This window comes from Symphodus melops, assembly GCF_947650265.1.
Source record: "Symphodus melops genome assembly, chromosome: 17".
Lineage (NCBI taxonomy): Eukaryota > Metazoa > Chordata > Actinopteri > Labriformes > Labridae > Symphodus > Symphodus melops.
Window position 1 is genome coordinate 5171845 of NC_136707.1, and position 69348 is coordinate 5241192.

Genomic DNA, 69348 nt, shown 5'->3' on the forward strand with positions numbered 1-69348 from the left:
TGCATTCCCGCAAATTAGTGGGTGCCTTGGCATCTTGCATTGGCCCAAACAATACAATTCAATACACCACTGACCTTCTACAAATGTTCCACACTGCATTTTTGGAGCATAAGAGCCTCATCAAAAACAGCAAAAGTGGTCAAGGAGTTGGTCCCCATCTGGCTGCATTGCGTCGACTTTTGCCATCTGATAATCCACTCAAAAAGTTCCTGGACCCCTTTGGATGTCCATCTGTGTACCTGACAGGAACAGACATGATGGAGGGTGTGGAGTGTGGAGTAGGAAATGTTTATGCCAGAGATCAGCTTGCTGTAACCTACCTTGGAAAAAGAGACATGGTTCGCATTGTGCTAAATGGGAAAGGGAGCTTTGCTTTGACGCTTGAGAAACTTAAAGAAAACCTGAGGAAAAACCTCAAGTTAGTGATGCTTTTAGCAGTTAGATATGCCATTGCAAACCAAATGGGTGCCCTGGAATGTGTGCTCCAACAGACACAAACAGACAAAATGCATGGGGAGAGGAATCACTGCGCTGTGAGGCTAGACAATAGGAAATGCACTGCTGATTCTCCCCCTTGCCCAAACTCAGACTACACTCTGGTGATCCATGGCGGTGCAGGAGAAGAGATGATGTTGAACACTGAAGTGGTTGGGGTAATTGAGTTTGCTCTACAGACAGCTCTAACCCTTGGATCCCACTTGCTTGCACAGGGTGGAAGAAGTATTGATGGAGTCCAAAGGTCAGTGGCAGCTCTCGAGGACTGCTTCCTTTTCAATGCAGGTAAAGGCTCAGTATTCAACAAAGATGGAAAAAATGAAATGGAAGCCACCATCATAGATGGCAATTCAATGAGTTCTGGTTCTGTTGCTTGCGTGAAATCTGTGAAGAACCCGATAAAAGCAGCCAGATGTGTCTTGGAGAAAAGCGTACATTCACTCATTGTGGGGGATGGGGCTGAAGAGTTTCTACATGGCTTGGAGGTTAAAGATAAGCCTGTTGAGCCAGAGTACTTCTACACTGATATACGTCAGAAAGAGTTAGCTGCAAAGCTCAGTCGTGGGAATAACTCAAAAAACAATCACCCTCAGACAGTTGGCGCTGTGGCATTAGATCGCTGGCATGGGTTGGCTGCTGCCTCTTCTACAGGTGGGCTAGTAGGAAAGTTGAAAGGGCGAGTTGGGGATACAGCAGTTGTGGGGGCAGGAATCTATGCTGATGACAAAGTGGCTATTACCTGCTCCGGAGATGGAGATGCATTTTTGAGACACACAGTTGCACAGAAAATAGCCAGTCTCTACAATCACAAAGGGTACAGCATTAGAGAAGCATGTAGAGAAGTGATGACCAATAGTCTGAATGGGATTTGTGGAGGAATAATTGCTGTTGATGAGAAAGGTGATGCCACCATTGAAACAAATGCTGGTGTGATGTTTGTGGCATCAATGGTGAATGGCATTTCTAGGGTGGAGGTCCTGAGGCCCATGACGACCTTCTCTGATGTTATCTGGGAAACAGATGAGCTGGTTGCTTTCCTTAATCCAAACCCATGGATCTCTGGGTCAACCACTCTAACAAGAAAAACTCTTAGTGGGGCAAGGAGCATCTTCAAGTTGGCTATACCGGATTTTGTGGCAATGCTAAAAGCAGCAAAAGTTGTTTCAAGCTTGCTATGTGAGCAACTGGGAGTGCATAGATGTGCCTTGGTTTTCAATCCAACACCTGACAAGCCAGCACAGATAAGACTGCTTCCGCTCCATGGCCTTGAGCCAAAGTGGCAACCCCATCTTGCCTGTGAAGAGGAATTCCACAATAATGATCCTGGCTACTGCACCTCAAAAAGTGGCCCTAGGTGTGATGATGAAACACTGACCCACGTGCAAGCGAAGATTAGGAATGGATTGCCAACACCAAATGCACCCTCCTGCTTTGACTTTTTTGGAGATACTTCCAATGATAATATATTCAGTCGCATTGTACGTGGAGAGCAGCAACAGTGGAGAGTGTGGGAAGACAATGAACATGTTGCCTTCCTGACACCATACCCAAACACTCCTGGACTAACAGTTGTGGTTCCTCGTAAGCAACTGTCCAGTGACATCTTTAAACTGGAGGATGCTGACTACGAAGCCCTGATCTTATCCACCTACAAAGTTGCCCAACTAGTGGAGGAGGGGATGGGTGCTGAAGGTGTTGCACTCATTTTTGAAGGCTTTGAGATTGACTACGCTCATGCCAAGCTGATCCCTCTGGTACCTTCACCAGATGGCACTAAGTCTGCTGAGCTGCAACCTGAATTCTTCCAAAAATATCCTGGATATGTGTCATCACTGGATGGCCCCGCAGCTGATCCAGAAACCCTCAAAAAGATCCACACTAAAATAACCCAGTGCAGGCCTCCTCATTCATGGAAAGACCCTCAGTCTCACTCCACACTTGCCATCAAGAGCAACTGGTATCGTAACCTGTTTAAAGTTCAAAACACTCTTTTCCACAGCACAGTTGAATATTTCAACAATACTTGCCAGTTCTCCTATGCTCTTACTCCTCTCACCACAGACACCATCTCCTCACCAATGGGTCTTGGATCTGACTCTGAACCAGTTTCTGTTAACCTGCTTGGCCAGGAAATCTACCTTGCTGACTCAATGCAATTTGTGCTTGAATACTTCCTTCGCTTTCAGGAAAACCTGCCAGGGACATACTACATATCTCCCAGCTTTAGGGGAGAAGACCCTGATGCCACACACTTGAACCAATTTTACCATGTGGAGTGTGAACTGCTGGGTGACATGGACAATGCCATCTCCATAGCAGAGGGTTTCCTGGCTCATCTCACCAAGTCTATGTTGAACAAGCATTCTGATATAATCCTTAACACTGCTGGTACCCTTACACATGTCAAAGCCATGCTAAGTAAGTTAGATGGGAAAACTGTGCTACCAAGGGTCTCTCTAAACGAGGCCATACCCATGATGACCTCTGCAGACTGCTTGGAATGGGTTCAAGATGGCCAACCCCAGTTTGGTAGAAAGCTAACACGCAAAGGAGAGCGGGTCTTGATTGAGAAGTATGGTGGTGCTGTTTGGTTGACTGAAATGGACCATCTAGGGGTTCCCTTTTACCAGGCATATGTGGAGGGAACTGGACGGAGCAAAGCCAAAGCTGCTGACCTTCTTTTGGGGCTGGGTGAGACTGTAGGCCTTGGTGAACGTCATTCCACTTCTGAGATGGTACAGGATGCCCTCAGGCACCATGGAGTGCTCGAGCAGTCCTACAAATGGTACATTAGCATGCGTGAAGTGAAACCACTCCTTACCAGTGGATGGGGCATGGGGACAGAGCGTTACTTGTGTTGGCTGCTTCAGCATGATGATATCAGAGACATTCCCATCATTCCTCGGATGAAAGGAATGAAGTACATGCCTTGATCATGGATTGCCTTCTGGTTCGCAGGCAAATACGTATGATTCACTGGTAACAATCAAGCAAAAGCAGAATAGTCTGTGCATTTTAACCAAAAAAAATGCATCAATCATCCATACTTTGGCCCTCTTAAAGTCTTCACCAATGATTTCTAATTTTGTGTCTATGGATAGACCAAAACTTCTCCCTTTTGTCCTTCCTGACCTTCCTATTATTCTTAAAGATGATTGTTTTTGGAAAAATGTAATGTTTCAGCAGTGTAACTCAAACATGAGTCATCATCACATACATATATATTTTTTTAAAAGTTAACAATAAGATGGTTTTTAACTGTAGAGAATCTCATTTTCTTTTTCAGTTTGAAAGCTACATTATCAATTAAATTGCAAATTCAAAATCCACTCAGTCTGTAACTACATTTTTAAAAGTAGAAATGTCTTTACTCTTTAGTCTTGGGTAAGACCTGTCAGTATAAGTTGCAAGTGATTGGCCATGAAAATTGTGTAGTCTTTAATGCAAGCAAATATTTTGTATTTCTCTATCTTATGTCATCATTTACTTAGTTTAGTTTATTTAAATCAGGGACATTGTAAAAAAAGAAATATTAGTCTCAGAAGAGAAGAGATGCTTTGTACCAGATTTAGCAAACTAGCTCAGTTCCATCTGTTGTCCTTTCTGTCACATTTTGTTTTAATGAAACATATTTATGCGAAAAACAAATGCATCACGTGTCATTGCCTTTTTTTGGGGGGAAAAACATTAGGGACAGTCTAAATTGACGTCTTACCATGTCATTCAAAGCTCCACTGACAAAAGACGATCAGAGGCCTCTTACTATGTGTCTAAGGACAGCTCACAAAACAAAAAAAACGTCTGTGTGTATCTGTGTGTGTCAATGTGGCATTTAAGTTTGAATAATATAGCTGAGTATGAAATTGGTTTAAGAATTGTAAAATGTAATAAAAAAGTGTAAAAACACTTATCATGTCTTCTGGCTTTTAGATTTCAAAACAGCAAGCTTATTATGTTTATCAGATAGATAAGAATAATGGATGGCACTGTCTTCACATGATGCCAAGCCAGGTGGTTTGATTTTCAGATGATAAATCTCACTAAGGCCTACATTTTCTCTGAAATGTAAGTTTTGCTCGAGAATAAAAGGCAATATCTATATATCCAAAACAGAAAGCCCATCATACACATTCCTTGTGACACTTTAGAAAAATTCTTGCTTGTCAACTAATCAACCAATAAATCCTTACTTTTTTGGTACATTCAAAGTTATTGTGAGACTTTAAATACAGTGACTATTGTCTGTACATTAAAGGGTTTTTTTTTTTTAGCACTTTCTATCTCTATTTTTTTCCACTTCACACATCTATAAGGTTTATTACTAAAACATTACTCCAACATTTATACAAAGTGCATGATAGGCAAACAAGTATGACTAGAATATTTTTTATTATTAGTAATATTATGTGTGCAACTCATCAAGTCTGTCAATGTTTAAGTATTTCTTTTTTAAATAAACATTTGTTTGAATATCATGGATAGGTGTCGTTATGTCTAACTGCTAATTACCCGGATGCAGTTTCTAACAGTTTCCGGCTTGTTGGGATCTGACCCCCCGGCTAAAGCAGAGCCCAGCCTCTCCTCTCCTGAAGGATAAAACTAATATTTATTTAATTTCTGAAAAGTAGGTTTGCCACGATTTGTTTTGCTGTATTTCCTTGTGCTTCTTCTCATACTATATCATTCGTATTTTTTTGTGGGTTTATTGGTTGATGAGTGTGTTTTGTCAATAAAGCTGGCTAAAGGTAAGGTCAGCATGTGAAGCTAACAAGCTAACCAAGACATAATGTGTGACTTTCCGTTCAGCGAGCCATTGTTTCTTTCGACAGACGAACCTTGGATGGTTTTATTGTGAATATTTTGGATCCGGAGGATGCTGTGGTGAAGATATAGCACATGTGCAATGTGTGGGATGAGTCACGCGTTGTAGTTAAGGTGGTCTTGTTAGCGTTAGCTTAAGCTAGTTAATAAGTGACTGCCTGACTTAAGAAATAAATCATGTTATTGTGAACTGTTTATTTCACACAAGAGACCAAAATAATGATACGGGAGAGAAGCAGGATCCTGACATCACGACGATGTATTATTATATGTAAATGTGGACCATAACCTTTCATTTCTGTCGTCCATGCTCAGCCTTATCTGGTGAAATGTTTGCAGCATGACGTTAGCTTTTTGCGTCTTTAAAAATGTCTCCTATTATTTATTATAAGTGATTTATAAATAAAGTGACACGTGTAGCTTTCCTGACGGGTTTTGGATGTTTTTTTTTTTTTTTTTTTTACATAAATGAAGGCTGTTCTCTCCTTGTCTTAGATTTAACTTTGCATTGTTCTTCTTTTTTTAATATAAGTTGTGTTTTTGTAACGTCACCAGTAAGCCAATAAGCTGTTCATGGTCTTCTTCATATTAAATATTTCTTCCTCCATCTCCCCTATTCCCAGGTGTCAGGGTGTCCCTCCCCTCTCCAGGTGTGGTCCCTCATGGGCGGCTGGTCTCGCAGTGCCGTCCTGGAGCTCTACCGGGCGCTCCTCCGAGCCGGGCGTCAACTTCAATACACCGACCGTAACTACTATCGCCGCGCCGTGGCTCGCGAGTTTCGCCGCTGCCAGGCCTTGACGGTACCTGAAGATAAGGAGGACGCACTGAAGAGGGGCCAGTTCTTCCTCAACAGCAGATTGGGTGGGCTTATGTAGGGGCAAAGGGGCGTCTGCTGGAGGTGGGTTAAAGAGGGTCAACTGGAGGTGTATCTCCCAGGTGGGTTCATAAAATACTCAGAGATCTGAGACATTTTTATGAGAGATAACTGACTGATGGGTTTTTAGGCTAGTGCAAGTTCAGCTGCTGGGTGTGATTGTTTTTAAACAGATTCTTTGAGAGGTCCATTTTTAATATTTATACACGTAGGGTCTTGTAAACTCAGAGCAAAGAATCCTAGCTAAGTAATATCCTTTTCCTCACACTTCTCACTGCCTTTCTTCATATTGTGCGTTTTCAGTGGCAGGATGGCAGGAGTGAATGGAGACCGTAAAGGGAAGAAAGATGACAATGGGATCGGCACGGCGATTGACTTCATGCTTTCCAATGCCAAGCTTGTGCTGGGTGTGGGTGGCGCAGCCATGCTTGGTATTGCAACGTTAGCTGTCAAAAGAGTGAGAGACAATATGACTTTAAATTTGATAAAGATTTAAAAAAAAAAAACACAATCTGATCGCACCTGAATAATGTGAACACATTTCCTTGTTATGCAGATGTATGACCGTGCCATAAGTGCTCCCACCAGCCCCACCAAGATGGATCATACGGGAAAGAGAAGCTGGGAGGAGCCTGCCTGGATGGGTTCGTCTCCACGGGTACTGAACCAAAACATGAAGTCCACAGTTAGCAGGTCCATGCACTCTCTGCCCACGTCCTCCCATGCTTTTGAACCAGGTGAGAACAACAACGTGTCATTGACCAGATAAATTTGGTTTTCATCAGTGTTTCAAATGTGTTTCTTTTTCATGCTATTTTTGTGATCTAGACCTTCAGCCAGTTGTCATTCTATCTGTTGACAGTCAGCCTGTGTGGAGGAATCTTGCGCTTCCTTTACCGTGGGTTTTTACTGTCAGTGGTGTTGTAGTTAGTCAGCCAAGTGTTTGATAGACTTACTTAAAATATTACAGTTTCTCACATTGTAGTATTTTTGTTTTCAAAGTTGCATATTTTGAAAATGCTTTTTGTCTCTTTTTTTTTTTTTTTTTTTTTTTTTTTTCATCTTCAAAGTAGTCACTTGAAATGTTGAAACAGGAAACATTTCCTTTGTCTATGAAGCAGAAGACTTTGAACCGTTTTTTTTCTTTTCCACAGACTGCCTACGCAGGGCTATGGGTCGAGCCGCTGTGGGAGGAAGTGGCGCCACTCAGTCGGACCTGCTGCGAGCCCGGATGCGTCTCTCCCTGCAGGAACACCTGTGGGGCTTCTACGAAACTCATGTCAACATCCCAACTGAGGAGCAGGCGACGGCCAGGAGGGCAGCACTGGACATCTGTGCCGAACTCAGAGTGTTCCTTCATGCCAAACTACCCGACATGCCGCTCAGAGATATGTATCTGAGTGGCAGTCTGTATGACGACCTGCAGGTGAGGGGGGTCACACACACACACACACACACACACACACACACACAGTTCTGCTTGAAGGCATACGTGTAGAAAATAGAGATAACAGCTTATTTCCACAATCTCTTAGGTGGTGACGGCGGACCACGCTCAGCTCATGGTTCCTCTTATCCTGGAGAAGAACCTTTGGTCGTCCATCCCGGGTGAGGACACCATCATGAATGTCCCAGGTTTCTGGCTCGTCCGCAGAGAGAATTTGGAGTATTTTCCTCGGAACAGCAGCTACTGGGACCGCTGCATGGTTGGCGGTTATCTCTCACCTAAATCTGTCCTAGAAGTCTTTGACAAACTTGTCGCTGGCTCCATAAACTGGCCGGCTATAGGGAGCGTCCTGGACTACATCATTCGTCCCGTGGTCCCCTCGGAAACACTCACCCTGGAGGTGCAGTACGAGAAGGACCGGAAGCTGTATGTGGACTTCTTACCGTTACTGGTGATGGACGATGGGACCTCGCTGATCGCGAAACCACATCGACTTGCGGCAGAGCGCCACGAGAACCTGTGGCGCCAGAGCTTCCGAGTGGCCGAGACGGCGCGACTCAGGGCGCTGGACCAGGAGGACGGAGGATGCCGATGCGCCTGCCTAAAGGTGGCGAAGGCGGTGTGCAAGCTTAACCCCGCCCTCAACACGCTCAATGCAAGCCAGCTCACCAACGCCATCTTGTTGCTGTGCGAAAAAGAAGGCGACTGGACACAGGAAGCGCTGGCAGACCGCTTCCTTCAACTGCTACGCTCACTAGTGGGACACCTTGAGGCTGGGAGGCTGCCATGCGTCCTCAGCCCTAAAGTGAACTTATTCTGTGAGCTGACCGAACAGGAAGTGGACGAGCTCGGGTACACGCTCTATTGCGCCCTCTCAGATCCTGAGGGGCTGCTGAGAACTGCTGCTGAGGAACCACCACAGCCCTAACGACCTCAAACAGAAACATGGCTTCAGAACAACGCAGCACTGAAATATCAATCAGTTACGTGAGCACAGGGACCCATCATGAGGTTCCTGGAAGAAAAAAAACCAACTGCATGGAATCATATCTCCTTCATACTAAAATGTGTCTCCACAAAAAAGAACGGGGGGAAAATAAACACGGTAGCAGTTATGTAATGTTGAGACCTAATATGAAAGCCATTGTGGCGTGATTATAATACTATTTTAAACAGCTGATAACTGAAGCCGATGTATTAATGAGGTTAAAAGCAGAATGGCTGTTTGGGTGTTGCACATTTGATATCGTAATTGAATCTTTGCATTATATTTTTTAATCTGGGTTTTAGAAGACCGAGATGTCTGATGCAGGTAAATGTTCTTCACTCTGTTGTTTTTTTTTCATCCGTGTCTGTGCCACTGTCTGAAGGGTTCGAATGTAATGCGGATTGTGTGTATGCCAACCAAATAAATTGTTAATCAGTCTGAATGACTCGGCATTCTCTGTAGCGGAGCTGCAGTTTGACGGAGATCAGCGTAAAATCAAGGTTCAATGAGATACCTTCATTAATACAGCGGCTGCAGTTTTAAATGTACACGCCACATATACAGAGGGATGTGTGGAAACAAATACAAGGCTATGATGTGACTGTTTGCAGAGTGCATGTGTTACCTAATCTAAAATTCTGTTTATAATGTTTCCAACTCACGCTATTCAGTTAATCTGATACAATGTTGGATAAACATCCAGGGATGAGTTATACAATCATTTATGAATGTGCCATTTGAGTCATGATATCTGAACAAAACGGCATCATTTGATCGGTTTTTTTGGGGGGGGGGGTCAACAAAATGTTTCTGTATGACTTTCTAAAACAGAGCTCCTCTTTGTTAGGAACAAAAGGCTTCTGTCAGTGTCTCTTTCGTTGCTTTAATTTTGTTCATGTCTATCTCTTACCTCCATCTTGGGTTACTTTGCGCTGTCAAAATGTTACATGTGCTTAATGAACTTTGTCAAAATGCTTTAATTCAGATTCCCTTTTCCTCAAGTGTTTTGCAAAAATCTTCAGTTTGCAGGACGCTTTGTCTGAGTCTGAATCTTTGGAAAAGGATTTGTGCACCTGGAGGATCGTTCTCAAGACGACTTTTTTTTTTACCTCTGTAGTTAGATGCGTCTTTGTGGACACACTAAGTCCACATTTAACCCTGATTACCTTTTTAGGTGCCAACCTGGCTCAGCCTGTCTAGAGTAGGTTGCCAGACACATATTAGTGCAGTACACTGGCACGTGATTGGTCAGTTATCGCACATCACCTGACCGGGATTTAAATCCAAACAGTCTGAAACTGCCTCTCAGTTTGTGCGTGTTCTAATAGATTACAGGTGCTAATCTCTTTCAGATGTGATAGGATCAGGATGGATCAATGCACATATCCTGAGGAAAATACAGCAGCTTTGTTAGTCGAGGTGTTTGATTATAAACACGCCTGTGGAAGATGACAGATCACTGTCATAGCTGTGCAGGGGGAAGGAGCTGTCAGACTTTAAAGGGGAATATAACTACCCAAAACATGCTGTCCAAAATAATCACATTGTTGTGTTTTGTTCACTTTTAGCCTTAGAACAAATGGAAAAAAAAAATGCAGTGATAAGGAGCAGGCGTGTCCTCGATTCCAAACCTACCGTTTGTATTATGTACAAAATGGAGGGATTTGGGTTGTCTATAGTTCTTTGTGCTTTAAGTTGATAATCTTAAAAAAACAGGTAAATATTTTTGTATTTATTGTACATTTGTAACTGAAAAGAGCCAAATATTTATTTGCAAGGAATCAATTCCACATGTAAAGTAACACTTATTGTGCTTCATTGTTTAATTCTGGAAGTATTGATACCAGATGAATCCACAATAATTCTGAGTGCTTATTGTCTTCATTCGCTACAAATGGCTACTGTGCTAAAAGACGGGGACTCAATGTCAGACTTTTGTAATGTTATTTGTCGAACAAACCCAAAGTAGATCACTACCTCTACCTTGTGGAGGGTGTACTGGCCATATGCTGTGTTGCATGCTCTGTGTATTATCCCGGCTTTTTCTTTTCATTAGTTCAGCTCTGGAGTTGAATGATGCAGCACTTTGTATACTTCAATAAATGTTAAAAATGGTATACTGAGAGTTAAGCTCCTTTGTTTTTCCATTGAAATACTTGATTTATACCGATCTTACTTATAAATGTAACTTCTTAGAAGAAATGAAGGGAATGATTTTTGTTAAATTGGGACATTACAATCTGAAGATAAGCGCATGAATATCATCCAAACAAAATTAAATCAAGTTTATTAGCATTCAATTGGTCCTCGGCTAACAGTTTCCTTTACTTGTATTACAAAATACAAGTCAATCGCTAATTGCAATATTGACTTGGAAGTGGTAGAATATGCTAGCTGCTAATCTAAAGCTGACATTAGCATTAAATGGTTTTCTAGCTAACATCCCTTACTTGTATAACACAATATGAAATGGAATTTGCTAATTTGCTAACTCCTAGCCAAAATGGGTTAGCTATGAAACAGTTCAATTTTAATGTTAAATGAAAAGCAACTATTGGCGTTCAACATTTAAGCTAACAATGTTAAATTGCATGACACATAATATAGCCAACGCCATGTCTGAGCCGAAGGTCACGTTAATCTCAATCCATCTATCCAAAAATCAACAATTGAAGACATTTTTAAGTTTTACTGTGTTTTATTTGGTTTTAAAATTCACAGCTTTTTTAAAAAGAAACATCCTGAGATACGAGTGAACAGCCCAATAATACTGTCGTACTACACTCACAACAAAATCTTATTTATATCAAAGAAAAAAAATGCTGTATGCGACACACTGAAAGTATATAAATTAGCAAGAACAGCTGAAGTAAAAATAAAAATGCATAGTTGCAATTTAATATTGCTGTGATAATGACGTGAAAGAAACCAAGAGAATCAGTCCCTTTGTTCAGAAGCAGCAACACAATGCGTCACTCCTTGTTATGTAGCATCCACACCTGCTTATTAGAAACCAGTCTCTCTCAGAAAATGTTTTTATGGCAAGCCCAGCTCTACAGTGCAACAACCATTAGACCAAACACTTTTAATTGATGCAAATCAAAGAAATGCAAAATAGATGATGAAATGTACAAATCTACTAGAGAAGACAACTTTTCAGTAAACTACTTGGCTGCGGCAAACCCCACGCGATCAGCATTCCTGTCAAACACAGTGTAGTACTTTCCGATGAATACGTCTCCAAGAATCCACAGGGGTCCAGCTGGCGGTGGGATATCCATCGCCATGAAGCCTGACAGACAGATCGTCGATCCCATCTGAGATTCCTGCAGCAAAAGGAGAGAAGTAAAATTGTAAACAATGTTTTTTACAACACATCTCCATGTGCACACAACTAGTAGATGCTTTATAAAAAAGGACTTTTGTTTCTCGGTTTTATGAACAAGCCAAATCTGAAAAATCCTAAGTATTTAATATTACCTGATAATGAAAATGCAAATACAACAAAGAGTTCTCAGGGCATACTTTAAATACTTGAGTCTGAGGGGCCAGTTACACTTAATGGTCTGCTATCCCCAAGTCAGTTGTTACTGTGAGGGAACTCTTTCTAAAATGGGTGTACCTTCATGATATAATCATCTCCAGACAGGTTGAACTGCTTCCCTCCGATGTTGAAGGAGATTACAGGGAGTGATGGGATCTTCTTACATTCAATCAGGTACTTTAGAGAGGGGAAGAAGAAGAAAAGAACATGCTTTAGAGTTAAACGTTTCATCTGGGTATGGCTAGGTGAGAAAACCATCTCTATTGAAGAGCGTCATAAAAATGTATGATATCAGGATGATTCACTTTGGACGTTTTCCAGATAAAACAAACAGCCTATCAAAGAAGAATAAATCAGACACCAGTCTAGTTTTTAGCTTGCACACCTAACACTTTCTTCTTGTTCAGGTTGCATCAATGTAACTTTTTCAGTCCTGGTTTCTGTAACTGAACCGGATCAAGGGTTTTAGTTGTTGGATGTCTGGTTCCGCCGAGCCCTACACGTCTTCCAGTAATTCATTTTCATCTTTTATGTTCAGCTGTACCTCTCCCATCAGCAGGGGCAGCGCTCCAATGGCTTTGTGCAGCGCTCGGATTTCCTCCACAGGTCCGACCATCAGGGAGGTTCCCGTATCCACAATCGCCTGGCAACCTGCTTTGCAGAGAGTCAGCTGGTTGCCAACTTCAACTCTGCAGGGGGACGGTAAGAGAGGAAGCAGCATGTACACAGAGACAAGTTCATGTCAGTCATGTTGTTAATGCAGCCGATCAGCCCAAGAAAACAGTCTTTGAAGATCATCGTTTACGAGTTCAAACCGAAAAAGGGAAACTTGTGTCCATAAGAAACATAAACCGAAATTTGTCAACCAAAAACTACAGCGTTTCCCACTTCCTGTTACTACAGGACCACAAAAAGCATCATTCTCACGCGTTCATCTTGATCTGCCAGTAGGCTTTTCTTGTGACGTTGACATAGTGTATGTCTCCAGTGTAGTACTGGGGGTCTGTCCCGCCCAGCACCAGCTCTCCTCCGACTGCTGCTTTCGTGTCTCTGACAGATACAGAAGGAGAATTAACTGTGGGAGGACATAAAGACACCAACATGTGCCAACTTCTTTCACAACCTACAAAACCCCCCCTCAATTCATGATGCAACTACTGAAAGAAACAGCAAGAAACCAATTAAAGCAGAAACCCACTGATTTAGCCTTCTTTTTTCCCTCACTTATTGAAGCAGAAACCAACCTGCTTATGTAAAAAGAGAAAATGTTCTGGGGAAGCAGCTTGGCAGCCATGGCTGTATCAAAAACAGGGGTCACATTGGCCACTGATATCGATGGGTAGCCCATGCCCAAGACCCCATCAAACCGTGCCACAGCAAATGTGATTCCAGGCTGCTTCACGGCTTCACCAAACTGCTGTTTAGGAATTGGCAGACCTGCAATCTGAAGGAAAGAGAAGAAGGAGAGAAAGACGTCAATACAGAACACAGCTTTTTTTTTTTTTTTTTTAATTAAATAATAGGAATGGTGTGACCACCCAAATTTGAGGAATGCAGTTGGACAAAAAAAGGGCTGTGTGAGGGAGCGAGCGAATGTTTCTGGGTCTTACAGAGACAGTGTCCTCACTGATGAAGCCAGACAAGCTGCCTCTGCCGTACCGAATAGAGAATAATGTGCCGTTCTTGACGTAAGTGCTCGATTTCTTTGAGTTGTAGCGATGATGGAGCCCTAGTGGGAGAATGGAGTCGACAAAACAACAAATTACAGATTCCATAGACTTCCATAACGACTGCAAACACGAAGTCGGCAAGGCGATTAATAAACAATGGTCATGCATTTTTACAGACAGTTGTTGTCCGTCAGTCTAAAGCCTTGCACACATTTAGCCAAAACGGAGTATTCCTCTGACACCGGTGCTGTAAACTTCATAGAAATTGTTGGAAAACACACATTTCGGGCTTTGCTGTGCTAGCACCTCACAGTTTTGTTTGCTTTCGTCACATGCAAGTCTATGTTCAAACTGTTGTTTCGCACACATTACAGAGTTGGATCTGTGCATTGACTGGGACTCCACAGACACCAGGCGCCCTTTAAAAGGCAATATCTGAGACTCCAATGGATTACTCTATTCCTATCATCTGTATACCATTAACTTTAGTAAACTGTCAATACTTGTGAAGTCAATGGCTGAGCTATTCAGAGTTACATCTGGCAGTTTTTAAGTTATTTAATTTGTATCCAGAATATTTAAAAGTTGTCCTGGGTCTCATTTAAAAAGCAGAATAACTGATATACTCTAAATAACAGTTTACTGTTCCCAAGAATGAGGGCTTTAAATGTGGATCTTAACATATTATTTTCCCAAATCTAAATCTATTTTCTAAAACCCCTTATCCCCTGAACAATCTGATTGGAGGTTTGGAAGAAGTGAAGGGACAGTAAAACATTTTAAATCTACCATGTGACATCTTGACCTGCTTTCTGTAAAGTGTCTCAAGATGACGTCTGTTATGAATTGGCACTATACAAATAAAGATCGGCTGTATTGTCTTTCACGTTCTAAGGATTGGTTCAGCCACAATTAAGGTCAAGGTTTCTCGTCCTACTTAAAATATAATGTAATTAAATTGACTTTCATAGTTAAAGTGTTATTGTGAGGCATGACTGAACAGTTACTGGAAATGACAGCAAGCACATTTCAACAACCATACAACACTGTCAAATGTATGCAGGAAAGATTTAGGTAAATGGCAAACTTTTGAAGAAATAACGAGAAATGTGATTTTTTTTTTTTCTTCATAAATGAGAGACACACTCAAAGTAACTCACAGCAGGCCACGTCAAGAAAAGAGCAGTGAATGGAGGGGACCCAGAGGTTGGAGGAGCCGGTGTCAAAGAGCACAGTGAAGTCCTGAGGAGGGGTCCCGATGCTGATCACCCCGTAGTACTGGGCCTGAGAGGACAGAAGAGATCGACTGTGAAACCATTCCTTCATTAAAAAGGATCAAATACAGCACCAAAGGAAGAACTGATTTTCTGATTCAATTTGATCATCACCGACACCTTTCATCAACCAATCATTCACAGATAGAGGAATTTCTTTTTTTTTTTTTTTACTTTTTCTTTTTTTTTCCTCAAAACATAAAAAAGCACTTGAGACAAGGCCAGAGATGAAAAAGATAAAGAAAAAAATGATTAAGGAATTTCTTATACGATATCTGTAGGAGATTGGCCAAGTATGTATCCACATACGAGGAATGTGACTAACATTTCCGCTGAGCGCAGGCATAGCTAATAAAATGAAGGAAATCCTGCATATGAGGCTTCTTGTAAAGGTGCACTACAATAACATTGTCAACTTTATTAATCTAAATAGATCAGTCATTTTGAATACGGTTGTTCATAGTAACAGGATATAAAGGGAAATGAAAAGGTCAACTTTTGATGTCCGTTCTGTTTCAGTTTTACATTCTTCCTCCTCCCCTTTATCTCACTTGCACTGCTGCTCAAATATTGCACTTTTTTCTGTATCCCACAATGCCTTTGGTCAACACATCTGGGATCACGTGTGAAAGTGTTGTGGACGTGTCACACTGTAAACGCTTTTCAGGCTTCCACAAAATAGACTCCCCCAATAAAAAGAAACAACCGTCAACTTTAGTCATTTTCTACTAAAATCCCAGATAACGTAATGTTGACTGAGATCTGCGTTTCTTTAATGAAAGTATATACACATACATCCATGAAGTTGGTCAGCCTCTCTATAGGCACTTGTGGGGAGGACAGGCTGCTTGGTGCTCTGGTGCCTTTTGCTAACGCCTTTAGTTCCTCCAGAGTCTTCCCATTGTCACTCATCAGGCGACGCATGCTTCTGGTTTTATGAAGGGGGACTCTGAAAAAAAAAATTAAATAAATAAATATTGGATTAAGTGTCACAAAAAACAGACACTATGCAAGACATATGTAGAAGTCTCCTGAAGGAATATGTTTATTGTGCATCATTTTCTACTGCAATTAAAAAGTCAAGTAAACTAACTTTCAAATAATAAATATTTAATAAGCAATTTATCCATACTTTAATATTCTGCTCCTCAGAGGTCAAAACCATTCACTTACTGAACACTTGTTTGTTTTTTAAAAGCACATTTTATTCAGATACAACTTCAATGCAAACGTTGTATAAAATGTTCATTTAATAAGTGTCATAGTCAGACTGAAAGGTGAAAAGGCAGCACCTCTCTTATTACACATATGCAACTTTCCCAACTACCTTAAAACCTTAGAGGTAGGAAAAATGTTGTTGAAAAGGCAAAAACAAACAAACGCACACTTTGGTTATCTGAATGCTTGTTATTGCGCTTTTCTTCTCTTTGGTTCAACGTGACTTGTTCCCTTTAGCACCTGTCTTGTTTCTCAAGAACAGTTTGTTCTGCAATTCTACAACTGAAACACTTTATGACACTGACAGAACCAATGTTTGATTTTTGGACTCAAATGAGTAGTGACATCACTCGCTATTGCCTTCCTAGGTACATGATACATTTCTGATAACTATGATTCCTTTGTTTGTAAACTCCTGCTGTTAAATGTAGATGTGAAAGAGACCAGTAAGGCCATCTGCGCAAAGAAACTTCCTGCTTTGGACTTTTTTTGAAACAGTGCAAACTCAACAAAGTTGCGAAGTCCATATGTTATATGTGATGGGTTGTATATTTGTTATTTACAAACCAATAAACTCAACTCATTCTGTCGCCTAAATCCTGAGCTCACATTAATTGTCAACATGTGTGGTTTATTATTATGACCAGAGAACACGGAAGTCCCATCACAGACTCAAGTGCGCATACAATCACCTGATAAGAAGTCCACTTATGGGTTATAAAAACGATCACTGGGATGTTACAATAAAATGTTGGCTCGTGTTAGGTGCAGAAATGTAAACTGACTAAACAGTTTTACCTGATTATGGCGCCTGTTTGTGTTACCAACAACACAGCGAGGAGACAAAATACTTCCCGTGGGGTCATTTTCGTCCTCGTGGGGAAAAAAGCCCAACTCCACTTAATATGATATCAGATAATACCTCGACACTAAACACCACAGTCAACCCAAGCAGACAGCGGAGTTAGAATCAGCGCTCTGATGAATTTCGGGTTTACTTCCTCGCTATGAAGCTCAGCGATTGGAGGAAAATAATCAGGAACGTGTTCTGATTGGTGGAAAAGGATGACCATCATCTCGTATTACAAACCGGTGCACACAGTCTGTGAACGGTCACGAGGTGGGTGTGATGCGAGTGTGAAATGAATGATAAAGCACGCACTAACTCATTTACTCAGTGTGGGTTTGTTCCAAAGACCATGGCTGAACAAACTACATGGTTGGTTATTCCCCCACGGAATGAGCCTCACAATACAGGCTTTAAAAGCTCCCACATAGGCCACATAAACATTGGCCATTCAAATGTTTGCATGCTTATTTTCTATGTAGGCTGATCTATGAATCATCAAATCCTTCATCAAACAGCATTCATGTCACGAATATCAGTATGATGTTCTAAATTTCTGCTGCTTGTTTCTGCTATCAACATATTGGTTCATTATTATAATTATAAGTCTCATTGCATGCAACAGAAAACATAAACATACATGAGGCTACTTATAGCTATAAGAGTAAAAGTGTCTTATCACTTTAAAGTCCATTGTTGTACAATGTGCGTTGTAGTTTGTTGCACCTAATCAGATCTGTTTTGTATTTCTTTATGTATTAAAACGAGGTTTAGAGCAGAGGGTGTCAGTGGTGATAATATGATGCAAGCATGCCAACATGGTAGATGTACTGTAAAGGACAATTTAGAGAATTAAGAAGTAAATAATTAAAAGTTAGCTTTAGTTGGAAAGGAGCTTTTAGCCAGTGAGGGATGTGTAAAGTGTTGTTTCCAATTGAAACATAATCGTGAACTAGATTTAGAGCAACCAGCAGGAGTAAGCTTGACATGAAGCCAGCTGGAAAAATATCAGAGACTTGCCCTCCAAAAACATAAACATGGCGTGGCTCACCTAATCAGCACACCCATTTATTTTGATGTGCAACTAGCTTGTTGGTTGAGGCATGTGGAGCATGCACAATCAGTGTAGAGGCAGAGTGTGCAAATAAATCATTCATTTTATAAATACAAACAAATGCATGAAAACGTACAGAGTTTGTGATAGTAAGATATTTTTTGTGCTGTTGAACAGAGCAGCTAACTCCTTAACCCTGAATTTACTTAGAAACATAATTAGAAGTAGCACACAAATATGAATAATTAAAAAGCATAACGTTCAAATCACAGTCCTCGACTAGAGTTCCCTTTTAAACTCAGACACATGACTAAGCATAAAAGCAGTTACAGAACACATCACAAAAAACACACACTCACTTAGCCTGTTGGACGAGTACAAAAAAACAAACACCCTAACATAAAGACTGACGTTCATACATGAAATTCTTTCTACACACCCTTCAATAACAATCAAACCTGCACTGTTGACAACAGGAATATCTGATCGACAAAAGGTAAACGATTCAACTTTAAAGTGAAGACTTGATTTTTGGTAAGGATAGTGGAGTTCAGGTTGATGTGTTTGGCATGGGTGGTTATGATGAAGTCTCAAGGATATTAATATCAATCAAAGCAGTGACTTCCTCTCACATTGTTGTGGGTTTATGGATGTTTGAGTGACAGTTCTGACAGCCTCCTGTCCTCCTGTTCAGGTGTTGAAATTTGGCAGACGTAAGGTCACACCCAGACTTTTTTTATTTGAATGCAGGGATATCCCACCTTCAGGCTTCGTTAGTCTGGATGACAGTGAAAGAGAAGCAGGCAGCTATGGCTTCTACGGTCTGACAAAGCTTCAAACATTGAGCAATTTCCTAAACTGGATCCATAATCAAAGGACTAGCTTTTTAACAGGAACATGACGGTAAGAATCAGTTCTTTCTGTTGCCTGTAAATTATTAAATATATATGTTTGTAATGTTATGATAATTAATATGAGATTGTAAGTGTTTAATTAGAGAAAGGTAGTTTCTTTCTTTAAAATCAGGTTCACCTTCTTCTCGTCAATCTAAACAAGCGCTTGGGGTTCCTTACAGGGGGTTTTCAAGTAACAGCAACTCTCTTTATAGTTGATATAAAAGTGGATGTTTTATCATCAATGGTTTACATCATAATGCATTATTATAAAGTAGAGTATAGCATTTTAACCCAAACATTAAAAAACAACAAGCTGTAAGACTATGTGGCAATTCAAAACACAAACAGTGTTAGACAGAAGCCATAATGTGGTGAAAGTATTTGACTTTAATCCCACTGCTCAAGCAACAATAAGTTCAAAGACTGTATAAATAATGTATTACTCATTGTCAATATTTAGAAAATGTGTGTGTGTGTGTGTGTGTGTGTGTGTGTGTGTGTGTGTGTGTGTGTGTGTGTGTGTGTGTGTGTGTGTTTATATATATATATATATATATATACATGCTGCTTTTATGAGTCAAAAAGATGCATCAATATGAATTTGGGTTTGTTTGATAAAACATTTAAAAACTTCTCACAGAAGCTTTAAACTGAAAGATTGCCCAATTTAAGCCAGATTTAAATTGGTATTGAAAAAATAAAATTGGTAAGTTATAGAAAAATGAAGCATCCTTCCATTTGTCACGTCTTGAAATATCAGCCACCAGGATCAAAACTGAACTGAATTTTCTCGCTTTTGAAACCTGATCCAAGAGGCCACTTGAGGACCTGCAATTTTGGCACCTAAGCTTTACATACTTTCTGAGCACTTGAAGTTGCTTCTTGGTTAACAATGCTTTGACAGAGTAATGGGGGAAAATCCAGGAAAGAATTTATATGAATGCTATAAGCATATGAGCAAGAAATACAGCAGTCTTTCAGGTAGACTTTCCTTTGTTGCATGTGCAGTTCATGCACATCTACTGAAATTGTTCCTGTCTGGAATGCTAATGCATAAGCTTTGTTACTCATTTTATCTATGCTTTTATTAAATCTTTATATCATTTATTGTTGTTGATCAATCATTGCCAAGGAGCAACTCTCAACGACCACCATCAGTGGTTGGATATTTCCAGTGGTTTGGTTGGGTCTAGTCAGAAATTATTTTGGGAGGCCTTACAACCAGCGTTAATCTGTCCAAACACTTACTCCTCTTCCTCTTTTTTCCTGGTTCTTTTTTCTGTCCTCTAGACATATAATTCCTCTTCATTTGTCTTTTGTTTACTTTCTTTGACAAACTTTGGTTTTTACTGCAAAAATGCAGTTGGGCCCCTTAGGGACTTTTCCAACTGTCATAGCAAAATTTGGGCCACTGCTTTGGTTTAAGTTTGCGAGTCCTCAGGATCCCCCTACCAGTCTGGGGCCCAAAGCAGTTGCCTGCCATGCCTGTTGACAAGCAGCACTTCTGGATATTTCTATACAGTCAGTTAAACAAGAAGTTTCATGCTGCAGATTAACAGCAACAGCCTTCTTTCCTCGTAGCTCAATTGTCACATATTTTGGGGTCATTTTCTGTCACTATAAACTCCCATAGCTGCCCAAACCTCCAAGCAAGCACTCCCAGATGGCCACTGTCACCTTCTTCTATGATGGCCCATAGGTGACCCATGAAAACCAGGAGGAATTAAAGGTAAATACAAATTAATTTTACAGGTGCAGTTAAAAGTTCATTTGAAGGCAAAAATTACTTTAAAAAATGGTGTTCTTGCATGCGTTTTATCATCAGGCTCAATCTTAAGAGCGATTGGAAACTTCTAAGTTGGTGTACTTATTAGAAATCCAAAGACTTGTTCTCTTGTTTTTTAGGTACATTTTATTATAGTTCATGTTTCCCAAAAAACAACAACTTTGCAGTTGTGTTTATTTAACTTAGATGATCGCTTTTTAGATGATAGCTACAGTTCCAATTATAGGCCATTCATTTTTACTTACATACAGTACCTGTTATTGATGCTTTTTGCCAGCCTGAAGTTATGGATGAAGACCTTTCTGAAGTCGTGGATAAAGGCCAGTCTGAAGTCATGGATAAAGGCCAGTCTGAAGTCATGGATAAAGGCCAGTCTAAAGTCATGGATGAAGACCTTTCTGAAGTCATAGATAAAGGCCAGTCTGAAGTCATGGATGAAGGCCAGTCTAAAGTCATGGATGAAGACCTTTCTGAAGTCATAGATAAAGGCCAGTCTGAAGTCATGGATAAAGGCCAGTCTAAAGTCATGGATGAAGGCCAGTCTGAAGTCATGGATGAAGGCCAGTCTAAAGTTATGGATGAAGGCCAGTCTAAAGTCATGGATGAAGGCCAGTCTAAAGTCATAGATAAAGGCCAGTCTGAAGTCATAGATAAAGGCCAGTCTAAAGTCATGGATGAAGGCCAGTCTAAAGTTATGGATGAAGGCCAGTCTAAAGTTATGGATGAAGGCCAGTCTAAAGTCATGGATGAAGGCCAGTCTAAAGTTATGGATGAAGGCCAGTCTAAAGTTATGGATGAAGGCCAGTCTAAAGTCATGGATGAAGGCCAGTCTGAAGTCAAAGTCAAACCTGTTCCTCGTCCCAGGTCTAAAATACAACCAAAAGACCAGAGACCAGACACTAACAACTCTGCTGATTCTGTAGACTCAACCAGCAGTACAACCAATGGAAAGGTCAGTTAACGAGATTTTGAGCCTTTGTGATCCTTACTTAACAATGCTGACAGATGAGTGCCTAGTGACACATTAAAATGGGTGACGGCTACATTTATTTCTATGTCCATCTTTCTCCAGAGTTCCCCTCTCAGTGAAAAACCTGCAGTCCATAAGAAGCTTGGTCCTGCTCGTCCCAGACCTCCAAGCATATGTTTGACTTCAATTGTTACCTCAACCAACACCAAGAAGGAGAATATTTATACCAATGCAACATTTGAAACAACTGTGGAGGTGACTTATTTGAAACCAAGAGATTAGAGACTCAAACTGATATTTTTATTTGACATTCTTTTTTTTCTTTTTTTGTTGTTGTTTACAATTAGGAAACTTGATCTTTGTTAATTGAACATCTTAAGAGACGATTCAGAATCTTGGCACATTGTTTTGTAATTATTTTTTATCATTTATGCTAAGCTAAATTGACATTGCTTCTGGCTATTGCCTCAGATTTAATTGCTTAAAAGAAAGAGAAACTGGCATTGTAACCCTATAACCCCTAACCCTAGGATAGGTGTATTTGCAAATTTGATTTGATGCAAATTTCAATATATTTTTGTTTTAAATAATGTCTTTCAGATCTGAACATTTTACAAAGAGGTTTGGATAATTACACAACTAGAGACAACTGCTTATTTCTTTCTATGTTTCTCTGCCAGCCTCCAGCTGAGGGTAAAGAGAAAACCAAATCTTCTTCTCTACCAAAGCCTGAACGCCCACCTCTTCCTACTGTCTACTATGCGAGACTAGCTTCTTCAATGAAGCTTAAATCTTGGGTAAGTACTAACTTGTTTAAAAACTGGATGTAGATGCTTGCATTTACTTTTTCTTTTTTGGCCACGGTTGAATAATGCTAAATGACAAAAAACTATTGTTTTAACATCCAGGCTAAATATTCCATTGTGATATTCTTATGATGATCCGAAGGGAAGATTTCTTTCATGAAGTAATGACTGGTAATGGTTTTAGCCATAGTTACACATAATCTACTTTTTTTCGTCACCGACAGATTTTTTTTTTCCAGTTTAAAACTTAAAATTTAAATATGCCAAATATTTAACGGTCTTCTGTCTTGTTAATTGTTCCATCTTGGCTAGAATAACACTGACAAAGAACAGAAACCAAGACGTCAGACCATCAGCTCTATGCAGCAAACTCCGGTCTCCTCAGCTCTCTTGGAAGAAAAGGTAGACCAGTGCAAGACTTACAATGATACGTGGGTAACTGGCAGAGTTAAAGTCATGTACTGCGGAAAAAGATTCTGTGACTTTTGATAATAATGACATTACTATAGTTTTAATCAGATCATAGGTTGTTATTGTCATCAAATATCCACCCAACAGTCTGCATTAACTCTCTGGATAAAGGAATGTTGGAAAAAATTCTGTGTTTTCATTTTGTGTTATGCAACCACATTGCTTTGATTTTAAGGTCACAGAAAGACCTGCAGTCCCGCCTCGGCTGTGGCATGCCACCCTCCCCAGCTCGACCTCAGAGTGTGAAAACTCGACTCAACAGGTAAGAGAACCTTTGTACAGGGCTGGCATTTACATTTGAGGAAAGATGCCAAAACAGCAACAAAAGGTGAGGTAACTTAATGGCAACCTGTGGGGCTGAGTTATGTAACATATTCACCAAAAACTGTAATTTCTTGGGTTGCCACTTGAGGCTCGCTTGGTCCCCTTTAGGTCCCATATAAAAAGATTTGTGTTAAAAGTTTGGTCCAACAAACTTTTTTGGAATCTATAGCCATTTTTCCTATTTATGACAACGGAATGGAATTAATATTATACCTGTACAAAAAAGTGCAAACATGGTAAAAATACAAGATCTTTTTATGAAAGAGGTTTTTTTTTAAATGACCTAATTAATGTTCTGTGAAAAGAAAACTTTGTTTAAAGTAACATTTCTTTCTGTTTATTGCAGATCAGACCACCACCACCGTCCTTCACCCCACCACCCCCACCTTCAGCAGAGACACCTTCAGAAACAATTTATAGTGAGATAGATAGTCGACAATACCTGGACGTTCTGCCAGAGGATGAACTTAGTTTGGTGAGTCTCACACACAATCCCACATACACGCACACATACACACAGAGGTTTGAACAAATCTATCTGTTTAACACTATCAGACGTCTTTCATCTTGGGAGGGAGGTCAACAGTTGGTTCTGCACAAAACTACCCGCTTGGCTTCTACTCGTCTTACCAACAAAGCATGGACGACACAGAGGTAAAGCTTTTCTTCACTCTCTCTCCCCCTTTAACTCAACACACATTTGGAATGATCAACTTTTTATTTTTTAAGTTAAAATAAAAGTTAATATATCACAATATATATCATTAGAAATATTTTTTGATTTAAAAAAAAACTTTTTTTCACAGGACATCAAGGGGATGTTGAGATGGTTGAAAAGAGAGTCCAGTAAGTGAAATCACACGTTTTCTATTTTGGTTTGAATTTAAATTTGTGTGGATATTTTTTGGACTGCTCATAATGTCTATCAAATATACATTACTTAAGGCTCCTGTGCTGTCAGGTTTTTGTCAGATTTACATCATGTCGCAGAAATAACCTTTACTGTTGTGTTTTGCACTGCAAAGAGTAGCCATGAGTGATACATTTGATTTGTAAAGAAAGCAGCACCGAAAACTCTCTTAACATACGTCCAGGGCAAAATTAACAAAAAGATAAAATGTTCAATTTTGACCCGAAATAGTGTGTGTGCAGTGTTTCATCTTTGTCTGTGCTGTCATTCTCACAGAATCTGACTCGCTGTCCGTATATGGCCTTAGTATAGAAGAGGAAATCAGGTAAACTAATGCTTGAAATGTTCCTTTTTACCTGTCAAAAGTATGTGGTGCCAATTGTTTCTAGGTACATATTTAGATATTAAGTGATGTGGAAGTAATAATGGAACTCTCTTGGTCACCTTCTCCATGCAGATCATTTAAACAGAGAGCCATGAATGTGAGAAAAGCCCTGCGTCTCTACAACCTCCTCATGATTAAACGCAATGAAACTCTGCGGGACATTATCGCAGACTTCAACGCCATCTGCGAAAGCCTGGACAAGATGCACAAGAAGAACAAAACTATGGGCATTGCGGGAGGCACCACTGGCGCTGTGGGAGGGGTGACTGCAGTGTTGGGGATCGCCTTGGCGCCTGTGACCTTTGGTACCTCGCTGATTGCTACAGCTGTCGGTGCTGGTATTGTGGCATCTGCGGGAGGAATAAATGCACACAAAAATAAGGTCAACAAGAAGGTTCTTAATAAGATGACAGTTGAGAAACTGATTTATAATTATAATTCAAATGTTGTTGACCTGGAACATTGTCTGGATTTTATCCTCTCTGGGATGAACGAGCTGCGAAGGCACGACATCGCCAGGCTACAGAGGGCGGGAGCACCATCCGATGCAGTCAAGATGGCGCATCTGTCACAGTCTGTGTTTCGGATGGAAGATGGCAAGAAGGCATCTCACACAGGTGGGATGTCGTCTGAGAGACTACTTCAGGATTTTGCCTTGGAAATTGATCAGTATTTCAAAGAAAAGGATGATCAAAAGCTGAAGAGGTCAAACAGGAGCAAGTTTTGCGGAAGGGTTTGCATGCTCGCAAAAAATCTGCAGGATGAACTAGATCACCTGAATCGTATGTGGGAAATGTTCAGCTGAATAAAAGAGCTCTGTGTGTCCATTTATGTGTCTGAATGAGAGAGTGTGTTGAATGCTATAATTATTTATCATATATATTTAAATAAACAAAGTTTTATAGAATATCTCTTCGTGTTTGTTAAGATTTGTGTGTTGGTATGAGGGAATGTGTTTCTTCTAAGCCTGAGTGACGTCAGTGTTATGGCAGCAATCTGAAATGTGGAAAAAAATAAATAAAACATTTCAGGCTTATTTCAATTTGAGATTGAAAATAAATGACTTGTTACCATAGTCTCAGTTTAGTTCAGATTGGTAATGATAGATAGATAGATAGATAGATAGATAGATAGATAGATAGATAGATAGATAGATAGATAGATAGATAGATAGATAGATAGATAGATAGATAGATAGATAGATAGATACTTTATTGATCCTGAGGGAAATTCAAGCATAATTCACCACCTTACAATGTCATTAACTGAGATATCAGGACATTGTGACCTACATTTTCAAAATAAGAGCTATCTGAAATGTGTAAAAACAGGTATATCCCAGGTTTATTTCAATCTGACATTTGAAACCAATGACCCGTATACCAGACTCGTTTTAGTTCAGATTGGTAGTTTACTCTTATGGTTACTCATAATGTGATAACACTGAATATTAGGACAATGTTTTGTAGAATTTGTTATGCAATTTATGAATTATTAGGGAATACAATTCTCACGCTGTTTTTTTGTGGGCAAAACGTGTTTTGAATAGTCACATTTTTATTCGTCGCATTCATTTTAATTCAATCAAATAATTATTTATCAATGGTGATTAATTTAAGATGCAGACTCATTTAAAGTTACTCGCATTTCATTAAATGTTCTTGTTCTTTGTCTAGGGTCTACTTTCTAGAATGACGGTAAACTGTGCTTTGAAAAGAACCAAAACAAACAGTGGCGGAGTGATACATAAGACACTGCGGAAGGATATCCTGTCTCCTTCGCTTCACCTTTATATTAGCACCTCGCCTCCTCGTGCGCCATTTTCCCTTCAGAGCAACAACATCAGAAGTGACACCATCGTTGAACATCGCTCTTTTGGCCGAAATGGCAGTGTAAACGTGTGCAGCGACCGAGCAGCCAACCAAACAGTGCATCCAGCCAGTGCACTGAGTCACTCTTAATTCAGCAAAAATGTCGTAAGTATATATTTTCTTATTTAGTCGATAACAGACGTGGCGCGGCCTACAGTGGTCACGAGCCTAAACATCCAGACGTTAGGTTAAATGCAATTAAATTTTACTTTACCGTAATAGTTAGTTTTTACATCGACTAATTGGATGACAATGACTGTTATATGTCGTTAAATAGAGGATTTAAGTGTATTTATGATCAAGGATATTAAAGGATTATCTACTGAGATGATGCAATACTACACGTTGACTTGAAATGTGACATTTTTTTATTCGTGTCGAAACAAATTTGTAAATTTAATCTATACATTTTTTTAGAACTGTCACATAAATAAACTTGTGTTGCGAAGAGGTACCAATGCAACGTGGCAGTCAGAAAATGGTTCGTTCAATGCTTTCTGTCAAAATGGCGTGTAGGGCGTGAATAAAAGCGTGGCTTTTTATAATGAGGAAAGGTGACGTCAGAGTCATAGGACTGGAAAGCTGGGCGGAGTCAGGTGACGTCATGCGTAGCAGGTGTATTGCAGACGTGGGGGCAGTGTTGTACGAAAATGTGTTAATTTTCAAATTCTATATTATGGTAGTGCAAAAAGAGTAAACGTGTACAATCATGTTTTTTATTTATTTAAAATAACTATTTCTGACTCTAAACTTTTTCTCTTGACAACAATGATGTTTACATTTTTTTCTCCCTGATCTCAGGTCCTACGTGGAAACCCTCACCACTGCTGCTTTCGACAGCATAAAAGAGTTTGAGACTTGCCTCCTGTCGCGTTCTCCGTTCGTGACCAACAACAGCCACTATGACCATGATGATGACAAACTCACAGTTTGGCCTGGAAGACATGGAGGACCTTCTCTGGGGACCTTCCTCTCCCATGGCTGACCACATGGACCACCTTTGTTTTCGCCCTGACCAAGAAGAAAAACAGAAAGGAGGAGGAGGAACGTCGCTGGAGGGGGACACTTCACCGGTGTCCCCCCTTGCCTCCTCATCACAGTCTTCTTCCTCATCCCCTCCTCCCTTCTACTCTCCTCCACCCTCGCCACCTGCAGTCCTCCTCCAAGGGGACAAAGCTGGGACTGAGCCGGACCTTCTCTCCCTCCCATGGTTGGGTGACCCCAGTCAGCTGAGACGGACAATCTCAGATGACAGAAAAGGTAAGAAAAGAAGAAGAAAGAGGGGGGAAAAAAAGTGGACTTATAATCTTGAATACATTTTAAACAATAAAAGAATGAGGGGGGGAGGCAGCTTGTGTCCTAACACTGTGTTTGTCTCCACAGAGGATATGTTTGTTGACCTGGACTGGATGGCCGAGAGGGTGGATCTGAGTGAGTTCGACCTAGACTCTTTGATCGGCTCTTGCAGCCCGACTGAAGAGTCCCCCAGCTCTCCAGAAGACCTCTTAGCCTGCCTGGATTGCCCCATGGAGCTTGAATCCATACCAGTGCCCACTCCTGAGCCTCTCCCTGCTCCTCCAATACTACCTCCTCCTCCAACTCTCTTTTCAGAGCCTTCGCCCATCATCGTGGACGAAACCGAATCCTGCATTGATGACCAAGATGTTCCCTCCCCTGGCCTGGTTGTCCCCGAGCCGCAAGAGGAGCTGGAAATCAAATCTGAGCCGGCTTCTCCGGACCCAGCTCCCTCCTCACCTACGTACACCCTGGACCTGGGCAGTGAAGTGGACGTCTCGGAGACCGAGGTGAAGCCTTTGGCAACTCCTGTCATCCCTCAGGTCCAGAGGATCGTACTCTCCCTTTCCCCAACTCGCATCGTCTTCGTGCTCGCACCCAAACAGGAGGTCCCCGTCACCACTGTAGCCATAACATCCTCCCCTCCACCAAAATCTCCCAGAAGCAGACCCTACCCTGAGCCCGCATTTGAAGCTTGTCCACCTTCTTCCAGTGCCACCAGTGTCAAAATAAAGGGTGCAAGTGGAGACGGAAGGACACTTTTGAAGGCGCCAAAGGCCAAGAAACTAAAGAAGATGGAGCAGAATAAGACGGCCGCCACACGCTACCGGCAGAAGAAAAGAGCCGAGCATGATGCACTCGGCGACGAGCACACACTGCTGGAGAGGAAGAACATGGAGTTGAAGGAGAGGGCCGAGTCCATGGCCAGGGAGATTGAGTACCTGAAGGAGCTGATGGAGGAGGTCCGCACGGCCAGGGTCCAAAAAGGTCTCGGCGCTGACACCTAGTGGTCAAACTGAAAAAGGACAGATTTAGAGTGTGTGTGTGTGTGGGATAAAGAAAGCGACCATTGAAGTGGGCTCACCAGATTTGAAGTCTTTGAGGCTAACGAGTATCAGTAAAAATGTGTTCTTTCCACACAGCATGTCTTTAACCTGATATATCCAGCACAGGTATTACATCTAAATAACTTTACTTATGCTTAGAGTAGATCTCTTCAAAGTATTTTCAACTCAGTATAAAAGCTTGTATGCAGTTTATAGTAATGTATGTACATTATTCCTGTCTCTGGACCTCAGCTACTTGCCAGTATGCTGTCTTTTAACATTTTTAAACTAGTGGATTATACTAAAACCGGACCATGTGTTATGAATCTCTTAATAAAGAGTCGTACTCCTAATTGTGGTCATGTGGTATGTTTTCCCTCTCGAGTGTCTTCTCCATAAAGGAGAGTGATTCAAACTTATTTTACTCTCCTCTCCTCATAATCGCTTCAAATCTTTACATCAATAACTTACACAAGCAAGAGCATAAAAAGCCTTTACAGCGATGTACCCTCCTGCGATGAATGCATTTGTTGGTTAACAAGGAGCGTACATGTGATTTGTATTGGCCTGATAAGAAAACACATTTACATCTAACAGTTATAATTACCCAAAACATTAAACTGGAAACCTAATTTGATGTGCGTCAGTTATCAGTCCTGAACTTGAAAGCCCACAGAAACTACACCTAACATGCCTACAGTTTTCTGTCAGAGAACTTTTTACAAAGGCTGTGAGGACAACACCTGTTTCACTGCAACATCACTGTAACACTTACCTGAAAAAAACAGACATTTGATGAAAGTGGTCTTTATAGACTTTCTGTTTGACACTCTCTCTGCCTCTCATGAAGGGCTGCTGCAGGTTTTATAATCCCACGTGACTGTTTGCTTAACGTGAAGCCCCAAACTTCCAATCTGTTTTGTTCAAATTGAGTTAAGGCTCTAAAGAACGCTTCATTCATAAAGCCTCACCCGCCCGTCACTCCCACAAGCCATTAGGGTTGTGGAGGGCTGAAGCTGATCCCAGCTGTCATGGAGCACGAGGCAGGGATACTCTCTGGACTGTTCGCCACTCAATCAAAGGGTTAAAAATGAATACGTAGAGCCTCATTTTAAGAGATGGTTTATTTTCATTTAGGTTTTCTAAATAATTCCAACTACAGCAGACGATTTTTACCTCAATAATTCATTGCAATGGTACGAAACACTTGTGCTGATATTTGATGCAGCAGCACTTATTCTCTAAATGTGTTTTATTGCTGGAAGTAATATATTATGCACACTTCACAAGCACAGCACTTTAAAAACCTACCAGCACATACCATAGTATTAGTGTTCAACAAAATATGTAATATAAGATCTAATGTAAATATTTTTGCCATCAAAATATTTCATTTGAATCCATCACTTTTTTGAATATGATGTTGAAGGAAACATGATTTTTGGTTATCAGAAATCTGTGTCTCTGACTTTGGGGCATTCTCAAGAACTTTACCAATTTTTAACTAATTTTTCAGATTAGCCTGCTTTCATCTTAATTTAGGCTTTGATTGTTCATTACAACAAACTCGTGGATATTAATCAGAGTTGAGTCTCTTTTTAAACAAACCGGTAGGAGGATAATGGAGTCCGCCTGACTGCTGCAGCCACATGGTAACTCATCAACTGACAGTCAGGTGAATTTAATCAAGCCCAAAGTATGTTCAATCATCCTTCTGCAGATGACTAAATAACACACTTCTTAAGGTATAACACCAAATGATTGCCATAGTATGTGGGAGAATCTGCGAGCATGGAAGAGACGAGTTAAATAAAAGTGCTGACTGGTGCTGACCTATGCACAGCTTGAAAAAATATTACCTAACTTAAATGTGTGTATTCATCAAACTACGAGCGGCCTGAGGTGTGCGCACTGTAATTGGTCCAGGCCTTCATCCAGATAGCTTAGGGACAATCTATATTTGGAAAAACTCCAAAGTCAGGATGGTGCAGAGCTACTTACAATAGGAGAAACAAAAACTTGGCTTCAAGTGTGTGGAGGCCACCTCTACAAATTCCTCCATATGTCCTGAACATTTGTAAGATTATTGCTTTCTGAACAACACATTTATCAAAGATAAATATACAGCATGAATATACAGTGCATCATCTTTACCACATAGAACTGCCCAGACTTATTAAACTGTTCTTATCACGTCCCTGTTTTGGCAGGTAAAGTGAATTTCTTCACATCTTTTGTTTGACTGACCTTGAGAAACTTTGTGCTGTCTGAGCTTTTTAACTACAAGGCACCTGCAGACACCTATCTAAAAGCTCTAGAGCCCTCTTATTATATATGTATTTATTCATATTTAGTCCAAGTATTTCACTCTAATATGAGAGGCTCTTTAAACATAGTCCTAAAAAATAGTCTTATTGTCCACACGAGGTTTACTTTCCATAGTGCCACCTAGTGACCAAATCTTTACACTACTAAATCCACCACACTTGAAGTACTAGTACGGTATTCATAAAGCCTCCTCGTACAAAGAGTTGCTCCTACTCACGAAATCCAAAGAACATTTTTTGATGATGATGTTTTCTATTAAATAAAGTTAAGACTTTACCATAAACATTTTCAGCACAAAGCCCTCTGCAGTAACAGATGGGTGACGTCATTAATGTTTACAGTCTGGTGGTAAATGTGATGTGGGAAAGAAGTCGCAGGTTGGACTTGAACCCAACTACCCATCTGGAGGTCCACAGCCTCTGCCCACTGGGCTCTCTGAGAGAACCCTAAGAACATATATGAATATGGGCCCTGTTTAAGAATAATAACATGAAGACCAGGAATACACAACAATATTAATCTCTTTTATTTTAGTCTTAGGATGAGCAAAACAACTGATGATGCAATCACGGTCTAAGGGAACACAGAACGTGACGTCACTTTGGCTACTGTAAAGTGGTAGAACTTACACAGTGCAAAAACGCTTTTCTATAAGCGTACAATGCGACATTTTTTTCACTGTAAATATACATAGCTTATACAATATATTCACAGGTGAAGAGGAAATCTAAGACTCCAACTAAATGTTTGAAACATTTTTATATCAAAGTCATGCTTTTCACATTAAGTGCTGCAGTAGGCCTAGCCTAAATCACTAGATGAAGCACAGAGTCAGTAAAGCTTAAGGGAAGCATGGGGGGCTTCTTTTATAGCTATTTGTAGAAAATAACATTTACAGCATGGCAGTGGTATCGGTCATATACGGTATATGCTTTCATTTGTACCTTTCAAGTGTAAATTTTCTTTCCCCCACTTTCTATTTTATGTCTTTGCAGTTGTATTCACAATATTCACAAAGTTGCCATTTTCACAGAAGTCATGCTCAGGGTGGGGAGCGCCAAGTTGTTACATTTTACAATTTTTCACAATTGTAGACATATAAACGTTGGGATCTGTAAATCATTTTGACGCTTCTCCGTTGACCATCAACAGAAATACAATGTTTTGTGAACTATAAGACCTTAGCTAATGCCGTTTAATCTTTTGTTATGGATAAATGCTATGTTAGCTGTCAAATGCTAGCTAGACAACACTTTGTAACTCAGGAAGTTAGTACCTACGTTAAGTTACGTTAGCTAGGAAAAGTGGATCATTAAAAATGTTTAATATGAGCTTTCAGCCACTTTCTAATGTTTTTCATTTTAATTAGCTGTGTACAATTTTAGCTGTGGTCTGTCCGTAGATAAGAATGTTAAATATGTTGCATTAACTTAAAATATGGCTTTTTATCCCTCCAGATTTTGCGAAAATGTCTTTTCAGTTGCTATTATAACAATTTGTCAAATACCATAATTCTCAACCTGAACCTGACGTCAGAGTAAAATGGCCACCATGTGCATATGGTCAATAAAGGTTGTGATGGTGTACCAGAAATCCCCAAAGGACCTGCTCAAGCAAGAGTTAGAGGAATTAGAAGTGAGGTTGCCTTCAACTCTATAGGCACTCGTTTATCTGCATGCGGTGTCTTAACATGCCTCTGAGAGCTGAATATATATTCATATTTTTTTGAAAACATCTTCATTGATGTGAGAAAGAGGAGTCACAATGATGTAGAAAAGGTAGGAAAAGCCCTATGTGAGCTCCAATGTTTCATGAGGTTATGTTGTTTCAGTAGCATGCGAAAGCCTGATGTAACCTATAGAATACCGCCCTGCTGCAGGGCTGTACTCCCACTCACACGCTTTGATGCTGAGGCACGTTGCTGAATCTACCTTGTCGATAAATGAACTGGATGCATGAACGCTAACAGCCAGCCCAAGCTGCTCCGCAGGGATCTGAGACTGCACACAGTTTCGGTTCAGCCTGACTGTTTTTTATAGCTACTCATGTGCATGAATGCTACAGCAGAGGGCTACCAAGAAATAAGTATCTGTTGCTTTGAATGGATTGCATTTATCTTCTTTGCACAAGGGAGCCAACTGAGTTAACCAAAGTGCAAACAATAATTCCCTTTTACTTCCAGAAACCAAAAAAAAAAAAGACAAAATTAATCAATACTTGACTTTCATCTGCATTCTACCAACAGCATTAACCAGCGTTTCTGTAAATGTTCCAGATTTTTTCCCCTTGAGGAAACATTTCAACCCTGACTCCCTGAGCAGAAACCAACCAAATGTTAATGAAAACATTACACAACCACTCATGAAACTTCAGAACTATTGGATGCTTCATGTCCAAAGGTGCACAGTTACAACTTTAAATTCTACTCACTTTTTAAACTCATGTGCAAAACTTTTCAAACACAATATTTTTCATTGCTTATATTTTCACGATTTTTTTTAAACAATTTCTTAAGATAAATCAGACCAATGTCTTTGATTCAAACTAATTTAAACTGAATGACAGAAATGGCACTTGATGCAGAATAGTACAACAATATTTGAAAATCTAATCAAAATTCGTTGAGCAAGTCATATATAGAGACATTGCTCTCAGTCTTTTACTAACCAATATAGACTTACTGCTCAGGTATATACCTTTTGCTTTTCATATGGTGCTTCCAACTTGTAGCAGTGCAGTCTGAATGTAGAGTAACAATGAGGAGTAGCTCTTCTTTTGCAGTGTTGAAAAAGGGTCTATAGCCGCAGTCGATGCCAGTGTACATGCTCATGAACAGAGACAGAGCTTCAGTCCCCTGAAGCTGCAGTAGAATATTTTCTTCTCTTAGATTTGACAAATGTTTTGAACATTTTGTCAGAGATGTCTTTTTTTTAAGTCCAGGTCCAAATTTCCTCAGTGAATTCTATCTTTAGATAGGAAAATCGTGATCAGGTTTAAGGTACAAGAGGTGACGTCTGGGCCTTTTGAAGACTCAGAGCATAGATGAAGAGCCGCACCTCTTTCCTTTTAGTGTTTTTATCGTATCACTGGAGCTGGCATCCTCGACAGTCATCCTCAGGCTCGGTGTTGTCAGAGGAGTAGGAGCTCTCCTCACTCACTGTCGAAAGAAACAAGGTTATATTAGACAGATGTATGAAATGAGATTTATAAACTTCACGGGCCCTATCTAAAACTCAGCGCTAAGTGGCGCATAGCCCAGTGCAAGTGTCATTGCTACTTCCTGCTGACACAGTTGTAATTTTAATGGCCAGTGCTCATCGTGTTTAACAGAAAAACTACTTGTGCCCATCTATGTGCCCAGGGGGTGTTAGACTTACAAAAAGGTGTGGTCAGGCATATTGGTGGCACACTGCTGTCTTAACGTATAGCAGAAAGCGTTTGGCCCCCCCAAAAATGGGCTTGAGTTAATGAAGTTTTTTTTTTTTTTTTACTTTTTAGGTGTATAACAAGAAATAAAGTTCTACTCTGATTGTCCCACATGAGCTACATCAAACATCGGCTCATTTTCTGACAAACTTTCAAATGGAGTAGTTGATGGGTTGTCGGAGGACTCAGGGATGGTGAGGCTTTAATTTTCCTCAATCTCCTGACATAACTTTTTAATGCTAATAACATTAAGCAGTTCGCTGCAGAATTTTAACCTGCACATCATCTATTTCCACGCGGTCACCTGTGTCGTCCTCATATGCAGGTGCGCAGTGGAAAAATAAATGTTGATGAGATTACGTCCTATCCAAGCCCGGTTTAAAAAAAGAAGATGAAGAAGGTCAAATCTGCCCGTAATAAGCAATACGCTTGCCTGCAGATGCAGCTGGCTGTTAAAGAACGTGGAAGATGACATACAATGGTTTATTTCTTGTTACACCCAAAGCACAAAGATAGATGAAACGTATTGATACAGCTACTTTGCCCCTTAAACTTTATTTTGCCCCTTAATTATTTTATGATTCTGAATGGTGAATATTGAAATGACAAACTAAATGCAAGGGACCAACTAAGGACACGATTTGAAATTAGCAAAAGCTATAAATTGTCTTCGTACAAGTTTAGTGTGATGTATTTGGAGTTATATTATATTGAAGCATGACTATCACAATAAATAAAGCATTCTTATTCAAATAAGATCCCATATCAACCTTTAGATTGCAACTCAGGTCCAAAATATGAAAAGAACAAATGAAGAGAAAATCAATTTTGTGACTTACACCATTCTGTTTGAATTGGGAGAAAAGCCTTGTCTCCGTTTTCTCTGATCATCTCCTCTATCTTATCCAGGAGCACGGACACACTTCTGTCCTTGCCTGGAGTCTTACTGTCCAGGACGTGGTAATAGTTTCCACAGAATTCCAATAGTCTTTGTAGCTCTCGACCACCTCTAAGAATGTGCTCCTCAATTGGCGTGCGTCCTAGCCAGTCACCACAGCTGAAGAGCACCATGGTGTGGAGGCAAGCGCTGTCACCAAACAGAGTCTCTATGTGAGCCAGGAGTGTCCTCCTCTTCCTGGCAGTAAGGGACGAGACAACGGGGAGGACGAGCAGCAGGGTGTGGGGTCCAGGGCGCAGGAGGGCGGCTCCACGCTGGGACTCCTGGCGAATGCGCTTTGGGGTTCGTCTAACTGAGAACCAATCCCAGCCAGGAGTGTCAACGATGGTGACTCGTCGACCTGATACAAGTGCCTGTCTCCGGAGGCACAGCTCTGTCTCTTGACCTGACTCAAAGAACCGCCGGCCCAGGATGGAGTTTCCCACAGAGCTCTTTCCAACGCCCTTCCAGCCCAATAAGAGCAATCTCAACTCTTTAAACACAGAAATATACAAAGAGAGAGAGACAGAGAGAGGGAGACAGAGAGAGAGAGAGAGAGAGAGAGAGAGAGAGAGAGAGAGAGGGAGACAGAGAGAGAGAAAGTAAGAAATTAGGAGTAAGAGGTCTCACATAGGTTGGGATCAAAAGCTGTAAGCATGTTCTCCTAATGTATCTCACAATCATTATGTGAACCCTTGCAAATCAATAGTCAACTAAACTGATCATTGATAGAGAAAATCTCAGGATCATGGCCTATATTATAAAATGAACATAATCAATAGGCCCTAACCTATAATTGTTAGACAACAGCTTCAGTAAGCAATCCATATTCCAACATTGCATCAGCTAGGAAGTGAATTCAAAGCTCATGCTACGTTAGCAAGGGTTGTGCCTGATTGTGTCTATGTGTTTTGATGCATTTCTTGGCTAATTGAAGCTAGGAAGTTACTGAGAGCTAACATTTTTGTCATACGGTACTAAAAGGAAACCTGATTGGCCATTAATCCGTATGTCATGTAAGACAACTGCTAATGTTAGCATTCAACAATAAACAATATGTCAGCAATTAAGCACATTTCTGGCTAATGTTATGCTAGCTGTTGGTTGTTGTGGCCTTTCCAACTGTGCAGTATAGCACTTCTTGGCTTTGGCGTAAAGGGTTTTTGCTAATGTGAGATCTGTTGGTGGACTTAGATTTCATTGTCCCCAAAGGCATATGTTTTTCTTCACAGCACTGGTTGGTTAACAATCACAAACAAAAGAAGAATAACAAGGTTAAACAGTAATTAGCAATGGTAGGTAATGGGTAATAAAGAAAACAGAAATGTCAGCACACTCATTGTCCTTTAAAGTATGTCATTTCTGGGTAGAGGAGCAGCGTACAGAGCAACAACGGATGTGGTTCTCTGGAAAGCCCTTATCAGCATTGATGAGTAGGCTGACTTCTCTGTTTCCTTTGTAGTTTCTTTTAGGTCAGGCACTTGAAAAGTATGTTTCTTTTCCTGCTTTAAGAATTAAATGTGTTTTTTAAAGCTGAATAATGGGAACATATCTTTTTTTTCATTGTTCATTAAGTTGTATTTTACTCAAAAAGCAAGAGATAATAAAATCTGTATGACAGATATGTATACAACTTAAACAGAAGCAGTAAAACAACTCTATTTCAGTTTCTCATCCGAAGCATATCAGAGCGAAATTGCAGCTGTGTAAATGTGGTAAACGGGAAACTGTTGGAAGTTACTGCAAAGAATGTGAAAATCAGCATTATTGATTGAGGATGAGTAAGCTATTTCCAAGAACAGCAATTCTGGAATTTCCCAAGAACAACTTGACTGCAATACCAACATATGAGCACTGACACACACAGATGCTGCTCCCTCATACCTCTGGGAGGTCCTCCGATCATCTGATCCCTCTGTCTAGTGTGCTCTTCCATCCTCATCCTCTCCTCCTCCAGAGCTCTCCTGGCTTGCTCCTCTTCCAGCAAAATCAACTCATTTACCTCAAAGTACCAGCCTGCATGAAGATAAATTATGCATTGTTTTTATTCAAATCCAAAATAAAGTGACTTTGTTGATGAAAAATTCAAGCATTATAATATAAAAATTGCAGAGGCGATGCTCTAAATAAAGCAGTAGGTTATGCAAAAAAAAAAACCTTGGTTGTCAGTGATCAACTCTTCCACTTTCTCCATCAGCTCAGGCACCTGTGTGTTGTCTTCTGTTTCTTTCCGAGTGTTGTCAAAGGCATGGTACCTGCAGGTGCAAAAAGCACATAAGCAATTAAAATTCATTTAACCTTTATTAAGACAGATATTAAAAGTTAATGTAACCCATCATGAAGAGTCAGGCTGTGAAAACAGTTACATAATGTCTTATGTGTCTCTGATGGGAGCTTACCAACATAAGAACACGTAACCTGAAGGTGTCCAAGTTATGTCATCTTCAAAAGCTTAGACTTATGCAATTTTTGCATGTTGTGTTTAATATGATGTAAATGCAGGCACTTTTAGAGCTTTAATCGTAATTTTGACATAGTGGTGTCTTTATCTGACATCACATTTTTAACAACAATTACTTTTGGCAGACACTTATGACCAAAGGGATGTACTGTACATTTGAACAAGGACCTTGGAAGGAGGAAACGTGGCAAAAAAACGACTTTAAGTTATGTGCTAGCAGGCAGTGCATGTATAGAGGCAATGTACAGGATGTATAGAATACACAGTTTTCCTGTTTTGTTATTATTCTCATCAACATCAACAGTTTCAGCATCAATATCATCAGCAGCATTGATATCATGAAGTGCGTGAGTGTAAATCAAAGAGTTTGGTCTTTAGCTTTTTCTTAAAGATTGCAAGGAACTCTGCAGGTCTAATGGAGTTTGGTAACTCGACTCATCACCGGGGACAACAGAAGTTTAAGTGAGCACACAAACCTGTCAGTAAAGAGTTCCAGTGGTCACTGCTTTATATAACAAGTGCCTGGGATAACAGTCTTTGATAAATTGATGGTGAAGGGGATGTTCTTTCATCTATTTAGAGATATCAGCAAGGCATGATTAAATTCCTGTCAGGACTATTAGTGTCATCTAACAGGAATGACAGGAAGAGCTGAGTTGAGCTGGATTTGGAAGACTGCATCAAGTGAAGTAAGGGATCTAATGGGCTATTATGGTGCTTTCACTTCACACAAAAAAAAATATCCCCCTTTCAATTCAGCTATTCTTTCAATCAGAAGGTTTTAAGATAATAACACTTTTTCAGACTACCCCCTCGTATATGACTTTCAACTTGGAATACAGCAGGTAACAGCACTAAGTCTCACCCTCAGCTTGACTGCAAAGGAAAAAGGAACAAAGTGAATAAAAGTGCTGCTGCATTGTGTAATCGTTTGCAGTTGTTTTGTGTTGAACTGTCAAACGCTTGACTTCAACATGTCTCTTTGTTTGATGAAAGGTTGTTTTTTTTTTTAACATAAAGATGCAGAAAGAAAAAGGAAAACACAGTCGGTGTACCTGCTTCCACAACGCTCCACCAGCCACTGCAGAGACTCCCCAGTGTTCGCGATGTGCTCCTCAATGAAAACACCTTTGGGTAGTTTGTCCACCCCAGTAAAAACCACCATGGAGTACCTCCAGGTCCCTCCACCCAGGGCCCCTAGCTGCTCCTCCGCGGCTCTCCTCTGCGTTTCAGCAAAGGGCTGGGTGACTGACACCACCAGCAGGATGGCGTGGGGTCCAGGAGGGCAGAGAATGGCGCCCATGCATGGACCCTCACTGTCCAGACTTGGCGGGGGCTGTGGCGGTGTGTCTGACTCAGCTCCTGCATTGTCGTTGTTGTTGTCAGCTTCAGCATTGTCCTCTGTGTCCCTCGGGATGGCCCAAGGCGGCGTGTCAACCACAGTTACCCGTCGGCCGTAGATCTCTGTCTGGCCCACGTTGCTGTGAGTGGTCTCTGATCCTATGTCGAAGACCTCGTCCCCCAGGATGGTATTAGCGGTGGAGGTCTTACCGGACTGTGGCCCTCCCAGAAGTAGAAGTCTACGCTCAGGAGGGTGTCGACCCCTAGGGTCCCCTAATGAAACACAGCAAGATAAGTATGTACGTTCCACAGGATTGTACAGGTAAAGGGCTTTTTGGATAATCTTTCAACCTCATACAGTCTTATTTTCATTCCCTCTTTTTCCATTAATTATGGTTCTGACCTCACTCTTCATTTCATTTATATCAGAGATCCTTTATACCTTATACCTCCTATCCTCAATAACAGTGTTCTCTTTAATTAATTCCTTGTCCTCTTCTCCTCCCAACATGCCTCCCTTTTGTTTTCCTCTGTCCTTAAGCTTTGGCGAGAAAAAAAAAAACAGGTTGGATAGGAGAAATCTGGACTCCCTCCAGAGAGAAGGGCATGTGGTCAGAATATGATTTACTCTCAGTAAAAGTTACACAACCAGGATAAATGTTATGATAAACGGCACAGCTGAGGAAGATACATATTCAGCAGACAGAAGTAGAATGATGCCTGTTCTGCGCTAACAACCATATATTAGTACAGAAAGAGAGGAGAAGGAAGTTTTATGATTTATCTCTGTTACTTATTTACTTCTTACACTTTCCATGTGAGCTGCTAAACACAGGAAGTAGACTTAAGCAACAGTTTCCCCAGTATTGTTGATGTTTGACACAGCCAGCCAGTACAGACCTTACCCCGCATGCTGTGACTGAGCATAAAGGGGACGTAGGATAAACCCGATGTGAGGTGTGCAGCAAAGGATGGGGAAAAAAACCCCACTTACCAGTGTCAAAGGCAGAGGACACAGCAGCCATCTTGTGTGTAGAACCTCTGGCTTCCTCCTCCTCAGCCCCCCTCCTCCTTCTCCGTCTCGCCTCCACCGTGGATTTCTCTTTTTGCCTCCTTCAGAAAGCGATGGGTCCTGGGTGGCGTTCAAAAAGCTGGTGGCTCGAATGCTTCTTGGCTCTGTCTTTCACTCTAACCCTCATTCTACTGCAGCGTAACTCGCTCTGTCTTCTATTCCCTGTGTCGACCCCCTGCCTCACTTTCTCTCTTCATACCTCCCCTGCCATTCAACTTCAGCCCCTTTTTAATCTATTATCCTCCACACACCCCTAACCTCACTATTGGTGTTCTGCGTCCTTCTGCTTCCCTCTCCCTCTCCCCAACGCTTTCAAGACTCCCTCTTCTTGTCTAATTTATCAGAGAGGAACGATTGTGCAATGCAGGAGCCTGGAAGCCAAATCCACCCCTGCTGCAGCAGCAGCTCTGGGAAGATGTCTTGTCATTTTTTAAAGGCAAAACAGAGGAAGCTGTTCCTCCCACTTGCTCCTATCACACAGCAGCAGCGGCAGCAGTAGTAGCAGCAGTGTGGCACTATATGCAGACTGCAGTCAGGACGACAGATAGAAAGATGGATAGACAGAGAGGGAGTGGAAGAAAACGAGGGGGAGAGAGAGGGGGCACTCTTGCTCTCTGTTTACAGCTGGATGTATTCCCCAGATGCTGCATCACGCTCAAACACAACTACTTATATGATGCCTGTAGACACAGAGGCATTGTGAGCCACAGAGGAGATGTATACTGCATGAATAAATTCAATTATTCAGATAAGGCATGCACCCACTGATTACATAATACATAAACGCTCCTATAAATAGCAAGTGACGGTATCTCAATTGTGAAAAATTCAAAGCATTGTCACCTTAGCCTGAATATTTTCTGCAGGATGCATCGAAATCATGTAATATTGGCTGGACAAATGAATTACTTCATCCTGAATGTCTGAGCTCATCCTTGGCTCCTTCACAGGTTAATTATGTACGCTGTGTGACCAGATACATTCACGGACCCAAAGGAAATTACGCGGTTAAAAACATCATCAGAATGTAAAGAAAAAAGGGCAACAAAGCGGGTCTGTAAAGTTTCGTTTACGTAATTTCACATACTTGAATATTTTGGATTTTTTTTTTTACTTTTTCATGACACAGCTGTTAAAACAAAACAACTGGAGAGAATTTTAGGTCGATTACACATCGGCGCCACTCTGCCGCAAACCGTTACACCTGTCATCATACGCGGACCTCACGCTGTACGTCGACTGCCAATGTCGTAAAACGTCGCTCCTTCGTCCATGTGATGCTACAAGCAGGGAGCGTGGCTAGTTTGGGAAGCTAGTGTGTGTTGGTGCAAGTGCAGGTCAGACTCTATCTTTTTGTGTGTGTGTTTCTTTGCGTACACCACTTCGTCTTACAAACATGGAGGGAGCAGACGAGTTCATGAAGTACCGATCCCCGCTGGTGTCGAGGTATGCCAGCAAAGAGATGGCCTACAACTTCAGCGACAGGAAGAAATTCACCACCTGGAGGAAGCTGTGGATCTACCTGGCTAAAGCTGAGAAGGTTCGACACTTTAGAAGGAGACACATACTTGCAAACACCGGTGGAGACTGTCTGTAATTGTGTTTAAAAATACAACCTTTCCTTCTCTGTGAGTCCTCCTGAAATAAAGTTTGCGACCTTCAGAGAGCCCTATCAAGTTCCTTACTCTAAAAATAGTTTGAAGACCAAGACAGTGAACTTTCTGCACGGTTGTCTTGACCTTTTGAACATGATGCACAACTCAAAAGCATGCAAAAAAAAGTTGTGCATGAAAATTTGAATTCTCATATTATAGAACTTTTTGTTTTTTATTGTTTTTTAAAGATTTGAAATGTATCCAAAACTACATACATTGTTTGTAATAATTACAATATAGTGTCATTGTACCCCATACATTTGTAAATATTTTATTATTTATACTACCTGAAGTTTCTTATTGAGTTAACTAAAAACCTCTGTTACAAGGTAGAACTGGCAAAAACAGAAGCATGAAATAGTTTATATTAGAGTTGCCTAATAATTTCAGAGAGTGCCTCTGAAATATGTGAACATCACAATAGTTCACATATTCCAGAGGCACCTAAACACCTAATAATTTAACCAAGCATGTTTTTTTTTAATTGAATGATATCTGACTCTGTTGGTAATTCAGCTGCTAAAATGTTAATTCCTCTGAGTGGTTCCTGTCTGTCATTTAAAAATGACAGAGGGGGGCTAACTGATGACAGACCTTCTCTCACATGCAGGCCTTCACATGATCTGACACACACACACACACACACACACACACACACCAATCAACACTGATCAGAGTCCATGTCTGACCAATATTCTGTACTTTGAGAGGATGCACACAGAGGGTCAGTGTTGGCCTGTGCAAAGTGAAGTCAGGCCTGTGTGGATTGTGTGTGAAAATAGCATGCAGAGAATGTCAGTAAGAGGAGACCGCCCCCCTGAGACGCTGCCCCCTTTAACAGCTTAAACCGAGTCCAACATAAGTTCTGAAGCCTTCGTGCTTCTTAAAAGAAACATTTTCGAGACATTTTAGTTGTTGTGTCGCTATTTCCATCGTATCAGCAGGCCTACAATCACATTTACATGTACATGTCTGCAGCGTGTCGCAGAGCATCACACTATGATTGGTTGTATTCTAATGTTTTCTGTACTTGTGTGTTTTAGAAAGCATCCTTTGAATAACATTTACACAGTCAAACATGTCGAAACTGTCAAGCTTTATTCCATCTAATGTTCTTATCAATACTGTATCAACAAATAAAACATCACATGGGTTATAGAAAACAGGTTTTTCCCCTTGTTAAATGACTTCATGGGGGGGAATAAGATGTTTCAAACAGGTAATGTGTACAACATGCTCAACAGTAGAAATATATAAGAGATAGTGAATATGCAGAATTAAATAAACTATCAAATTCGCCAGTGGAATCATCACTGTTGTTGTTTTCACCCTGTCTCACCGTCTCCATTCTCCTCCTGCTCAGGCTTTGGGTCTGCCCATCACTGACGCTCAGATTCAGGAGATGGAGAGCCACGAAAAGGACGTCGACTTCGCCATGGCGGCCGAGGAGGAGCGCAAGCTCAGGCACGATGTCATGGCCCACGTCCACACCTTCGCACACTGCTGCCCCACTGCCGCTCCCATCATTCACCTCGGTGCCACCTCCTGCTACGTGGGAGATAACACTGTAATTATGATTTGAATGCACCGACTCACAACGATGTGATCACATGATCTATGATGTTTTATCTAAAAAAAACAACAATAATGCACATGTGGAACATCAAACTCTGGATTGGGTTTAAGCTGTTCTCCTCTCAGAGCTGTTTGTTTTTCTGCCTCAGGATCTGATTATGCTGCGTGATGGATTCGACATCGTCTTGCCTAAGGTGAGGCTCAGCTGTTTGCCAGAAAACACGCACACCCACCCAGTTGTGCAACTATAAAATGGATGGAAATCAGGCTGAAGTAGCTCTTTTTTTTCTTTTTTTTCTTTCCTCTGAAGCCTCAGCTGTTCAATAACAAGTCAACAATGTAGAAATAATGAATCTGCGTTTCTTTCTCTCGTTGCACAATGAATACAAACAGAAATCAGGTCATTAACATGTGGGCTTAGTTTGTGTTGTAAAAGTCTATTCAATGATTGCGTGCTAATACCGTTTGCTCCTTTTTTAACCCCACAGCTGGCCAGAGTCATTGACAGACTGGCAAACTTTGCAGAGAAATATGCTGACCTCCCTACACTTGGCTTCACACACTACCAGTGAGTCTGAGTGCACAGCTGATGATGGTGATGAGCAATGAGTGCAAAAACAAAAAGACATTAAATGATCACTCGACATTAAGCAAAATCTGACCAATCAGATTCGACGATGTAAATCCGGAGTCAGTTACATCCATACTTCTTTCATATTTTTTCCTCTTTAATTTCCCTCGCAGGCCTGCCCAGTTGACCACGGTGGGAAAGCGAGCATGTCTGTGGCTGCAGGATCTCGCCATGGACATGCGCAATCTGCAGCGAGCCCGTGACGACCTGCGTTTCCGAGGGGTCAAGGGGACCACGGGTACCCAGGCTAGCTTCCTGCAGCTGTTTCAGGGGGAACACGACAAGGTAAAAACCAGCAACAAACAGATGTGCGGTGAAAGATATATAAATGCATAAATCCTGATTTTAGGTCTAATCGTTTCACCAGGTGGAAGAGCTCGACAGGATGGTGACAGAGATGGCCGGCTTCAAAAAGTAAGTCCTGTACTGAAATGGAGGAGAGTTACAATTCCTTCCCTCTAACATTCACTAGAATTTCCATTTTTCTTTAAGTTAAACAAAAGAAATCTGTGTGAAAGGTTCAAACCTGAGTGATATATCTGCATGTGTATATCGGCCTCTCACGGTTATATATTAATGATAATAATAATAAACTTTATTTATATATCGCCTTTCTAAAACAGGGTTATATATATATATATATATATATATATATATATATATATATATATATATATATATCAGCTCAACTCGGGTTGAGCTCATGTGAGAACACAGCAGGAAATATTCATGACATTTTACCGCACAAGAGGGGGTTGGTGATATTTATATCCTGTTATCGTCCCACGATCACATGCTGTGTGCACATGAAGAAGCTGCGACATTATGCTTTCTGCTCACACGTTCTTCTCCACTGTTGATATTCTGAACATGTCGAACTAAAGGCAGAGTACTCACGATGGTGTTTGGACTCTGTTGCTTTGTCTCCCACTTCCAAGTTGTTCTTTTCACGTCTTGCCTCCTGCGATCCCCCCCCTTATATACGACAGCGACACTCTCCCACTGTCCGGTAAATGTCTGAACAATCAACTCCGGATACATTTAGAGTTTTCTAGAAATTTCCAGAGTGCAAATGTGGAAACAGTTTGGGGCATTTCTGTCCTCAATTGAATCATTATCAGTCTCTGAAATATTAAATCTGTCCGAGAAGAGCAGAGCTGGTGATAAAGTGAAGTTTCAAATTGTTGTCATTTAACTCTGGATTTGTTTTTCACTCGAGGATTTTGTTCCTTTTTTACCCAGAGCCTACTTGGTGACTGGGCAGACATACAGTCGTAAGGTGGACGTTGACTGTCTGTCCAGCCTGGCCAGTTTGGGAGCAACTGTTCATAAGGTGAGTAACCCGAGCTGGAAACGTGTAGAGAAATGCTGCCACCTAGAGGGGTTAATTTGAACTCTAAACTCTTTCAGCTTGGTTTCCCTTTCTCTAGCTGAACCTTTATTTCTGTCTCTGCTGCAGATTTGCACAGACATCCGCCTGCTCGCCAACCTGAAAGAGATCGAGGAGCCTTTTGAGAAGGAGCAGATTGGTACATTTACTCACCAAATAGTTGATCACATTTTTGAAACTCGATAAGATGCCATCTAACAATGCGGAAAACAAATCCCACATTGGCCAGTGTTAAATTGTCCCTTTCCTGCAGGTTCCAGTGCGATGCCCTACAAGAGGAACCCCATGCGTGCAGAGCGTTGCTGTAGCCTGGCCCGTCATCTGATTGCACTGATGGCCGACCCCCTGCAGACCGCCTCGGTCCAGTGGCTGGAGAGGACACTGGATGACAGCGCTAACAGGTTCGCTCCAAATGATGCTCACTGAAGTTATCTGTGGCTTTTTTCCTGCCATTTATATTTATGTATATATGTATATGAGGTGTTCAGGTATGATTCAACACGTGCCGTTACTTAATCGTACAGTTTGTAGCAGAGAGAACTCCCATGATTCCCCACTAGCCTCTACGTCATCTTTTGTTACTGTAGTGTTGATTGAGAGCCCCCCCCTGGTGGCAGAATCGTTTCTTGTATCTTTAGGTCTGAAGGAAGAAGTTGTTTGATTTCGACTTTCTCTTCTCTACATATTTTCTCATTTCACTTCCGTCACTCGTGTGCAGGAGGATCTCCCTGCCTGAGTCCTTCCTCACAGCGGACATAATCCTCAGCACTCTGCAGAACATCACAGAGGGACTGGTGGTTTACCCCAAAGTCATCGAGCGACACATCCGCCACGAGCTGCCGTTCATGGCCACAGAGAACATCATCATGGCCATGGTGAAGGCCGGAGGGAACAGACAGGTACGCTTGTTATTCACGTTTGTAGCATAACAATAGCTCAGTGTGCTCTGTATCATTACTACAATATCACTTCATTTTCCTCTTGCATCACAGCAGCTGTATTTGCAATAAAAAAAAAGGCAACAATGACAGATTAGAAGGGGAACGCTCATTATTACTGCAACAGGTAGCTACTTTCATCTGTTGAGTGTCTCCAAAGGCAGCCTTGAGAGAATACTTGTCCTTTGAAAATAAACATGTTGCCTCGTTCGTAGCCTTCATTAGACCTTTGGAAAACATCATAATAGAAAAAACCCCAGAGAAAGTGAGGGAGCTGTCCTCACATGGGCAATCCAGAGAGAAGGAGCAGTTGTCTCTGGTCCGAAGTGACAACTTGATATAATAAAGACCTGCATTTACAGTTGCATTCAAGTTTTCTTCACATGTGATCTGATGGCTGCCAAGTTCAAATGACTCTTTTTCAGTATTTCAAAGATCTGTCGTGCATTAAAGTGTTCATATAGAGATACTAACATGTTCACTGGTCATGGACAACAGAAGGGCTTCTGTTGCAGAGAGTAACTTTTCTTTCTGCTCCTGAAGGACTGCCATGAGAAGATCCGTGTTCTGTCCCAGGAGGCTGCAGCTGTGGTCAAGCAGGAGGGCGGTGATAACGACCTGCTGGCCAGAGTCCAGAAAGACGCCTACTTTGCTCCCATTCTGGGGCAGCTGGACACCATACTAGACCCCAAAACATTTATTGGTCGTGCTCCCCAGCAGGTAAAAAATGAACTGATTTCTTTTTAATAGTGTATTCGCAGCACCTTGCTTCTGTTGTGACATTGTTTTTCTTATGAATAAATAAGCAGTCGTCTTATTGCTTTGCTGATCTTGTCTTCTGACAAAAACAATCTCCTCCTGCGCTCTTTAAACTGTAAATGTATCACTGCGTATTAGTTACCTCGTGGCATTTTAATTCTTACAATAAAAAGATGCACACAGCTTCCAGAAGCCTCTGTGAAATGTTAATCTTCTGGTGTGAAAGATATCAAATCCTTTCCTCTTCTTTTTCTCTTCTGTCTTCTTATCCAGGTGGCCAGGTTTCTGTCTGAAGAAGTGCGCCCCCTGCTGGAGCCATACAAGGCAAAGATGGACGTAAAGATTGAGCTCGAGCTCTAACACACACACACAAACACACCAAGACAGCGAGACTTCAACATGGTGGGTGTCCTCAATAAAGAACAGTCATTGAATACATGCATCTCTTTCACAGTGTTTTCATTTCTGTGGTAGATGTTCTTACTCGGTTAAACATTTATTGGTCTTCTTGGAGTCCATTTTTTAGTGAAATATTGTTTGCTTCTTTCAGGTTAGAGAGGTGCATCAAAAGTAATTTCATTTTTTTTTCATTACAAATAAAAACGTTTAGAGATTTAAACCTTAACACGTAAAAAAACAACTATTTAACTTGGATTTGCTTCAGCTCAAAGAATGAGAGAGAAGCTGAGTGAATTCAGTCTGAGCTTGTACAATTTATCTTGGACAGAACTGCAATACTTATATACCACCACATGGTGGCACCATTTAGCTGTCATTCACAAAATCATAGTGAGTCAACTTCTATCCATTAATGATCCATTCAATTAAATACAGCTGTATTTCAATATTTTTTCCCAGTTCAATCGCCTGTATGTTGTCATCTTTTTTGGTGTATACAAAAACATTGTCTATAGAGATTACAGTAGAAAGCTGACAGATGGTGCATAAACAGATACTAATCGAGTGCAGAAATCTAAATGTACAGTGAGGTAAGGTAGATCTTACTCAGTCTGATGTTCCACTGAGCAAGGTTCACTGCTCTGTAACATTGCCTCGATCTATAGGATGTGACCTGTTGAGTTCATTGACAGTGAATGCAAGGGAAAACCTGCTCTGTTTCTCCCTCTCTCGCCACCTGTCAGCTTGCAATACATTGGAGGAAGAGTAACAGAAAAGGAGGATGGAGGTATGAAGGAAAGAAGGAAAACCTTTGTTAGCAAGAGAAACCATTCCCATGACATAATGAAACTGTTGCCAACCACTTTTTGTGATGAAAAGATTGATATTAAGTCCTGAAACTATTTTTCTACAAAACTCAAGTTCCTTTCTTTTTTATTAAAATCTTGCATCCTGAATTAATGATGCTCCTTATCTTTCCTAAGCTTTTATAAAAACATCTCTTGAATTTAAAACTGCCCTTTGCTCTCTTGAAAAACTGATCAGAAGGGGCGCTGTGGAGCGATAATTGTTGATTATCTTTAATCTGATGGGAAAATTCAGCTCAGGCTTCATGCCAGCGAGTTTTTTTGGAAGATGCCTTCAGTTTAAACTGAGGTCCTACATTCAGCACAATTTGTCAGGGCTATTTGAGATGAGCAAAACAATGGAGCTTTTAAATCCATGTTGACAAGGAGACAAGCTTGGCTCCAGCTCTAAACTATATTTCTCCCATCAAGGTCACTGTTTTCTCCAAACATAATCGTGTCAGGGTCACTTGGCACTGTCTTAAGTTGGGCATTAAGATGAACTCCTTAATTTTGTTTATGCCTTTTATTTGATGTCATTAAAAAGAAGCTACTAGGGAGGTTGAAATGGGAATACTGGGCCCCCAGTGTCTTGACGGCATTCTTTCACATACTTCAAGCTGTGTGATCACCAGAGGGGGGCTTTGAGGAGTGGGCACAGGGATCAGACGGACAGCGTGGAGTTCTATGGGAAATTCTTTTAGTGCTTTTAGTAACCAGTTTCCACTGCAGGTTTTCTACTCTCACTTTGTTAAACTGGACTGTATTTACACTGCTACAATCATTTTGTCAATCAGACTTGTAATACAATATATCCAGAAGTAACTGCGAACAAACTTTTTTGTTTGAAATTCATCTTAGAAGTTTCTGAAAGTGTGACACAGTATATACTGTATATAATCAGGTCTGTTGAAGGGACAAAATGCCCTTGTTTTAACTCAGCTCTTACTGAGGAATTCAGAGGGAAAACGTTGGCGCCAAAACACCCTTAACCCTGCTGTTTTCATTAGTGAGTATAAAAGGCTTCTGATTGAGTAAAAAAAAACCTCATTAAATCACCTGTAGCGATGTGCAAAGCATGAGAGACCCTTAATGTAAATGTCAGAAAAACGTTCAAGTCCTTTAGGAGAGAATGGTGCGTGTGACGCCTGCTTTGTTGCTTTTGACTTTCATTCAAGAGGGAGGTAATAGACATGCTTTCTAGGCCCGTGTTGTAATCTCCCTTAACACCTGCTTATGCTCTTGCTCTCTTATCCCTTCAACAGCTCTTGAGCAGGAACAATGGCAATGCTTGCCTATCATGCAGCGGAGCGGTCACCTCCAAGACCGCTATCAGATATCGGTGTGGTAGCCCTCGGTGCGGCCTGTCGGCTCTTATCGTCGAAGAACCACATCCTGCGCATGCCATTGCAAAAGGCCAGTCAGTCCTCAAATCAGCAGAATTCAAAACTTGGAAGGCTTTGGGAGAGCCCAGGGATTTAAGTATTGAGGAGATGAAGTCACAGAGGGATAGAAATCAAGCTAACCATATTCACAGCCACCAATTGTCATTTGACGTCATGTTGCAAGCTCAAATTCAGTCCACAATGTTCCAGTTTATGTCTTATTGACAAAAGAAATGCAACAGATGATTTAGCATTTTATAATTGATCATGCTAAAGATAACACATATAGAACGTTTTAGGGTAAACTGTCCATTTGCCAAGTCAAAACATTTTATAGCCTACTCCAGCAGACGACAGCTAACGTTAGCATTCACACAGTGACTATCTACGTTAGCTAGAAAGGTGGTGAAATCATTACTTTCATCAAGATATATTGAACAATAGGAGAGGCACCAATCCGCAGCTAAAAATGTTTGCTAAAATTTTTCTGACTTGGTTTATTAATATAATGCATCCCTTTGTATTTAAATGTTAGCTAGCATCATTATTTTTTTGCTTTCGTATTGTAAATTAACATTTATCAATCTACTAACGTAATGCATCTAGAATATTCCTTCTTTGCTATTTTAAGCTAGCAGTTCTCTTCCTTTCCTATGGAAAGAGAGCTGAACCAATTATATATATTTGAATTTAAAATCCAATCTGATATTCCTCAGACTTAATATAATGTGTTTGAGCTTTCCACCCTGAGCGTGACATCACAGAAAATGGCGGCCATGTGACAATGGTTAAATTCAAACACAGAAGAGGGAAGGGACTGTCCAAGGCTGCAAACGATAGATCCATCGACAGATTACAGAGACCTAGAGAGACAGGCAAAAGGATCTTAGAAAGATGGAGGGATTGATAGAGAGAAAAAAGAAGAGTGGGCACCAGCAGCCGTGATTTCACCCTCTTCTCCTCTCTGTTGGCAGACGCTTCCAGAAAGCTGCCCTTTCGCAGAAAAATGCCAAGCGCACCACATTCCACCGGCCACACAAAGACCCTCCCTCGTCTCAGCTGCACAGGGACAATCAGACAAGGGATAATTATATAATTAGGCTTGGCTGGCTGGTGCAGACCCTCTGATGGTGTGTTGGTGTGTCATATTTACGTGATCAGACAATGGAGAGAGTCTTGCCTTATCGAAGTGTGTGGGGGTCTCCAGATGTGGCACATAGGAACAGATTGTCGTGATATAGGAGAATAACAGGGTTGATGGAGTGACCTTCAGCACTGTGGCCCGGCTGAGATCAGAGCTTGTATTGTGGCAAAGCACAAGTGTGTATATCTTTGTGTGTTAGGATCCTGTGATATGTGAAGAGGTGGGGACGTTTGGGGCTTCAGATGATGTTAAATGTCAGGAAGTGAGACACAAGAAAGACTTGTAATTTTGAAGACAAAATGGCTCATTTATATTTGTATAGAGGAAGGAAACATGCCCATGTAACTAAGCTTTTTGATGTGCCCCCATCATCAACCAAATAGCCCACAACGTCACACTAATAAAGTGGAATTTATTTTGTATACATTGCTTTCAATTAATGCATAACTTTGTTGAATATTTTATGTTGTCATTTACAGCAATCTACACACCTGTTATTCTTCAAACACCAGGAGTGTGGACCAAATTAGAGGAAGCATGGGCATGATTGGAAAATTTAAATAAGTTAAAGTTTGTAACCTTTGTGATTATTTATATGCATAAACACTGAGATTAAATGCAAACGAGTAAAACTGGAGGTGTTTTTTTTTTCATATTTAATGGGGCATCTTCTTTCTCGGCAACGTGTGATGGCAATGGCATGATATGATGTGACCTCACAGACTCATGCACTCATGCATGACTCACCTGACGTACAGTGCTTAGGCTGTAGGGTGGCGATTGGGCGAAACCAAACTTTCAGTCAGTCTATTAACAAAGAGATGGAGCTGAGGCAGGCCGTAAGCCCCCTGCTAAAAACTCAAATTGAACATGCCCTTAAATATTTAAATTCAGGCAATACTCTTAGCCTTAATATAACCAAAACAGATGGTTCTTTAAAAAAAGTATCCCCCTCAGAGTTTTTACCATTACGAAATTAGCTGATTTGACTTCTCTCCAGTCTTTCCATGTACCTCTGGACACTGCTTGGGAAACCACTGCAGTGAGTGACAAAAACAATTTGCAGCCAAACAGATAACAACACTTCTCCTCTCTTGTCGTAGAAGGATTCACGATCCCAGACGAGAATCAAACCAGTGTCCCGCTCACTTGGCCTCAACCCAACAATCTCCCCTCACACCGTGGCCTTGGCTTCGGGTGTGGCTCAGCTCGCACGGGACAGCACAGAATAGACTATTGTTGATCGCACAAGACAGAGAGCCAGGGGAAGAAGGAGGGGTGGCGTTGCGGGGGGAGGGGGGGGGGGGGGACTGGTGATGGCAAGGGGGAGAAATGAGTTTTTCAGGAGCCAGTGAAAAGCACATGGACAATGAGGCATGGATCCCTTCCCAATGGCATGCATGTGCACTGGTGCAGGACCACCTGAAACGAGACACTGACACACCTTTTGGTTTTGCTTAATTGATTGTGTCCAGTTGCTTCTAGAATATTTTTACTCAACACTGGCATACACTTCCCAGAGTTTAATAAGATCCTGTAAAGCTTTATATAATCTACAAAAATACAACCAATAAGACAATTTGAGTTTTGACAATTCATGGGAAAAAAATACCTTTGACTAAACATTCAACAGTATAAGTAAAAGCTTCACCCAATTGCCCATTGCCTGTTCAGTATGTTTAACACAAACACTGGATTAACAGAGAAAAGATGGCCTCTAATTAACAACTGTATCCTGTGAATGGCATCCATTTTTTAATATCCCAACTTTCCACATCCTACAAGAGATCAAGTTGTGCCTGTGTAGCAAAAACTGCCCATTCAGCTTTGTCACAATCCTACTTTTTTTTTTAACTAAGTTTAACTTACATTGAAAGGACTGTCAAAAGGTATCACATACCTCAATTAATTTAACATATTATGAAGTGCCTTTGATTGGTTATCAATTAAATGTGCGTCATAATGAGTTACAAAAGCAAAACAGACCATCCGAAAGATCTGGTATTCTCTGGAATACTTTGAACACCTGTAACAAATGTAGTCTTTGGCAGATTTAAATCACTGATGGGATGTAGACTAAATGGCTTTTAAACTTCTGTTTACACAATTTGTAGGTAGCTAATAAGAAAAAAGTAGTCAGATTGTTTTCTTCTTATATACACAACAGGATCAGCGAAGAGAAAGCATACTCTTGTCCTCAGGGCTGGCAAAAATTGACAAAACATGTTCCTCGTTTCTTTATCTTTAGACCCGCTAACATTATGCACATTTGTTTTTTAAAGCATATCAAAGATGTGTATAATCAATTGTTAGCTTCTAGGCATCCTTCCATTTTTGTATTGATAGAAAAGCTATTTGAAATTCATGGTCTGCTTCTGAAAAGTAATGCAAACCATTGCGGTTATTGAGCTAAAACATGCTTAGCCTGTTTGTATTTCTCTACATTTCAATTACTCCACATATACATTACTCTCTGTCCTTTGTAAGTGCATGATCATGACACACACTCGCATCAAAGCTTTGAGAAGTAAAGGGCTCAGACTAAGAAGAATTTCTCTGTCTCTTAAATACAGGCAACTGTTTGCCTCCAACTTCAGCAAACAGTCATTAGCACTAAGGAGGCTCCGAGTGTCTGTCTCTCTGTTTTGATTACGGCTCCTGAATGCATTTTTTCCTTAAATATTCAGATCGCTCTTTGAAAAGATGTTCACATGTAACCCTTTGCTGCAGAACTATATTTGGGCTTAAGGCATTTTTGAGATGGTGAGAAACTAGAATCTGAGTAGTAATGGCTGCTCCGATCATGGTTTTCTGTTTTTAATCATGCTGTTTTTGGATGTCTGCAACATTTTCTTAAGCTTTGTTTGTCCCCAGAGGTTTGTGTCGCTTTGGAGTTTGTTAAATATTTTCCGGGGGAAAAACGTGATTGGGCAGAGGTCAGGATTACTGGTATGAGACACTGAATTAAGAATAAAAGAAATCTCTCTTTTCATGGAATTTAGTGTTAATGTAAATGGTGACATACTGGTACAGTACACAATGACCAAGTGACTTATGAATCATGATGACAGTGATTTGAGCCATCCTCTGAGGTTGTGGGCAAATGCTTGAAATGTCAAGCAGCCCACCAGCCTGTGTTCATATAGAGACAGAGTTAGGCTTAAGTACCCAAGAAGAATGTAAGAAAGACAATTGATTATCACAGAAGTGTATGAATAAAACTAAGATGTAATTGCTGCCAGTTCATAGTACATCATATGTTGAATGCACATTTAAACACGGGATCCGTTGCAGATGTTTATGTTCACAGGTTTATTTTCTTTTAGACGGTGTGGATGATTCTATCTTTGTAAAAACAATGGTGGCAAGGTGTGTGTGCATTATGAACCACTCACATTTAAGTTTTCTTTGTTCTCTGTAGCAGGCCAGGCTTGGTCTCGATGGAGAAGAGGAAATGACAGGCCTGAAAGCTGGCTTTTCAAATGCTAGGGGTTCAGTTTAAAACAGATGTGGCATCGTCTGGTAAGGTGATGCAGGTTGGGTGGAGACTTGTAATTTAACTATTCACTCAAGAGAAGAAAATCTGCTCTGTTTTTCCTGAATTAACAAGATAATAATTATCTCGGAATTTTGAGTTAAGTTTGGATGAAAAAAATGAAAATTCTGAAAAGTTTTTTTATTATTATTATTTTTTTTTTATTAACGAGATACCAATACCTCAAATTCCCAACAGGAGATCTAATTTAGCGCACTGAAACAAGCATATGTTCCAAGACTGTGTAATTTATCCCAGTTTAATTTGGTTTGCGTTTGAAACATGGGGAGATACTCATGTCTTTAAGTTACGTAGATGATACTTTTCCCAGACCTAGATCTGTGCATATCAGTTGCAAACTCTACTCTAATCGTTCTGAATAAGACATGCTTGAGTCATATAACATGATGCATCTGAAATGCGTTCAGGCTGGCTACACTACGAGAGTCATGACAATCGGACAATTGCTGAAAATACTGGATGTCCAAGGAGCTTAATTGAGGCTCAACTCTGGGATAATCATCTCATTTATTCAGGATAACAGCAGATTTTTATTTGCTCATGGGAATGGACTACACATTCTTCATCTTTTTACACAGTAAGGCATATTGCCAGATCCATTTTCTTCTCTCTGATGTCTTGACCTTTTTGTCCTGTTGGAAGACTTCAGAGATATGAGAGGGCATATAGCTGGTGTGCCACGACAGAGCGATTATGTAAGGGCTGTGACATTTTGAAGAAGGCTGTGACCCACTCTCTGCTTCTTTAGCATTTTAAGGAACAAGCAGACATTTGCTCATAAAGGACCTCGAGGTTGGCGCCTCTGTGGGCTGAATTGATGTCTCAATGCAGCATCAGTGGAATTACAGAATAGAGAGGGTAGTCATGTTGTCATTTTGTCTAATGGAGGACAACAAAGCCATCATTATTTACCAATGGGACATGATACCTTACATTGAAAATAAGCCTTTAACATGTTGATTTGAATTGTAAAAATATGAAAAAAAAGTACCGTAAATTCCGGACTATAAGCCGCTACTTTTTTCTCACACTTCGAGCACTGCGGCTTCTACTCCGGTGCGGCTAATGCATGGATTTTTTATGGGGGACAATGAGCTTCAGCCGCAAAAACATTTGACTTCGTCACGTCGGATCTTAATATCAGTCATTTTGCGCTTCATGCACGCACCCTCATGATGGAAAACACACGGAGAAATACATATGATGCAGCTTTCATGTTAAAGGCGATCGACCTGGCTGTCAAAGAAGCTAACAGAGCTGCTGCACGTTAAGATGACACTGACAGCGACAACAGAGACTGAGGAAGTGAGTAATGAAGTCATTCTGAGGCAGTGAATGGATGGACTTTTTCTTGTGAAATATATTACGGTCATCTTTTTCATCAGACGTGTTACAGACACCGTCGGCTAGGCTTCGTATTGTAACGGTTCATGTTGTAAAATCAGTAGTTGATAATGTGTTCATAATTCCGATTATGTGGAGAGTCAGTGAATGCACCAGCGAGAACGTGTTGAGTGGCTGTATGAGAGAACGCTGGGGGAGAGAGTTGGATTGTTACGGCAAGTTATGGTTTTGCTCTCTGCTGTAAACGGCGTGGTCACGGCCGACAGTGATCGGGTTATTAAAAGTTATTATTTGAACGCTCTCGTCGTCCTTTAACGTCCGTACGGACGCTACAGTATTTGCGGATGTTACCGGTAGCCTACGTCTGTGTAAATAGCTCTTGTTATAGCGTGGACACCTGCGGCTTATAATCAAGTGCGGCTTATATATGTACAAATACATTTATTTACTTATTTTTAGCCGGTGCGGCTTATATCCAGGTGCGCTCAATAGTACGGAATTTACGGTATATGCTAGAACTAAATATGTGTACTTTTTGATGTAAGAAACTAGGTTACAATAAACTACGCTGATCTTAAATGGAGGTTGACATCTCCAGCACTGAACACAATGAATGTACACTGAATTTCCGGCACAGTTAATTAGCATTCAACAGTTCTAGAGCTAGTATTGTGTTAGATAGCAGTTTATCTTTTTATATACCTTTCTGAAACATCAGCTGATAAGATCTCATCTTGAGAAAGTGTGTCTAATTTATTTTTCTTTGATGAATGCAGTGTGTTTCCCTAGGTATCTTATTAGCGGTAGCGTGGATAAAACTCAGCCTGTTTTTTGCTGTAAGCTACATAGAACTTTTCTCCTGCTTACACCAAGCCTGCTGATATGTAATTGGTCAATACAGCTTGGACTACAAATGCACTACAAATGGAAACCAGAACACTTTCCATGCTGAAAATCCAGACAATTCGTGTTATATTTAGAATGTGAAAATAGAGATGTTCCCCTGTCTGATACATGCTAGTATAAGTGGCTCAAAGATAATTTTAGCTCTTGTCTGACGTTAGCTACAGGATTATTAAATTACAAGGTATCTGGTGAATATTCACTGTCTGTTTAGTTGCTTATCAATCAAGTAGTGGAAATATATGTTTTGTTTGCTAATCTAACTTTATTCGACTATCAACGATGAATGCCACATTATGACATTGTAAATATAGGATATAAACTTTCCACCGTAAGAATAAAACCATTGAAACACGACCGCTGTGTGTATATATCAGCCGTGCACTAGATCTATGACAGTCTGTCAGCTCATTGCAGGTTTTAATCAAACATTTGTGAACTTCTTCCATGCAGGAAATCACATATAGCACTTCCAAAATATTTGGTCTGGTAGTACTATAACACTGTAATCATGATAGGAATTATCAGTCAGTAATGTGAATACAAGCAGCTGTTCATTAAATTGGCACCTGACCAGTTCTCTCCAAGGCTGGGCCAGGCCATGGGAAACTTGACGTCAAAGAAGTTCTCCCTCCAAAATAAGTAACCTTCTTTCCCCTCTCCTCTCTGCTCAGTACTGGATTTTCAAATTTCACTGGTATTTCCGGATGGCTCCCACATTTGCAAAATAAAGGCCATCAGAGTAATCACTATAATGTTGAACAATAATAACTAGGGGAACTGAATGAAAGCTTGGAGAGGCTTGTTGACCTTTCTGAGCTAAACTGGTCCTGGCTTCTGTCTGTGCACTGCTGAGCCCATTGTGTTCCCAGACCTTATCATTGTGTTGCAGTTTCCTCTCCCTGCTGCATGTGCGCACATGTGCATGTGTTAGAGTGAGCGAGTGAGTTGATGCGTGTGCGTGGGGTCCATTCCTTGTGTATATAAACGGTGTGTGTGTGTGTGAGAGAGAGACAGTGTGAGTGTGTGTGTGTGTTTGAGAGACCTAGGCCGCCTTACAACAAAGCTACAGAGGTTTGAAGGCTGATAAACACTGTTTCACACTTACACACTGCTTACAAAAACACACATGCAGGCACATCGATGTTGATATCACCACTTGGTAAAAAAAAAAAAAAAGTAAATGCTTATATGTTTACTCATTGCTTAATTAACATTTTCCTGTATGGAAGCACACACGATGACATACTGGGGGAAGAGTATTTCACACGAAAACAGATGCAACAATGTAAAATGTAACACTTTGGGATGTGTCTATTTAAATCTAATTTTTACTATCCCTCACAGCCACCAGCCATAAATTAGGCAGAGTAGAAACATTAGTTATCAACTGTTGTGAGATAAAAAGGATTTGTCTGAAACCTTAGATCATCTGACAATCTGACATCCAGGAAATGACATAACAGCATTTTTCACACCCAAGGTGAACAAAAGTCCTCTTTGTGCAGGTTTTAATCAAACATTACATCAAGCTGTACGCCTGTATCCTTGTTTTTTTTTTTTCACTTTAGGACATCTAGCTGGAAAAAATGAAAGAAAGTTCCATCACCTGTTGCCTCCTCCTCCTCCCTCCTTCACTGACGGGTGTAGGAGAGAGCTGTCCTATGATGTCACGGTCGCCTCTGTTCTCCCAGACAATACACCCACACCGCCGGGGCTTCCCCTGCCGTGGCAACAGGGGGAGCTGTTGTGTCCTGGTGGTATGTGTGCTATGACTCATCGCCTCCTTTCTCCCACGCAGGACACACACGCAGCAGGGTTCACACACATACTAACACAGCCACTCACAGCTGCTGTGGGACCGGGCTCCATAGTGATACACAGACACACATGTACACAAACACACGGGGCACCAGAGGGTACACAGCGAAGAATTAACAAAAAGGACAGGGGTTTGCATTTAAAAACTAGGGGTGGATTGATGGAGATGCTGCCAGGATTTAAAACCTATTTTCCAGATTGTAGGTCCTGTAGGACCCAGACATTGATCATTAATGCACTTTAACACAAAGTAATGGAGTAAAAATCTGGAGGGATGTAGCGACATATTTCACTTTACAACTATTTGAAAACCTTTAGACGCGATGCTAACATCCATCAAATCCTCAAAAACCCTCGTATTTGACATAAGCTAATAAAGTGTGAGCTCGTAGGAACATGTTTGTTCCAAGCTTTTAAACTATGCCAGTAAAGTAAGCGTTTTCTACAGCATCATTTACCAATGGTAAGATTAGCTTGCAGCCCTTAACGAGCTAACAGTAATCTTCTCTAGCAAGTGGTTGGATGCTAACCCTATACCCTATATTTATCTGCTAATGTTAGCCTCAGCTGGCAAGTAGCTGCCATCTAGCAGAAGTTATGTAGTGCTGTTGCCATAGTAGTGTTACCCAAATCTGCTTAATCCTTTAACAGTTAACTCGACAAGAGCTGCAGCAAATTTACTAACAGAGGAAGTAGTTTGAACATTTAATGAGGCTTTTTTTTGTTGACAATAATTTGGATTGTGTTTGTTATTGCATGCATTTTATATGCCTTGAATGATCAATTCAAGACTAATGAAGGGAATCAATTTCTCTTACGTTGAGTTTGGAGCATTTCAATTATCTTTCAAAGATTCATGACTTTTTTTTTTCTGTAATATGTGTATCTGTGAGCACCTGTTACAGAGAATGGACTATAAAGAATTAAACTGGGCCTAAATGATTGGTCAACTTCGTAGAAGAAACCTTGTTCATAAAAGAAATAGATAGCATTAATATCACTTGGAGCTCAGAGAACAACACTTAGTAACAAGTCATTGTTATATACTGTCTGTTATTACAATTTCAGGTCATCCATACATCCTTACATCCGGACACTGGTTGAGGATAAAGCTGTTCCTTACAGTCGGATGCTGCCAGGATCCATAACTGATGTGGTGATGTTTGGGCTGATAAGGGAGTATCTACAACAAACTACCTCTGACCATCAAAGCTGTCCCACTATTGTTCCCCCACGCACAGGAAGCAAGGATTGTGGTGTTATTGTTGGATGAGGCAGGAATAAGGCAGTGTGTTTGGTGTGTGTGCAGGAATCAGGTTTTTTTTTATGCGTGTGTGTGTATGTATCTACTGGGGGGGGGGGGGGGGGGGGGGGATGAGGGGGGGATGAGGGGCTTTGTCTGACTTTAAATATATGAACTGTGGTTCACGTGTGTATATCGATTGGTGTGCTGTGTGTATTGCGGCAAGGAGGAAGCCATCAGTAAACTGTACCTGAGTCAGAACGGAAGAGGAGCTTAAGCGGAACACAGAGCAGTGCAGGAAAACACCTGGGAGCTGAGGGAGAACAAACAAACCCAGAGGAGGGAAGAGGAAGAAGAGGGAGAGGAGAGGCAGGATGAGGAGGGGAAATTAAACAGTGAGAGAGAGAGAGAGAGAGAGAGAGAGAGAGAGAGAGAGAGAGAGAGTAGGCATGCAAGACAGCTGCTGTCGAAGCCATGTGAGTCCAGAAAAAAAACGTAGGAAGAGAAATATCCGGTTATGTTTCATTGTCACATTATTGAGAGAGAGCTTTTAAGCCTATCTGAATGTTCCTGCTTTCTAACTCTACAAGTTTCTGCTGCATTCTAATTGTATAAGCTTTCCATTTGTGTCAATGACAAGAGTGTGATTAAATGTTAAAGGTTGTACAGAAACCATCTGCACATTTCAGAAAATACTCAATACCTGAGGAACCCAGTCATGCTTAATATTTATTTTGTATATTATTTTTGAGGTCGTAGACCATAAGGCATTGCATTCTAATGGTGCAGTATTAGAATAGAGGTTAGATAGAGGTTTATCAATTCTCCTAAGAGACTCTTATAGCTCTAAAGCATGCTGATGATGAGGTTAAGATTTCTGAGACTCAAAACTTCAAAACGCTTGTCCACAAACCGATGGGTGATCTTAAGATGACTACATGGACTTTTTTCATACTCTATGGAAAATAGGATTATTTGGTTACTTGGAAGAGTAAAAAAGACAGAGGCCAGTAAAAGTTGGTGCATTTTAGTGATATATTTTTACAGGAAAATTTAATCTATGGTTTGCTATGCAATGTATTGTGCCAACAGCTCAACATTTTACATTATTAGAAAAAAAAAAATCAGACAGAAAAACACAGTATAATGCAGACAAACACCATAGAGATCCCCTTCCCCTTCCAGAGGCCTGGTACAACTGCTCTGTTGTAGTCGTCCAGACATCACATCCTCGACTCAGGCTGCCGTGCAGCTGAACTGGGGCACTCCACCGTTTCTCCCACTCTGTCTCCGCAGATGGCATTGTTTCCAGACACAATTTTCATTGTATCTTGAGTAGGAGGGGATGGAAATCAGGGCTGAGGCAGACGCCAAGTGATTCTGGACTCAACGACCCTCATCAGTTGGCAGTGGAGAGCCGGTCGCAGGTCTTCTCGCCTGCCTATACCCCCAACCTCCCACCACTCCCTCCTCCCCTCCCTTCTGGGAGGTAAAGCCTGGATTTCCCCGTTTCCACTCTCCCTAGCTCTTTAACAACTAACACACCGCTCTCACCCTCTCATTTAGCACCCCTCCTCTCATTTCCTCTCCTCCCGTGAAACCATTTTGGCCTTTTATTCTCCTCCCTATTTCGTATATACCTGCCTACTCTAATCACTAATCCTGTCACCATGGCAGTACTTATGTTTGGAAAGTAATTATTTTCTTCTTATTTCGTTCGACCAATTATAAACTTAGCATAAGTGCATTGTATTTAAACCCATGTGTCTATATCAACCCTGATAAAGAGCAGATCTTATTGCCCTCCTGCCATCCCCAATCCATCTGATGAGTCATTTCCTCTGTAATGTAATTAGCAGGTTATGGCAGAGATTTTTTAAAGCATTTTCAGATGCAGTTTGGTATTTGCTGAGTTTTCCCTCTGCGTCAGTTGTGTGCTGTCTGGGCCTGCCTGATTGTTCGCTTTGATTACAGGCTCAACCAAACTTTTAGAACTTCCTCCTGAGTGTGTGCGAGATACAGTACAGATGGTGTGTGTTTGCTGTCGTGTGTGTGATGCTTGATGTATTTGCAGGCCTGTCAGTGGGTTTGCAGGAAACGGTTGTGCGCGTGCACACATGCATGTTTGTGCAGAACATGAACCGTGTGGCTCCGGTTGCAGGTGTGTACACTTTCTCTCCATATTATAGCCTTCCAAGAATCTGAGCGCAGGACTTGACGTCTGTGTAATTTATTGCGCTATGAGGATTTTTAACTTTCCAGCAGCTGCATGGCAAAGCAACAAAGGGAAGCACTTCCAAATTACAAAGGTGTCAAGCCAGGGTGTGTCACCTTAATTACCTACCGCTACCTGACCTTGTATTTTATGTCTTTTTCAGTGGATCTTTAGGGTTTTTATTTCCACCTTAAACAGACCTAACACAGATTTATATGGCACTTTGAAGAAATAAAACCAATAGGCATGTGAGAAAACTTTTAGAGCAGGCGCTTAAATTATGGAAAAAAGCTCCAAAATGCCCAATGTTTAATTTTTGTGTTCTCTAAGTTCAGTGTCATTGATAAACCAAAGCACTCAACAAGTAAACTAATACTTTTATCGCAAGAATGAAAACAGAATATCAAACTATGGTTTTCCAAATGGTAATGCATAGCAGAGTTGTATTGAATAATGTGAATGACATATCTGCCCACCTATGATAGGTGTAAATCTGAATATATTTGACTGAGTTATAGAAATGTGAAGTGGTACTAAATGAAGGTCTGTTCAACAAGTGAAAGAGTCAGCTGTTGACCTGAGCATTTTATCTCATCATCAAAAAAGCCTCTTTAAGGCATTGAGGCCAGAGGACTACAGATGAAAACTAGCACGTTGGCTAATTCTGGCATTTTGACTCATGTTTTATCATGTGTTTTATTAATATGCACTGTCCCCTTCCTAAATAAACTGAATTGAATTGAAAGCTAAAAAGATCCATCCTTCCTATCACTTGTTGGTTGGTCTGACGTTTGGATGCTACACATGCTTGTGTCGTGTCAAGTTGACCTTCTTATGCTGCTATGATGTCGGGTTATGAGTTACAGTAACAGGAAATCTGGCAAATCACACATTTAAAGACATCTTGTCACTACATGTGCATCATGTTGCTAATGCAAGTGATTCGTCTCATTATTTAAAAATCATTCTGTTTTTTTCTCGTATTAAAATGGAGACATTAGAATTTTTATCATTGGCTACTACGATCAGTTTATGATGAAGAGATAAACAATTTCAAATGAGTCATTTCAAAAAGAACAATGTCATATCCTCTGCTGCAGGATGTGGACATTTGTAACCTGCAGGCAGGACAGATGAGGTCCACAGGTTTAAGATATTACCCAAAGGATTGTTGATGGAATCCTAATCAGATATATGTGTGTTTGTTCAGGAGTTCTGTCCATAGAATGAATAAATTAGGACAGGGTCATTTAATAAGGCTACATGCCAACTCACACGCAGTACGCACACAGGGGTCCTACAGTAGTTTCTGAGAGGAATACCAGATGACGGACGATGACACACTCAGCACAGCGTCATCAGGAAGTAACCTTGTAAACAGGAACGACTGGGAGGAGGCTCAGACACTTCACTGAAAAAGAGAGAGAGAGAGAGAGAGAGAGAGAGAGAGAGAAAAGAAAACGAAGCGAGACAAAGTTCACGGAGGCATTTTTAGAGTGACCGATACAAATACACCTGCAATCCTGCTCAACTCCGCCCGCTCTAATTCTGTTTCCCTTTTCTATTTCTGTCGGTTATGTGATGAATCTCCGCAGACTTCTGTCTATATCTGTCTGACACATCGACCCCTTTCACCTCCTCACAAGCAAAACTAAGCCATGGCCCTCTGCATTCCACGTGACTATACGACCCAGGGACACCAAGCCATTTCTAATAAGCGCTGCAGTTATCTGTAATAGAATTGCTTTTGAAACTGATTGTCCTGTTTATGGTTACTTTAAAGCATTAAACTAAATATCACGTTGCATTTTTCCCCCCTTCAGAAGTTTTCTTCTCGTGGAGAATTATTTTCAAATCAAGTAGATTTTAAATAAATTTCATTTGTAATGTCTTTCTGTCAACAAACTCCTCTCATGTTTAACATCCTACCTTATGAGTCAGAGTTAATGGAATTCGCTTGAAATGTCTAATCTATAGATTTCTAGTGCTTGTACTGAAGTGCTTGTTTGAAGATAAAAATGGCTTTCAGATTGAAACTGATTAAAAAGTTAACTCCAGCTTTACAGGAGAGAGATAAAAATCCCAATTGTTAATATTTAAGCTGTTTGCAGTAAATGAGGCCTGTGTGGAATTCATTGGAGAATAGTCTGAGTACAGTAAGGAGCAGGGAAGTCCCCTGTGAGGGGACAGGGAGGGGAGGCTGGCAGAGGAATGCTGCTCCTCTTGGAGCTGAACAAAACCAGGCATTCCTCATGGAGGTGTTTATTTTCTGCAGCGCAGTGTGGACCACCTTCACTCGATCTGTTGGTGTTCTTCATATCGTCATCGTCAGCAGATCCCACATCCAACAGATGATGGGAAATAAAATGCTGACAGTGTGAACAGCTTGGTTTGGCCCTTCTCAGAAAACAGAACATACAGAACATTTTTGGAAAACGCTGAGAGAAAAGACAAAGACAATCAATGGCAAAGTGTATTTGGATAAAGAATCTCTGTTTCCCTTCAAGCTGTTTTGGAGAGAAAAATTAGACAATATACCCACCCAACACTTCTACTGGTTATGCCAACAACAACAATAGCATAACAATGGGACAGGCCTTAATAGGAGAGTCAGGTTCTTTTTCCACAATATACCAGGGCACTTACATTTTAGGTGTGCTTCAATGTAACGTCACCTGATCAATCCAGCCAGAAAATAAGTCCACACATATGCTAATATTTTGGCTTATTAATGACTGTTACAGATAACAAGCTGCCACTTTTCCAATAAGAACAACATTGCATTGACTGAAGGGTCTAATGCATGATTTAGTTCCTGGTCACATTTTAAGATCCCCTTTGTCAATCACTAAATGTTAAACACAAGGACTGTGACCTCAAAGAGCATAAGCTGGAGTAAGCTATATAGGATGCCATCTGAATGAATCAGCCGTGAGAGTTACATGCCTTTTAATTAGCCTCACTTGCTACATCAGAGGGTCCTGCTGCTGGCTCCTGTCCAGAGTGAGCTTGACTCTGTGCTTGCCAAAAGACAAGTCTAAGCTCCTTCTCCCTACATTGGCTTTTTATTAGCCTTTTGTTGGGCTTGGATGTGTCCTGCCACTAAACATGTCTCACTGTCGCTCATATATCGGTCTGTCTTTCCTTTCCTATACGTTTTTTCCGTCTCTCTTCCCAGCTTCGTTTCAATAGAGTGCATTCCAATAATTCTTTGCTGTCAATCTCTCTCCCTCTCATTCAGACTCGTTCGTTAGCTGCCGTTGACAGATCCTTGCTGAGACATGAAGAGTTTGAGCTGCTTTAACTCTGTCATAATGAACACAGCCCGAACTCTGCTCCGTCCTGCCAAAATATGAATGTACAAGAGAAAAGAAATGCACTTAAAAACACAATACATTTTCAGAAAGATTTAAAGGTCATTTGTTGTGGCCTCTTGTTTGTCATATGTCAACTTTGCTTTTACAAGTCTGCTGTTTGCTGATCTTAATCTAATTAATAATTACAAGAAATATATGATTTAGATCTAGTCTAAATGTGCATATACAGTTTTCATCAACACAAAAAAAGGCTCTTAAAATGTCACTATATGTCCGAGCAGTATTGTGATTGTTAATGTGCTTGATCTGTTTGTATAAATGGAGTATGGATGGATGAAGTATTTTTGATCGAATACATACTTATGTTTCTGGTTTTATGTACCTGAGTCCATCCATGCTTCACTGTTTGATCTGTTCTGGCCACATTCCTCCTCCTGCGGTTTGGAAACCTGAGATCCGGGGCCAGTGGTCATACTTGAGGCTCGAGGGGCCGACTAATGACTTCCCATTAGTCCATTTGGTCTACATGATCCTCTATTATCTCCCAGACACGCGCTGCAGAGAGTCTATCCCCACGACTAATCGAGGGGTCAATGCCCCCCCCCACAAACTCTGAATCGTGTGGCAGCAGCAAAATAAGTGCACATCCTTGTCCACGTACACAAACCCAAAGAACTTCACAAATACAGTAGATGGAGGTTTTTTATCTGAGACAGCCGACCGGGAGATGAGGACACAACTATGCAATTACTGCGTCAAATTAACCACCGAAGCTTTTCAGCCAGAGACAGAAAGTGCATGAAATCAAATGGCATCATTGTTCGATAGGAGATTAGTTGAGGGTGCTCTGACCTTCTCCGGATCCTCTGAAAAGCTCTTAAATATTTGAGCGAGTGCTGTCATTTCTCACTCGATTGTTACACAAAGAGGGCCCTCTGTACTCCGTTCATGGTGAAATTTGGTTATGAGCTTAGGACAGAGTGTGTGTGTGTGTTTGTGTGTGTGCCAGTGTTTGAGGGGGTGTGATTTCCTTTCCACAACATTTCTTCCACATGTGCAAGACTGTGTGCAGTTATTTCTACATTGGCAGATTGTACCTACCTGCTATGATACATGTGTCTGTATGTATGACTCAAACACTCATAAGCTAGTTACTGATGCATGCCCAGTACTTTCTTTTATATATGCTTTTTTATTAGGTTGTCGCCTAATAATAAGTTGTAGAAATGATGGATGGCTGTCGATGGTGAGATGTTACAGCTGCAGGTGTGAGTGTGTGCCTCAACAAGAAAATCCACATCATGTGAACTGAAAGCAGGTCCCAGTGGGAAAATCCCCACCTCTAGTCAGAAACTGTTCTCTTCTCCTCATCCTCCTCTTCCTTTTCCTTCATCTCTTTTCGTTCTCCTCAAACACTCTTAGCACTCTTGTCTTGACACTTAATGTAGAGCAGACTTTACCAAATAGAGAAGCTAATATAGGAGAAATATCATTTCATATAGTTGTTGTAAATACACATGCTGCAGTATTTTGGCCAAGCTGTCTTTGGATCATTAGAGTTGTCTGATAATTAGAAACTGTAATTATCTGGACAGGAAGTAACAAATGCCTAGTTTTTTTTTTTTTTTGCGTCTACTTGAGCTGTCTTGAAAATTTTTACATGTGGGAATTGAAGGAAACGCCCTGATCAAATTGACCTTCCAGAATTCAGTGGAACCTATTGGAGATAATGTGTGTCTGCTAAGTTTGGCCCAATCAATCAATCAATCAATCATTTGTATTGTCCCAAGTCATAGCAAACTTCACAAAAAGAGCTAGACAGAACTCTATTAAATTATCTACAGAAATCCAACATCAATCCACTGTGATCACAACACTAAGCGCTAAGTGTTTCCTGACAATGAAGTCTTATTTAACTCCAGAAAAATATATGACCTCCAATATATGAACTCCATGACCAGCTTAGAGCACATTTAATGTGTACAAACAGAGATCCTCCTGATTATATATATAATCAAGGTCACTTTAGAATAAAAGGAACAGTTAGCTTTTACCTCTACTAAAACAGTAAGATTTAGCATTTCTGTTTGTTGTTCATGATCATATGATTTGACCCTTTGATCATATGATCATTACTGTTGCAAAGCATTAATATTCACAGTCCCAATTGTTAGTTCACTTTACCAGGGGCCTTGGCCAAACGTGCAAATATGAAACGGTGTGTAAATATAGCTTCATAGCTCATGCTGTTTCCTCCATTGACTCTTGTTAGAAAAACAATGGCATCCTATTATTCACTGGGCCATGATTGAACTGGAAGAAAAGACTTAACTGACTCTGGGGACAATATTCATGTAGCTACAGTATGGAATAGTTTGAGTCAGGATATGTCTCCAGTGCTTTCAGTCAGAAAAAAAGGTATGAATATATTGAGCAGTTTTAAAAGTTTATATTTTGTTGATTAAAAACTCTTTCCTTTTTCTACCTGCCACGTATTATTATTATAAGTTCGTTTGTCTGTCTGGCTAGCAGACTATATTTGGTGCTGGGTCGTCTGAGTTTGAACACGCAGAAGTCACCGCCAGGCATTGTTCACAAATGTTCTCTAAACATGAGCGACCGTCAAAGGTCAGCACTCTGAGAATAACTTGGGTGATATTTAGAAACACCTTTTGAGTCCTGATAGCCTGGCTAGCAGTGATGCTGAGGTAACAAGAGGAGTCAGTTGGCATGGCAACTATCCCTGTGACCTCTCCAGCAATAGTACCATGAATAAAAGTCTGTTATGCAATGCACTGACTTTAGGATCATGGGTTATTCATATAAGTTCACCTAGCTTAAGTGATCTTGTATTTAACATACTGTAATCATTTTTGAAATAAAAAGGTATGTATGTTTATAAACTCAGTTGGGGTGTGTATTATGATTTAATATTACTGTATTCTTTGGGTAAAACAATGAAAGATAGTGTATTTATAAAAATGACAGAAGATATTGTATGTATTCACATTCTTTGTTTCAAAAGGAAAGCGCTTTATTGAAACTTAAAGGTCACATATTATGTAAAATACATGATTCAATATCATTATTTTCTTTTGATTGTCGTTTGTTTGTCTATGCAAACTCCTCAATTATGAGAAAAGTCCATCCTCTCTGTCTTTTGCCAGCCCCACATTTCAGAAAAGTGTGCTCAGACAGGCCTTTTGGAGAATTTACCGTTGTGACATCACAAAGGGCAGTAACCCCTCCCCCAGGGGATGACTCTCCCACAGCTAGGTGTTTGTTTTACCCTTTTGAGTCTGCCTTTTAACTGTAAACAACTGGGCATTAAGTGTGAAAGCCTGAACCATGCAAGGCCTTCCAGAGAGGGGCGCGGTCAGACAAAGCTCAGTTAAATTTAAAGTTAAAGACACAGAAACAGCTTGTTCTGAGCAGGGCCGAAATAGAGAAGTTTATAGGCAAATACAGGATCAGAGTGGATTTTGAGAAAGTTACTTCATAGACTTGTTTTGGTGAGCTCTGAGACTTATTTAAACTCGTTGAAAGGGAGGATTATATGTGACATTTAAAATGCTGCATTTAATGAAATCCTAAAAGTCCATTAATAAATGTACTTTAGGTGTTAAATGTCAGGTCTCCCAAAGTATTTGGAATGCAGAAAATGATCATG

The 69348-nt window shown here is 40.7% G+C and overlaps 5 protein-coding genes across 5 annotated transcripts; 3 read left to right on the forward strand and 2 right to left on the reverse strand.

The window, feature by feature from the left end:
• The first annotated feature begins 6161 nt into the window (after positions 1–6161).
• On the forward strand, positions 6162–9063 carry mief1 (mitochondrial elongation factor 1). Its single transcript, XM_079366177.1, has 5 exons — positions 6162–6252; positions 6494–6647; positions 6747–6927; positions 7345–7616; positions 7726–9063. The coding sequence occupies exons 2-5, from the start codon at positions 6501–6503 to the stop codon at positions 8563–8565; spliced, it is 1440 nt and encodes a 479-aa protein (XP_079222303.1). The 5' UTR covers positions 6162–6252; positions 6494–6500; the 3' UTR covers positions 8566–9063.
• Positions 9064–11303: 2240 nt separating this feature from the next.
• napsa (napsin A aspartic peptidase) lies at positions 11304–17331 on the reverse strand. The gene is made up of 9 exons (XM_079366180.1): positions 17130–17331; positions 15909–16062; positions 15000–15123; positions 13780–13898; positions 13414–13613; positions 13097–13219; positions 12714–12858; positions 12248–12346; positions 11304–11951 (listed from the first exon to the last, which is right to left on the reverse strand). The coding sequence occupies exons 1-9, from the start codon at positions 17195–17197 to the stop codon at positions 11790–11792; spliced, it is 1194 nt and encodes a 397-aa protein (XP_079222306.1). The 5' UTR covers positions 17198–17331; the 3' UTR covers positions 11304–11789.
• A 9231-nt stretch (positions 17332–26562) lies between these two features.
• atf4b (activating transcription factor 4b) lies at positions 26563–29346 on the forward strand. The gene is made up of 3 exons (XM_079366179.1): positions 26563–26756; positions 27453–27911; positions 28035–29346. The coding sequence occupies exons 2-3, from the start codon at positions 27554–27556 to the stop codon at positions 28952–28954; spliced, it is 1278 nt and encodes a 425-aa protein (XP_079222305.1). The 5' UTR covers positions 26563–26756; positions 27453–27553; the 3' UTR covers positions 28955–29346.
• Positions 29347–32628: 3282 nt separating this feature from the next.
• On the reverse strand, positions 32629–40795 carry LOC306838159 (GTPase IMAP family member 8). Its single transcript, XM_079366174.1, has 6 exons — positions 40481–40795; positions 39201–39759; positions 37842–37939; positions 37569–37700; positions 35587–36177; positions 32629–34478 (listed from the first exon to the last, which is right to left on the reverse strand). The coding sequence occupies exons 1-6, from the start codon at positions 40509–40511 to the stop codon at positions 34405–34407; spliced, it is 1485 nt and encodes a 494-aa protein (XP_079222300.1). The 5' UTR covers positions 40512–40795; the 3' UTR covers positions 32629–34404.
• A 954-nt stretch (positions 40796–41749) lies between these two features.
• adsl (adenylosuccinate lyase) lies at positions 41750–47957 on the forward strand. The gene is made up of 12 exons (XM_079366176.1): positions 41750–42098; positions 43577–43780; positions 43938–43982; positions 44277–44356; positions 44533–44704; positions 44787–44833; positions 45662–45752; positions 45879–45948; positions 46063–46210; positions 46528–46708; positions 47291–47467; positions 47780–47957. Exons 1-12 carry the CDS (start codon positions 41955–41957, stop codon positions 47864–47866), a joined length of 1446 nt encoding a protein of 481 aa, XP_079222302.1. The 5' UTR covers positions 41750–41954; the 3' UTR covers positions 47867–47957.
• Positions 47958–69348: the final 21391 nt, after the last annotated feature.

Excerpts from the sequence above, each read along its gene's own strand:
- LOC306838159 (XM_079366174.1), bottom strand. The coding sequence starts at position 40,511 with ATGGCTGCTGTGTCCTCTGCCTTTGACACTG. Across the intron at positions 39,760-40,480 it reads GTCCTCTGCCTTTGACACTG|GGGACCCTAGGGGTCGACAC; the intron begins GTAAGTGGGGTT and ends GTGTTTCATTAG. Across the intron at positions 34,479-35,586 it reads CCCAATTCAAACAGAATGGT|TGAGTGAGGAGAGCTCCTAC; the intron begins GTAAGTCACAAA and ends TTCTTTCGACAG.
- mief1 (XM_079366177.1), top strand. The coding sequence starts at position 6,501 with ATGGCAGGAGTGAATGGAGACCGTAAAGGGAAGAAAGATGACAATGGG. Across the intron at positions 6,928-7,344 it reads CTCCCATGCTTTTGAACCAG|ACTGCCTACGCAGGGCTATG; the intron begins GTGAGAACAACA and ends TCTTTTCCACAG. Across the intron at positions 7,617-7,725 it reads GTCTGTATGACGACCTGCAG|GTGGTGACGGCGGACCACGC; the intron begins GTGAGGGGGGTC and ends ACAATCTCTTAG.
- atf4b (XM_079366179.1), top strand. The coding sequence starts at position 27,554 with ATGACCATGATGATGACAAACTCACAGTTTGGCCTGGAAGACATGGAG. Across the intron at positions 27,912-28,034 it reads AATCTCAGATGACAGAAAAG|AGGATATGTTTGTTGACCTG; the intron begins GTAAGAAAAGAA and ends TTGTCTCCACAG.
- napsa (XM_079366180.1), bottom strand. The coding sequence starts at position 17,197 with ATGACCCCACGGGAAGTATTTTGTCTCCTCGCTGTGTTGTTGGTAACA. Across the intron at positions 15,124-15,908 it reads GGCTGACCAACTTCATGGAT|GCCCAGTACTACGGGGTGAT; the intron begins GTATGTGTATAT and ends CTGTCCTCTCAG. Across the intron at positions 11,952-12,247 it reads GAGATGATTATATCATGAAG|GAATCTCAGATGGGATCGAC; the intron begins GTACACCCATTT and ends CTTTTGCTGCAG.
- adsl (XM_079366176.1), top strand. The coding sequence starts at position 41,955 with ATGGAGGGAGCAGACGAGTTCATGAAGTACCGATCCCCGCTGGTGTCG. Across the intron at positions 46,709-47,290 it reads AGGCCGGAGGGAACAGACAG|GACTGCCATGAGAAGATCCG; the intron begins GTACGCTTGTTA and ends CTGCTCCTGAAG. Across the intron at positions 47,468-47,779 it reads TTGGTCGTGCTCCCCAGCAG|GTGGCCAGGTTTCTGTCTGA; the intron begins GTAAAAAATGAA and ends CTTCTTATCCAG.